Source organism: Pistacia vera, unplaced genomic scaffold (assembly GCF_008641045.1).
Source record: "Pistacia vera cultivar Batoury unplaced genomic scaffold, PisVer_v2 Contig771, whole genome shotgun sequence".
Classification (NCBI taxonomy): domain Eukaryota; kingdom Viridiplantae; phylum Streptophyta; class Magnoliopsida; order Sapindales; family Anacardiaceae; genus Pistacia; species Pistacia vera.
Window position 1 is genome coordinate 269232 of NW_022196636.1, and position 72089 is coordinate 341320.

At 38.2% G+C, this 72089-nt stretch overlaps 4 protein-coding genes and 1 pseudogene across 4 annotated transcripts; 3 read left to right on the plus strand and 2 right to left on the minus strand.

The window, feature by feature from the left end:
- Positions 1-2666: 2666 nt before the first annotated feature.
- LOC116116419 (myosin-10) lies at positions 2667-8120 on the plus strand. The gene is made up of 9 exons (XM_031402485.1): positions 2667-3041; positions 3473-3673; positions 3756-3878; positions 4056-4093; positions 4188-4296; positions 4562-6802; positions 7040-7192; positions 7570-7649; positions 7764-8120. Exons 1-9 carry the CDS (start codon positions 2964-2966, stop codon positions 8005-8007), a joined length of 3267 nt encoding a protein of 1088 aa, XP_031258345.1. The 5' UTR covers positions 2667-2963; the 3' UTR covers positions 8008-8120.
- Positions 8121-9727: 1607 nt separating this feature from the next.
- On the minus strand, positions 9728-10447 carry LOC116116402 (protein LURP-one-related 4-like). Its single transcript, XM_031402473.1, has one exon. It carries the CDS (start codon positions 10426-10428, stop codon positions 9952-9954), a length of 477 nt encoding a protein of 158 aa, XP_031258333.1. The 5' UTR covers positions 10429-10447; the 3' UTR covers positions 9728-9951.
- Positions 10448-17264: 6817 nt separating this feature from the next.
- LOC116116420 (protein LURP-one-related 4-like) lies at positions 17265-18470 on the minus strand. Its single transcript, XM_031402486.1, has 3 exons — positions 18153-18470; positions 17827-18051; positions 17265-17707 (listed from the first exon to the last, which is right to left on the minus strand). The coding sequence occupies exons 1-3, from the start codon at positions 18378-18380 to the stop codon at positions 17573-17575; spliced, it is 588 nt and encodes a 195-aa protein (XP_031258346.1). The 5' UTR covers positions 18381-18470; the 3' UTR covers positions 17265-17572.
- Positions 18471-37488: 19018 nt separating this feature from the next.
- On the plus strand, positions 37489-39244 carry LOC116116407 (annotated as a pseudogene).
- Positions 39245-45671: 6427 nt separating this feature from the next.
- Positions 45672-47955, plus strand: LOC116116408 (O-glucosyltransferase rumi homolog). The gene is made up of 6 exons (XM_031402476.1): positions 45672-45982; positions 46128-46660; positions 46744-46939; positions 47023-47087; positions 47193-47403; positions 47476-47955. The coding sequence occupies exons 1-6, from the start codon at positions 45857-45859 to the stop codon at positions 47839-47841; spliced, it is 1497 nt and encodes a 498-aa protein (XP_031258336.1). The 5' UTR covers positions 45672-45856; the 3' UTR covers positions 47842-47955.
- Positions 47956-72089: the final 24134 nt, after the last annotated feature.

The window sequence follows — 72089 nt, forward strand, 5'->3', positions numbered from 1 at the left end:
TGCCCATACTTGGGTTCAAAAAATACGTAACCACAGAGGAAGAGGACAGTAGCCATCAAGATCTGGGTCCAACCAAACCACCCAGCAACCATCTCTTAAACTAGAAATGGACCCACCATTTGAGGAGGAGAGTTAGGTTTGGCAGTTGCAAAATTCCTGTGATATTTGATAGATTGAAATAAACATTTGACAGATGCTCCCTCACCAATTAAAGACACAGTTTTTATGAACAATGTGGAATTGGTGGCGACTCTCTCTGGTGACTGCACACGCACGCCTTCCTTCACTCTCTTGGACTTTCACGCCCACCCCATGATCGCCTTTAAAGCCAAGTTAAAGATTTTGAGTCTTTAAACTTCATTTACCTCCAATAATTTAAACCCAGAATCCAAATTTTCCTTTCAGATTCTACATTAAGTAGTTGAATAAAATTCCCATCTCCACCACCACCAAACGGAACGCACATAGCGCAGTTATGGTGGATACACGTATATATATTTCAATGATATGAATTTGATTTGCCGGGAAGAAACAACCAACAGTTTGGACCAGTCGAACACCTAATAACTTTTAAATTTTATGTACTTTTAAATTAATTAGTTTAGTTTGGTATCATAAATTGAGAAAAGAATACAGAATACTAGTTAGTTGTTGCTAAATTTAATTATGTCCCAAATTCTAAGATATTGAATAATTAATATCTTACTCAATGTAGAATTTAATTTTAGTTAACCATCATTTGGTGGTCCAGAGGACAACTAAAACTTTTATATTATTTAAGAAGTTATAAGTTTGATCTACCTAAGTTACTAATAGGGGTGGTCATTGAGGGGATTTACTCAGTTGTCAACTTCAGAGCTCTGGGGGACCTAGATTGCTAATAGGGGTGGCCATTGAGGGGATTTATCCGGCTGTCAACTTTAGGGTTTCAGAGGATTAGTTGAGGTGTACACAAGCTGGTCTGGACACCCCTGATCACCCAAAAAAAAAATTAATTTTAATTAAAGTACACGCAAGTTGATCTAAATATCCACTTACTAAAAAAAAAAAAAAAAAAATTAATTAAGTACTGTAATTTGATGTTAATGTGCAGTTTGTTGATGATCTAGAAAATGTACCTTTAATTTCTTAAAATATATATATGTAAATGGAAAAAAAAGGAGATCATAATTTGGTAAAGATCGGAGAATAAAGCTATAAATGTTGTGGTTAAAACATCATTTTCAGAAGATTATCTTAATCAACCAAATTTATTAATTAGAGACCGTTGGCGTTTTGTCATTGTCTATGGCTTCCGTCGGCGCCACGTATTATATGACTATTCTGCCCCCTCAAATATATTATTATTATGACCCATGGGTTGCTTCACTTGTTTCTTAATGTTCCTATATATGGCTTCTTCTGTCATTTCCTAATAAATGGACCGTTCGCAATCTCCTAAGCAGCAGACCATAACAAATTTATGAAGCCTAGCTAAAAGAATCCTAAGGGTTTTTTTTTTCCTTTTCATTATTATTTTGGAAATGAAGTAATAAATAGGGCAAACAACATGTTCCCACTCGAGGTTTAGCGAAATCTCAAGTTTATACCCTTAGTTGTATTTATTCCAAATTCACATCCTTAAACTAACATGGTTAGAAAATTTTGACTTTTGACTTATGCTATTATGATAATGTCATTGACTTTTGATTTCACCCCACCCCACCAACCTACTTGATCGTCTTTCAGGCTTGATTTGACTTGATTCCGGTGTCACAATCTAACACCACCATCATGATCCTCTTATCTCCCTTTCCAAAACCCTTCTCATCTCTGACCGCGTGTTGCCGCTGTTCGTCCACCACTACAATTTTTTTGTTCATGAGTTCAAATGTGTGGGTAGGTTGGATGAAATCAAAAGTCAAGGGTAATATAGTAATAGCAAAGTTAGAAGTCAAAATTCACTAACAATGTTAGTTTAAGGGTAAAATTTTTGAATAAATACAACCAAAATGTATGAACTTGTGATTCGCTAAGCCTGATGTTTGCTCTAACAACTATTGCTCCATTAATAACTAGAAAAAAAATATATATATATATCGACACATGGGTCCTCATAGAAATGACACATACAAAAATAACCCAATAATGCAATTGCAAAAATTCAATCATCCAGTACGAAATATGTAAACTGACAAATTTGGCATCTCAACCTCCCAATCACAACAAAACGTAGCTCACTGTTCACCTATAAATGAAAGCAAACGTAAACCCAACACAGAAATACAAAAAAATTGTCATTTTCTTTATGTAAAATGGTCCAAATGGACCTCATATTATTATTGTATTTAACATCAAGCTTCTTTTCTCGATTGGACCGTCGTTTTTTAATTTTAATTTTAACCTTGTTAGACCTTCATCACTACACAAATTATTATTCCGATTTTGCCCTCAAGAGCTGGACCACATTTGACAATTATAATATAAGCTAAGCTCGGAAGGGTATGTATGTCAAATCGAACTGTTCCCTTAGCCTAAAACAAATTAATTATTTAATTAAATTAGAGAAATTAACCACAAAGAAGCTTCTTCTTGAATTTTCACTTTAAAAAATAAAATAAAAACACGTGTCAGGTCAGCTTTCTCTAAAGGACTGTTGTTACCTATAAAGAAGAGAAGTGAAACATACGAGCTTTCTCTTTAGATCTGCTCTTTTGTTATCTTCTCCTTCTTTTACTGCCTACACTTCCTACAGCTACTCTTAACGGTCTGACTCGGTCTTCGTCTCTCGTTCTCCGGCTTCAGATTCTACTTTCTCTCCAGCTCCTTTGGACCACTACATTGTATTTTTTTTATATTGTGTTTTGTGCTTGATTGTCTGATTGGTGAGCGTTGGATCGAGTGATTCTGTAAATGGCTGTTTTCCGAGGAGTGTTGCCGGAGCTCCTGTGAGTGTCGGGGTCTCCGGTGGAGCTCCGGTTAAGATGTTCAAGTCAGCTCGATGGAGGTCCGACAAGAACAAGATCAAAGCTATCTTCAAGTTGCAGTTTCATGCAACTCAGGTAACATGTTTAAACATGGCCAATTTTTTGTTTTTTCTAACATCGAATGTGATATGCTTTCTGGTTTCAGCTTTGGAGCTTGTTGAAGATGAGATTTTTTATTTTTTATTTTTTTAAATATTGATAATGGGGATGAGTTGAATTGGGTTCTGTTTGGTTTCCGAGAAAATGTAGCAAAAGAAAAAAAGAATGGAAATTCTCATCCTTCGGGGATTCATAAGTTTAGCAATTTAACTCAATTTTGCAAACAAAAAGAAGAGCGCCTTTGAAAAAGGAGAATGTCGATTTTGTTTTGTTTTCTTTTGATGGGTTATAGTGGCAATTCAATGGAGTGTGAATGAAGAATGGGAACGAAAAAAGAAAATTTTGATTGACGTAATGTGACAATTTGATCATAGGAAATGACGAAATGTGGTTTTTTGAATTATCAGGTGGCACCGTTGGGGGAAAATGCATTGATGATCTCTGTGGTTCCTGGGGATGTGGGAAAGCCAACGGTGAGATCAGAGAAGGCTATAATCGAAAATGGCTGTTGTCGATGGGGAAATCCGATCTATGAGACTGTGAAATTTGCTAGGGAGCTCAAAACTGGGAAGATCAGTGAAAGAATATACCATTTCATTCTCTCAACGGTAAGAAATGTTGCCAAATCTTTATGTTTTATTGTGTAATTTTGTATCTGTTTATGAGGTTTGGTCTTGTCTGTTGTCGTAGGGATTCTCAAAAGCTGGTTTTCTTGGGGAAGTGTCGATCGATTTTGCTGACTATGCTGAGGCAACTAAAGTTTCTACTGTTTCCCTTCCCTTAAAGAATTCACGGTCAAAAGCAGTTTTGCATGTTAGTACTCTCTCTCTCTCTCTCTCTCATATTTATGTCTTTCACAGGAGACAGTCGCGGAACATTTTCAAAAGTTGTCATGTGACCTCTGCTTGCCATTACGGTTGAATGTTAATTTTGCAAATTTTCAATGTTCAGTGAATTGCAAAATTGAACTCTGCCTTTTTCCATTGGTAGGTCTCAATACAAAGGGTTCAAGATAATGTCGATCAAAGGTAAACTGGGGATTTCATTTTTAAATTGTTTACCATCATAAGCTGTGAATAGATTATGATTGCAAATTTTGGTCTTGCTTGAGAAATTGTTCAGAGAAACAGAAGAAAATGAAGATGCAAGCATTAAATACCAAAGTAGGAGTCTGAGGACCCAGTTAAGCAACAGTGAAGCTGAGGAAAGCAATAACAGCAATTCTACAGAAGTAAGATCTCATCTTGCCCAACAAAAGAATATGATTATGTTCTCTTCTTCTTCTTTTATTTATTTTTTCACTCATATTTTCCCATAAGGGACAATGTGTTGGGTCTGAGGAAAACCAGGAGGTGGATTGGTGGCTGTGGGATTTGAAATTTTTGACAATTAGATAGTTTTATTTCTTGGGAACTAGCACTTTTTTTTCCCTTATATTTTCTGGTGCAAATGATCGATAAAAGTATGTTTCTTCTGTGTTTTTCTTTACTTCACAGGATAAATCTCCTAGTAAAACTGTCCCCAGTGCTGAATTGAATGGCAACTTCGGAGCATCTAGTGGATCTGACATTACATTGTCAAGTTCTGAGAGTGATTCTGGGCTCAATACCCCGCGAGACCAGGTCCCTAATAGCTTTCTATCATCCCTGAGCCACACTACAGTGCCCAATAAACTAACAGAAAATACCCAAGTAACAATCTATGAAGAGCATCAGAGATCACAATGGGAGTGGTCAGTCAGTTCAGACCATGGAATAAGTACTGACGACTCCACAAATGGTTTTCAAGACACTTTTTTACGAGAAAGGTCTGAACAGGCTTCAGATAATGAGATTGAAAAACTCAAGTCTGAGCTTGTTGCTTTGACAAGGCAGGCAGATTTGTCAGAGTTGGAATTACAGACTCTGAGAAAGCAAATTGTGAAAGAAAGTAAAAGGGGGCAGGACCTATCCAGGGAAGTTGTCAGCCTGAAAGAGGAGAGAGATCTACTCATGGCGGAATGTGAGAGACTAAAGACTTTTCAGAAGCGTATGGGTGAAGCTAAAGTTAAAAACAGGTTGCAATTTGAGGGCAGGGATCCCTGGGTTCTTATAGAGGAAATCAGACAAGAACTGCAATATGAGAAGGACCTGAATGCAAATCTACGGATACAATTGCAGAAGACTCAGGAATCAAATTCTGAGTTAATGCTTGCTGTACAAGACCTAGATGAAATGTTGGAGCAGAAAAACACGGAGATATCCAATCTTTCCGACAAGTCACGATACCATCAGAATGCTGAAGAGTTGAGGGGAAACATATTTAGGAGTGAGACAGATGATGACGAAGAGCAAAAGGCACTGGAAGAGCTGGTTAAGGAGCACAGAGATGCCAAGGAGACATACAAGCTGGAACAAAGGGTCATGGACCTCTACAGTGAAATAGAGATCTATAGGAGAGATAAAGACGAGCTAGAGATGCAAATGGAGCAGCTTGCCCTTGATTATGAGATACTGAAGCAACAAAATCATGACATCTCATATAAATTAGAGCAAAGTCAGCTGCAGGAACAACTGAAGATGCAGTATGAATGTTCTTCTTCATTTGCTAATACAGGTGAACTTGAAACCCAGATTGAGAATTTGGAGAGTGAACTCAAAAAGCAGTCAAAAGAATTCTCTGATTCTTTGGCCACCATAAAAGACCTTGAAGCCCATATCAAGGACTTGGAGGAAGACTTGGAGAAGCAGGGACTAGTATATGAAGCTGATCTGGCAGCTGTGACACGTGCCAAAATTGAGCAGGAGCAAAGAGCAATTCAAGCTGAGGAAGCCTTGCGAAAGACAAGATTGAAAAATGCTAACACAGCTGAGAGGCTACAGGAGGAATTTAGAAGGCTCTCTGCACAAATGGCCTCTACGTTTGATGCAAATGAGAAGGTGGCTATGAAAGCCTTTGCAGAAGCTAGTGAATTGCGCACACAGAAAAGCCAACTTGAAGAAATGCTCAGGAAAGCTCGTGAAGAGCTCCTATCAGTGAGAGATGATTATGAGACAAAACTACGTGAACTTTCCGACCAATTAAATAAGAAAACAGAGCAGATAGAGCAGCTATTAGATGATATTGACCATATATCCAAGAAGCTTGAACAGCAACAGAAGCACGAGGAAGAAGTTTGTGGGGCTCTCTCCATGGAGATTTTACAGCTAAAATCTGAGATTGAAAAACTCAGGACAAGCAATGATCTTCTCTCTGAAAAAGCAGAACAGAAAGAAAGTTTGAGAGTTGAATTGGAAGAAATGAAGACATCAGTTAAGGAGAGTGAGCTGCTGTTACAAAAAGGGAATATGGAGAGACATGAACTCGCAAGTCAAGTTGCTTTATTGAAGAAGGAGGCAGAGAAATCACAGGAGGAGCTACTGAGAATAAGGCATCTCAAGGATGAAAAGGAGGCAGCATTTGAACTCTTAAAATCAGAGCTCGAAGTGCACAAGGCTCAGTGTAGTGACTTGAAACATTCTTTATTTGAGGACGAGTTAGAGAAAGAAAAACTTAGAAAGCAGATATTTCAGTTAAAGGGTGACCTTAAGAAGAAGGAAGATGCATATACCATTCTCGAGAAGAAGATGAAGGATGGCAACAGAAGAGGATCAATTTCTGATGGAACAAGAACTTCTCTAAGAAACAATAAACCTGCTCCAGTTGCTCAAGGATCTAAAGAGGTTGCCAGTTTGAGAGAAAAGATAAAAATGCTTGAGGTAAATGTACTACTCAAAATAGTATATGAAATTGAATATTTGAGTTGAATATGTTTGTCTTAACTGCAAAATTTGTGTGGGTGTCTGAATTTATCAATGGTTTAGCACTACAAAAAGATGATCCTGACATTCCTGCTCATACCTGATAATGTTTTATGGAAATTTGTTTCTTCACTTTTTTATTATAGTTGTGATGGACATAGTGAACTGGGTACTGATGATTGTTTTGTTTGCCAGGGACAAATAAAGTCAAGGGAGACTGCTTTGGAGACCTCAACAAATTCATTTTTAGAGAAGGAAAAGGATCTTCGCACCAAGATCGAAGAATTGGAGTGCAGAGTGGAGGAGTTCAATCAGAATAGCAGTTTATGCAAATTATCATTTGAAAAGGTTGGCAACTTTATAAATCATGTAATGCTTCAGATACATGCATATATTCATAAAACGGACAATTTAAGGGCAATTGCAGTCACTGTATGCTCAGTGAGGAACATTCATCAGAATGTACTGATAATATCATAATAAATCATGACAAACTATGTATAACCTGTTCATTTCTTTTGTCATGGTTTGAGGGCTTGTTTAAGTCTTCACATCCTGTGCGTTGAGCAAATATCCAATTCTGATAAATGCTTTGGGTTATTTTCAATTGAACGTCTTCAAGGTCCTGAGTTTATTTCAAAGTTGAACTTCTTATATTTGCTTTATTAGTGCTACAAAGTGAAAGTTCTACATTAATTTCTGCAATGTTTCATTTTGTGACACAGGTAGCTGAAGAAATAAAAAGCCAGAGCAGTTCATCATGCCAGTTCAAAGAAAATGGAAATATCATGCCACCAGTCAATAGGTATGGACTTGAGGAATGAAAATTTGTTTTCTATGATTCTGTTTTGATATCATGATAACAAAACTACCTGTTACCACTTTCTAGTGAAATACTGATCATTACTGTTCTTCGCAGCAACGATGATAATTTATCTGAGAAAGAACTGAAACCATCTACCATCGAAAATAAAAATGGCAACCTCGATGACATGTTAACTGAATTAGCATCTCTGAAGGAAAAAAACAAATCCATGGAAAGCGAGCTGAAGGATATGCAAGAGAGATATTCAGAGATAAGTCTCAAGTTTGCCGAGGTAGAAGGTGAAAGACAACAGCTTGTGATGACGGTTCGCAACCTCAAGAATGCCAAGAAGAGCTGATAACCGTTTCCTTGTTTATACACCGAAACCTATATACAATGTATAGTTGCTGCAGCTGCGCCGTGCCTTCCCAAAGAAAAACAAACATAGACGTGGCGGTTCTATCAGACTATCAGAGTGAATAAATTAAATTGTACAAATCTTATACAAGTTTACCTTGTAGTTTCCATAGGTAGTAATTGTCTTCAGTATCTTATTCATGTTGTTTTCGTAATCTTTTTTTTCCTTTGGTTTAAAGTTTGTCATGATATATGTGAAGATTTATCATTAATATATTCATTCTTTTCTCCTCGTAAACAGTGTAAGCTAGTCACTCTTTACTCTTAGCAGAATTACAGCTTCCATGTTTCTAATCCATTATACATATACATTAAGGCAAATGGATACCAGTTTCGGTTTTACAAAACTATCAGGCTACTACTTATTTGGTCAAAAACATCGTTCAGTTGGAACATATTGGGCAAAGAAAAGAATCTTTGGCTCAGTGATCCAGCTGATGAACTTTGACAGTTTGATTGCTTGCTTCTGGTAACTCTCATTTGTAAAATCAACACGTAACACAAAATATGATCCAACGCCCCTTGGCCAAATAAATAAATGAATGAAACCTGATGTTTCCTTGTAGTACAAGTGATCTATACCGTTAAGGATTCTTTTTTTTCCCTGATATATTTTTAAAAAGTTAACACTATTTCCTTTACATGCATGTTCCAATATGCTTGGGTTGATTATTTAATAGCACTATGATTCTGATGAAACCCCACATTATCAAAAATAGATTGGTCATATTGGATCCATCTCTATTTTAGTAAGCTATGAGATCCATTTGGACTTGAAAGTATTATACAGTGAGAAGATTGAGGGAAGCTTCCACCAATAGAATATATGTATATATTTTTTATGATTTAGTTTATGTGCACACCTCAATTAATTCATCGAGATCCTGAAACTACTGGTCTAGTAAGAGCTTTAGTGATTATCCTTATTAGTCTATTAGCAACTGAGGAGGGACTCGAACTGAGGATCTCTATCGAACCACTTGGTCACCCAGAGGTAATTAATAGAATATTTTTTCCTTTTCTTTTCTAGGAATTTTGTAGTCAGAAATCAGAATATAATAGTTGTTATCAAGGATAGGGACTGACATTATATGTTTAGTTTTCAGTTGACTAGATGTTTTTTGTGCCGAAAGTGCATACATCTGCTTGTTAAACTAATTCATCTAATATAATTAAATCCAATATCTTAAATAAAAGGAAAACTTATACGAGCAACCTCATCACCTCGTTAAGTTTATTATGGAAATAATGCTAGTCCCAACTCTATCATTTTGTCAACTACTGAATCATTATTTAAGAGTACAAGGGTAACCTTACCCACCCTCCGGTAGGCTATGCTGTCATTTGTTAAAGCATAGTCAGAGATAAGCAGTGCAAAAATAAATCCCTGGAAACATGTACGTTACCTTTTCAATCTTCTTAGTTTTTCAATTTCCATTCGGCTTATTACTTCTACAAGCCAAGCCAAAGTTTCAGATTTCATTACTGTGAAGAAAATTAAAAAGGGAATTTTTTTTTTTCTTCCAAAAATACTGGATTAATTGATCCTTGAACAAATTCAGATGCCTTTATAAACACAGAAATTAATGAAAACATTCTAAGATTTCTTCTATACCACACTATGATATTGGATTTACAACAACAACAACAAAAAATGCTATAAGAGTCAGTTTCTCAGGTACAAATGGTTGAAATTCCCATTCACAGATTAGTTAGTTTCTTTCAAGGTTGGAAGAAAAAATAAAAAAATCTCTGTACCATGTTGGTTTGATGTTGCAACTAAGTTAAGAAACCATGGGACAATTTTGAAGGGCATTTACAATCTGTAATGCATCAATCCATACACGGTCACAAGAGCCATCATAAGAGAATGATCTACATGAGGCTACACCACCAAACTTAACACATCTTCTCCAAGAACTACCCGTGAAGATGACTTCTTTCGTCTTGCCTCAGCAAAAACACCTCCCCTGCAGTCTATTATCTTGAATGCGGATTTACCAGCCAAGGCTTCCAATGTATAGCAACCAGCTTCAGCATTCACATGACCCTTTTTGGTTACTTTAAACTTCGGTTTCTCTTTATTCAAGCTTGAACTATCTCCTTTATAACCCTCCCACCTTCCCAAAAACCATACCCTTCGGAGAATTGTGTACAGAACCTTGCCTCGGAGATCCATGACATAAACTTCATTGCTGCCTTTCTTTTCATAGTTATCTACACGGTAAACGATCTCGCCGTTTTCATTGTAAACGGTGCATCCATTCGCTTGCATCACAAGAGATTTCATCCATATGGTAAATGATTCTCTCTTCGAAGAAACCTTGGGCACAACAGGTGGGAGAGGATGAACCTTGGCCATTAATTTCACTTTTGAGAGAGAAGTTGTCTGCTTTGAGAAGGAAGAGATCAGTCAATGAAGATACTTGCTATGAGAGTAAAGCTTCAATGATGTTTAAATGGAGAATTACACTTTTAAGGCCCAGAGTAGAATAACTTCCAAGTTTTGTATATAAAATTTGGATGAGATGAGTCATAAATTCACCACGTTTATGGTAAGCACATATGGGATATGGCTACAGAAAAATAATTGTAAATAAATGAGTTCAGTTACATAAGTATGATGATCAGATTCTTTTCTATATTTTTTGTGATCTTGTCGAACTAACAAGTCTATATATATATATAAAACAATATCATAAATTAACGCAGGGTATCCTCCATTATTCAGATCATGAAAACAGCAAGTTGCATTATTCTGTAGATTTAATCATTTAGATTGCTTTATCTTATTCATATCCGTTTACTGATTACCTCATTAGCTTTTTTGTAATTTATCTTTATGTATTCAAATACTTTTCTATATTTCTTCTTTCATTTTTGTTTTATTCTTTTCAAAGCCAAACAGCCATGACGAGCTAGTAGTGGTCGGTTCTATGCTTCTGTCGATTGTAACTATTGAAACAGTGATATTTTGCTGGAAATTTGACAGGATGTTCAGTTGGCTTTTGAAATATTTTTGGAGCTAAAGAAGCACTCAGTCTGCCTGCTGTCTATCATGAATAGAGTTGTTATGGTTGTTAGATTTTGGTGATATGTTTAGGTGCTCTCAGCTAAGATTAAGGGTGTATTAGTTGTAAATCTTGTTTTTAAATTTCAAACCTATAATTGTACTGGTTAGTTGGTGTAACAGTAAGCATTTTGGTTGTATAAAACTGTAATGTGAATTGCAATGAAATATAACTTCTCTCAACTCAATTTCCTCTCCTCTTTCCTTAGTATTCACCGGCACTAAACACCTACAATTGGTATCAGAGCTATACTAAAACCTAAAATCTCTCCCTCCCACATTCAATCATCCATCTTAGCTTAAGAACATTTTGTTCTAGTCTTCTTATTCTTCCTGCTTCAATTATCTAAACTGAACCAATGACTGCTTAATCAGCCTTGATGTTACCTCCAGTGTTCAATGGAGAACATTATCATATATGGGCTGTAAAATGAAGGTTTTTCTCAAGGTCAAGGGCTGTGACAGTATGTGGAAGAGAACAGGCAGCCACCGCTATTGGGATCGAATCCCACTCTGAATCAGATTCGAATGCTTGAAGAAGAAGCTGCCAAGGCATCGAGAGCCCTATCCCATATCCATGCTACTGTAACAGACCTTGTATTCACAAGGATTATGGCATATGAAACTCCAAATGAGGCTTGGGATAAGTTGAGAGAGGAATACATGGGAAGCAACACAACAAGAAATACGCAGCTGCTGAATCTAAGAAGAGAGTTTGAGATGTGGTGGAGGCAAGAATCAGAGAAGGTTAAGGATTATGTTGACAGGTTGATGAGTGTTGTCAACAAAATTAGGCTGCTAGGAGTGAAGTTGATAGATAAGAGAGTTATGGAGAAGGTCTTGGTAAGCTTGTCTGAAAGAATTGAGTCCAAAATCTCCTCTCTTAAGGACTCAAGGGATATGGGGTAGATTACTCTTACAGAGTTGGTTCATGCATTGCAAGCATAAAAGCAAATAAGACTTTTGAGGCAAGAAGATGCAAGTGAGGGTGCAATGATGGCGACTCACAAAAGTAAATCAGTTAAGGGAACAATAGGAGATATGTCGGTGATAAAAAAGGGAAAGAAAGAAGCAATGGTCAGTGGGGAAAACCAGGTGGGATGAAAGAATATCCACCTTGCTCTCACTGTAAAAGGAAGGGACATTCTGGGAAAAGATGCTGGTTTAGGCCAGGGATACAATGCAGTGCTTGCAAACAATTTGGCCATATAGAGAGGATTTGCAAGAACAAATGAGAGCAATCCCAATAGCAAGCCCAGGTGACTGATGATCAACAACCAGAGCAAGGGACATAACAACTATTTGTAGCCTCATGTAGTGCAACACTAACAAGTTATGGAGACTGGTTGGTTGATAGTGGATGGACAAACCATATTACAAACCATATGACACCAAACCTGCAGGACTTTTTCAAATTGAATCTAGCACATCAGTCCAGAATCAAGGTTGCAAATGGTGAGTTTGTTGAAGAAAATGGAAAGGGAGACGTTGCTGTCCAGACTTCAACAGGTACAAAACTCATTACCAATGTACTTTATGCACCCGAAATTAATCAAAGTCTTCTTAGTGTAGGACAAATGTTGGAAAATAATTATGTTTTGCATTTTGAGAATCAAACCTGTCAAATTTTGGACAGTAAAGGGTGTGAACTGATGAGAGTTAAAATGGTGGGAAAGAGCTTCCCTATTAAGTGGAAAAAAAAAACTGAAGTTAGAGCTTGTAATGTAAGGGTAGATGAGTTTGAGAAATGGCATAAGAGACTTGGTCACTTTCATTATCAAGGTCTCAAGGAAATTCAAACCAAAAAATTGGTCCAGAATATGCCTGAAATAGAGGAGAGTAAGATTGTATGTCTAGCTTGTCAACTTGGCAAGTTGAGTAGGCAGCATTTCCCTGCAAACCAAGCTTGGAGAGCAGCTGAAAAACTTTAGCTTATTTATACAGACGTGTGTGGTCCTATGGAGACATTGTCATTGAGTGGAAGTAGGTATTTGTATTGTTTATAGATGATTGGTCCAGGATGTGTTGGGTGTACTTTTTGAAGCAAAAATGAGAGGTAGCTGGTGTGTTTAAGCAATTTAAGCAGCTGGTGGAAAACCAAACTGGAAAAACTATCAAAACCTTGAGAAGTGACAATGGTACTGAATACACTTCTCAAGAGTTTGAGCAAGTATGGAAGGAAGTGGGAATTAGGCATCAATATAGCAGCCCCTACACTCCACAGCAAAATGGAGTCAGTGAGAGAAAGAACATATCAGTTATGGAGATGGAAAGGTGTATGGTGGCTGAGAAGAAGTTGCCAAAGAATTTTTAGGCAGAAGCTATCAACACAATAGTGTTCCTGCTCAATAGGCTTCCCATAAAAGTCTTAGTCAGCAAAACCCCATATGAAGCCTGGTATGGAGTTAAACCAGCAGTAGACAGTCTCAAAGTATTTGGGAGCATATGTTACATTTTAGTTCCAACAACAAAAAGATCTAAGCTAGATGAGAAGGCCTTAATTGGCATTTTTATTGGCTATAGTAGCCAACCCAAAGCCTATAGGTTGTATGTTGCAGAAACCAAAATAATTTTGATTTCCAGGGATGTCAAAATAGATGAGGATGGAGTTTGGAATTGGGAAGAAAGTAGAGTTGATGTGGAGACAAAACCAAAATGGACAGAAGCTGCTGGTGATCAGATTCTTGAAGATGATGAGAGTGATGCAGAAGAGGAACTCTCGGTTAGAGGTACCAGACCTTTAGCTGAGGTTTATGAGAGATGCAACATGGCTTCACTTGAACCAACAAGCTACTTTAAAGCAACAAAATCAGAGGTTTAGAGAATTACCATAAAGGAGGAGCTGACAATGATTGAGAATAACCAAACTTGGAACCTGGTAGACAGACCTCAGAATAAAAAAGCAATCCAAGTTAAATGGATTTTCAAGAGGAAACTCAATCCGGATGGCTTAGTACTTAAACACAAAGCTAGGCTAGTTGTCAAAGGTTTTGCTCAATAATATGAAGTTGACTTCTTGGATACCTTTGCACCAGTTGCTAGGCATGATACAATTAGATTATTACTTGCAGTGGCAGCATAGTTTGGATGGAAAATCTTTCAGTTGGACATTAAATCAACCTTCCTCAATGGATGGCTGAATTAGGAAATATATGTTGAACAGCCAGAAGGTTACAAGATCAGAGGAAGAGAATATAAAGTCTATCTCCTAAAGAATGCCTTGTATGGCCTGAAACAGGCACCAAGGGCTTGGTATAACAGGATCAATGATCACTTATTGAGCTTGGATTTTGTGAGAAGTCCAAATGAGCATACATTGTATGTTAGAAAGATTGATAAAGATGTGATGATTATCTCTTTGTATGTTGATGATCTTCTTGTGCCAGGGAGTAAGCCAACTTAGCTGGAGGAGTTCAAGAAATCCATGCTTGATGAGTTTGAGATGACAGATTTACGAGAAATGTCTTACTTTCTCAGGATGCAGGTTTATCAAAGTTCAACTGGAATTTTTGTTAACCAAGAGAAGTATGCAAGTGAAGTTTTAAGGAAATTCAATATGGAGAATTGCAAATTAGTGGACATTCCATTGGTTCCTAATCAAAAGCTGTCAAAAGATGATAATGCAGAAAGTGTTGATGAAGGGCAGTATAGGAGTTTGATTGGCTGCTTACTGTACCTAATAGCAACTGGACCTGATATCATGTTTGCTACAAGTTTGTTGTCTAGGTTTATGAATCAGCCCAAGGAAACACACTTCAAAGTTGCAAAAAGAGTGCTAAGATATGTGAAAGGTAGCACCAACTTTGGAGTATGGTTTAGGAGGTCAGAAAACTTTGAATTGGTGGGATTTTCTGATAGTGATTGGGGTGGTTCTATGGAAGACATGAGGAACACTTTAGGGTATGCCTTCTTCCTGAATTATGGTACAATCTGCTAGCTCTCAAAAAAGTAGGAAACCGTGGCACAATCCACAACAGAAGTATAATGCATTTCGGTTGCAGCTGTTGTGAATCAAGCTGTTTGGCTGAGAAAATTTTTGGAAGATTTGAAACTGAAGCAAAGACATCCTACTGCAATTATGTGTGACAATCAATCGGCTATGGTTATGGCTAAAAATCCAGTTCATCATGGAAGAACTAAACACATAAAGATCAAGTTCTATGCGGTTAGAGAAGCTGAGTAAGAAGGGAAAGTTAAGCTGGTTCATAGCAGAGGTGATGATCAAGTGGCTGATATCTTGACTAAAGGATTTTCCAAAACCAAGTTTGAAGACTTTAGGCTCAAACTTGGTGTTTCCAGCAAAAATATCAAGGAGGAGTGTTGAAACAGTGATATTTTGCTGGAAATTTGACTGGAAATTCAGTTGGCTTTTGAAATATTTTTGGCGCCAAAGAAGCACTCTGTCTGCCATGAATGGAGCTACTGTGGTTGTTAGATTTTGGTGACATGTTTAGGTGCTCTCAGCTAAGATTAAGGGTGTATCAGTTATAAATCTTGTTTTTAAATTTCAAACCTATAATTGTATTGATTAGTTGGAGTAACAGTAAACATTTTGGTTGTATAAAACTGTAATGTGAATTGCAATGAAATATAACTTTTCTCTCAACTCAATTTCCTCTCCTCTTTCCTGAGTATTCACCGGCACTAAACACCTACAGTAACAATTACTTGGTTTCATGTGCCGAAATCTCAGAAAGAAGTGTTTACTTGTAAGGGTTGGGCTAATAATGTTGACCAAAATGTAAAGAAAGAATGAAAGCCTCTTCTGCTTGTCATATTGAGTTATTCCCGACAAGGTGTGGACTTTGATGAGAACGATGCCAACTCGATCAGCTAGATTGCTTGTTCTTGGTTCCTTTCCGTTCTACCATCCAAGATATTTTTCATAATAATTTAAGATGAAGAATATCCCATGTGATCCAAGAGACAGACTATATATTTATTACTTAAGTAGATTAAATATATCGCAATCAGATTCAGATTTTGCTCAAAATTAGATCACCACTCTCATCTATCACCATATATAAACACATAATTTAAAGGGTATTTACTGTGATAGACTTAGCTCACCTTAATTCGGAATCGGAAGCACTATATTGACAAGATTTAATCATGTATCTATTGTAACACCAATGAAAATGAAAAGAATAAAAGATTAGTTTATAATTAACTTTGAAATATAATTAGAATATCATATGTATTTTTCACGTTGGTATACTTGATCGATCACATTTAATACATGTACATATATGTGGAGATGGAGAGAACTTATACGTTAACGATTTATTTAATTTGCATATTTTAGTGTGATGATCAGCACACAAATTAACGCAATGGAAACATGAAGGTAATTAATTAACTTTTTTCTTAATTAAATCAAGAGTATTTCAAGTTAATTTTCCTTCCTTTACATTATATTACTTGAGGGCTTTGATATATATGTTATGAGGAAAGGAGTTTCAATTATTTCTTTGGTTTTCTAGTGAATTTAATTAAACATATCTTACTTCGAAACTCCAACATATATATGCTCTATGCTCTATTGATCGATCGTTGATCAGAATGTCCTTATGTATGTATATAGTGTTTGTCAAAGTAGATTTTTCAATTATTTATGATGTAAAAGTGACGTATTAATTCCCAACTTTATGAAGTTGATGACATTGAATGAAACGGGCAGTAGCAAAAATCGCATAATTAAACTCAGAATATGCACAATATGCACATGGAAAATGTTGAGTTACGAATGTTAAATGTTTATGTAACAATTAACATGTAAAATGGCTTAGTCGCTTCTGCATGCGATTCACAACTCTCAGCTGAGAGATGTCAAAGAAGATAGCACACCGGAACAAAAAGATAAAGCCCTTTTTGGGTTGCCATAGTTGAGTGAAGAACTTTAATATCATATTCCTTTACTGGTTTTCAGGTTGCTAGTTTCCATAGATCAAGAGAAAGTAAGAGATAATGAAAGAAAATTCTGGAGAGTTTGAGAGAACTGAAAGAATGATAAAAAAAATTGGCTTAATTAAAAGAAGAGCATGTTTAAATTAATATGCTCATTTTATGTACAGTAATTGGTTTGTCATTGTACAATGGATTAGGATGAGATCACCAGGATCTTTCTCATGAGAGCAGATTATTATTTTTCATGCTCAACCATTTATCAAAACAATCTGTAGGAGAAATGAAACTAGTATATGCTTGCAATTGCAAGTTCGAAGAAACATCAGGTTTAAGAAGTTGAATAAATTGAATACAGAATATAAGAATACATGTCTCTATATATTTCTTTTCTCTTTGTGTTAATTTCCATAATCTTTCTAATTTATACATAGCAGTATTCCTAGCTATCCTTTCAGGTTTTTCGAAAGGAAAATAAGAAAACACTAAAAACATCCCGCTCTGCAAAATTGTTCTTGAGAAGATTAATTATTTACATTTTTCGATTGACCAATCCATAGACGGTGACGAGAGCTACGATGAAGGAATGATCAACATAGGGTTCCACTCTCAAAGTCAATACGTCTTCTCCTAACAAGATTCCTGAAGACGACTGCTTTTGATTTGCCTGCAGAAGCATTCTATAATATAAATACCCATTTCCGATAAGAAAAAACAAAAAAAAAAAAAAAAACCCAAAAATATATGGATTGTTTTTGTAATGATCAAAACAAATTAAAAACTAACCTCTGCAATAATATTTCCGTCGTTGTTCACTATCTTAAAATCTGCTTTGCCAGCTGACGATCTCACCATCCAATAATTATCATGCCCAGCACTAACTTTACAAGCTAAATCTCCCATAAAAAAGTATTTACAATACTTTTTTACTTTAAACCACGGCTTTTCCTTCTTTACGGTACTGCTGCTGCTCCATTTATAGCCCTCCCAACGTTCAAAAGCCAATAATTTCTGCAAAAATATATATCGATAATTAAGAATATGTCATTCCATAAATATGACATCGCAACACTTGCTCTGTATATAATTGTTCAACTTAATTAGGATAGTACCTTTCTTTTTATAGTGAAGAGAACTTTGCCGCGGAGATCCATGAGATAAACTTCGTTTCTGCATTTTTTGTCATAGTTATCAACGCGATAGACAATCTGGCCATCAGAATCAAAAACCGTGCAACCATTTGAATGGCATAAAAGAGACTTCATCCATATTGTGAATGACTCTCTTTTTAAAGTCAGGTAAGGAGAAACAATGGGTGCTTTAGGGTAAACTTTAGCCATGAATTGAAATTCTGCAAGGAAAAACAAATATGAGCATAGGAATTAATAGTTGATCTGCAAGAGCAAGACAGCTAATTTATATTCCTAGAAATGGGGTGTACGACTTCGATAGATTATGATAACTTTATATACTGCAATGTGTGTCATGGAGTGGAATATATATAATAATTTTAGCTTACGAATTAAATAAAATAAAGATTAAATTCTAAATTTAAAATAATTGGGTTTATTTGCACCTTGGTTAGGGACCACATTGGTATATGGAGAAGCACAAAGAGAGATTTAATTAAGAGAAAGCGTGTGAATCAAAATTCTTTATTATTATTATTGAATTGGGTAATTTCACAGATGAAATTAAAACACGTTTTATGCATGTTTTTATATATTTTTTTGGTCCATGGATGAATAATGAGCAGCCATTAATGTGTTCAGCAGTTTCAGCTTGATTTCGTTATAATAACTTACGGTTTTATCTCTTAGTTCTTGTCCTCTACGTATATATAAACAGTGGAGGTTGTCGAAGTTGATCATGTCATGCCCAGAAGAACATGCATTATATTTTTGCCTGTGTTTATCCATTTCTTTGCAACTTTGCGATGATAACTCCTATTGTATTGGTTTAGAGGATCAGTTTCATGTACCGCTTTATATACTTTAAGCTACGAAATTTAATAATAATACTGGCATAAGCAAATGTGTTTTTTTTCTCTTTTTGTAACAGGGGTTTTTAGACCAGTTATGCGTACCTTAATTCATCTTTAGAGTCTATTGAATGCCTTACAAGTCTAAAAAACTAGGTAAACTATAATATTATTGTAATAGTGGCCTCAAGATTTGAACCTATCAGGAATTCAAGAAATTGAGCAAACTTCTTTGACTGTCAGGTCAACCCCTTAGAGCAAATGTGTATTTTTGTGAGTGCTAGTTTTCTAATTTTCAACCTGCTGAGTGTTTTATCCGAATGGATTTTGGAACTCTTATCTAATGAGAATGGCGATAGTTTTGGCGTTCAAGTAATTGACTGGTTTAACCCTAAAATTTATATATGCCTACTTTTCTTGTGAATACCTAAAGAAATGTTATATATGCCCAATCATTTAACTGGTAAGTTGTATTGACGAATGATGAATCAATATGATCTAGATCAACAAATTAAAATATTATAATTTGTAAAGAAAGTGTTAAAATCGTGACTTAATCATTTAAGCAGCCAATTATATTGGGATGTGAAGATAAACACTGGCATTAGCATCTCATGTTTCCAAATGAGAGGACAGAATTATATAGATATTTGTGTAAACAGTAAAAAATCACTTTAACACAACTTGAGTCAGGTTAGATTTTGGGACGGCGGGGTGGGCGGGGTGGGGAAGAAAGGTAAAATGGGGTGGGGAGGGGTGGGGAAGAAGGGGAAAAGGATTTAAGGTTTCTTTTCTTTTTTACAAGTTTATATATAGGGGATAAAATGATATAATTACCCTTTCAATGTTTTTTAAATTTACCATTTTGTCCTTCTTCAACTGAAGTTAATTGTCGACCTGTAGGAAACTGTCTTTTTGAAACTTTTCCACTGAGAAAGTTTCTTTACGCCAAACATTGGGTGAGAACATATCGTTGACTCAATAAATAAATCATTTTACCCAAAAGAATCAATTGAATATGTTATGCATGAAGCCACTGCTCAAAAAAGATGGGTGATAAAATTGTAATAGCCATTTATTTCATTTGCATTAATCCCACCAAAACTCTGAAGAATTTTATATTTTTATACGTAAGACAGTTATGAGATTGCGTTCTTAAGGGCAACTAAGTATGAGATCAAATAAATTTAACACTGAAGTCATATTTGAACTTCCTGGTTATCCTCAAGGGTACATTTGCTTGGAGATTATCTTTCATATTCCAATAATGTCATCTTATATCACTGACACTACCATATTTGATTGTCAAGTAATAAAAGATTCTCGTAATCCTCTAATATCAATAGTAATCACTATTGGTTATATAAGTAGTACTCTGAATACCACTATTTTCTTAGGTATTCTAAGATTACTTAGTAATCTTAATTTTGTTACAATTTTACCTCTAATTAATAATTTTTTTTGACAATAATGCCATTGTTTTTAAAACAATTTACATGAACCCTGCATTACAATTTTACTCCTAAGAGGGCATTTGGATCATAAAATGTTTTATTATAGGGGTATATTATATTAACGGAAATAAATATCACCTTAAAGATTACTAGGAATGTTTAGAAAATATGTTTGGTAAGGAAGATAAATGGGTGGGTATGTTATATAAATTACTAAATTGCCCTCATTTTTAAATATTAATATTCTAGTATTTATTATTATCATTTTTGAATCATTCTTTTAATCCCCTACATTTGAAATTTTGCTAAAACACCCCAGCCATATAAAACTTTAATTTATAGTAAAATCACCCCTACCCACCCCAAGCCGCTGCCGGCAACCAACCACCACCGTCGGCCGCCACCGACAGTTGAATGAATGGCACATAACTGGCTGTATATGGCTAGTCGTGCGCCGACAAAGCCGAAAATGGCCATGGATCATAAATCCATGATCGAAAAACGACCAGATCTATGGCCATTTTACGGCCAGATCTGTGGCCGTGAAACGGGCATAGAAACATTAGATCTGGCTGTTTTCGTCAGATCCATAGCCAAAAAAGGCCTTACCAGTGCAATACCGACCAAATCTCGTTGGTTGTGCACCATTACGGCAACTAACACTGGTGGCCAGCAATGGTGAATCACGGTCGGTGGTGGTCTTGGGTGGTTAGGGGTATTTTGTTAACTTTTAAACTTTTTTGTGGCTAAGGTGTTTTAGCTAATTTCTCAAATGTAGAGGGGTTGGGTAACTGTTATTTGGTAGACATTTAAGGGCAATTATGTCCGAAATGGTTTCTAATTAAGGGCAAAAAGGGTAGAAAAATCAGATTACCTTGGTAATGTTTTAATAACACCCCTTAGCAAGGTAATAAGATTATCCCATATATTACCAACAGTAAACACTATTTACAATAAAAGATTACCATAACATTTTATTACTTGCATCAAACATAGGAATCTTGTAAAATAAATGAAGATTACCCCTGTTATCTTATTTACCTTTGATCCAAACGACCCCTAAGTAATATATTTTTTGCAATAATGCCCTTGTTTTGAAAACAATTTACATGAACCCTACCATAACACCCCAGCCACCCAAGAGGATTGTCGACCACCACCGCTGACCGACGTCGACAATCATTGGAATGACGCAAGACCGGTCAGATTTGTTGGAGTCCCACATCGACTAGGCACGTCAAGCCTACTGGTTTATAAGAGAGGGTAATCCTCCCATTCAATAAGACCTTATTGGGTGAGGAGTTAGGCCCACCTCAAATTCTATCATAGTATGAGAGCTAGGCTCAGCTGAGCTGAGTGTTTGGCCAGCGGGTGAGGAGTTAGAGCTAACAACTACCTCCATCAACAAACATGACCCAACATATGGGCTTGATCGTGAAGGGGAGCGTTGGAGTCCCACACCGACTAGGCATGCTCAAGCGTTTTGGTTTATAAGAAGGGGTGATTCTCTCATTCAACAAGGCCTTATTGAGTGAGGAGTTAGGCTTTGGCTAGTTGTGTGCCAATTTGGCTGTTTTTTGGCTAGATCAATGGCTAGAAACCCGACCATAATAGATCTAGATGTTTCTAGCCAAATCCATGGCCATCTGGCCAGAGACGGCCAAATAGGTACACGATCAACCAGATCCAGCCGATAGTGCGCCATTCCAGTGAATGCTAGTGTGGTGGCCGACGACCGGCAATCCTCTTGTGGGGTGGGTGGGGGTGTTTTGGCTAATTTTTTAACTTTTATTATGGCTGGGTGTTTTAGCAAAATCTCAACTACAAAGGGTTAAAAGAGTAATTCAAATAATAATACTATTATAATAACGTTAAGAAAGAGGGGAATTTCAGTAATCTATATAACATACCCACCAATTTATTCATTCCAACCAAACATATCAATGTAACATATCCATCAGTTTGTTTCAATCTAACCAAGCACATTTAATACAACATTCCCAGTAATCTTTAAAGTAATCTATCTTTCCATCAATATAACATTCCTTAAACCAAACGCAGCTTAAGTATAAAATTAAGTTGACTGCCTCGCAAATTAATTACTTCATTTGTCTAATATTAGTGATATATTTTCCGTATAATTAAATGTCGAACTTGAAAGTTCAAAGAAATTAACCACCCTGAGGTGGTTGTGTGGGGCCATAAGGACTCTTTGGGTATATTACTCAAGTGGTTTTAAGTCCGATTCCCCTCGGTTGCTAATATGGGTGGTCACTGGAGAGTATATCCAATCGTTAACTTCAGGACCCTTAAGGATTGGTCGAGGATGCACAAACTGGCCCAAATACCACCGGTCAACCAAAAAAAAAAAAAAAAAAAAGTTCAATGAAATTAAAGAAAATAAAGGAGTAAAACATATGTTACCTGGCCTCCACCTCGAAATCATAAACTTGATTTTAGCTTGGAAAAAATCGGCATAGATAATTTAGAAGAGTTGAATGTTAACGCATTTGATAGTTTATTAACATATTAATTATCATTTGATCAATAATTTAAACTTATGCCGTCTCACCTAATATTAAGTGGGGTTCACGTTTTTCGTTAAGAACTATGCTTCTAACACAGTTATTATTGACCCTTTGAAACATTTCAATATTTAATTATATACGCAGCCAGCATATTAAGTAAACCAAGTAATTAAGATGATAATCGTGATTAATTATGTAAGATTAATTCAACAATCAATGGGAAATGTTAATGTCTTGTTAAGATTAATTCAACAATCAATGGGAAATGTTAATGTCTTGTCCATAAACGATTATCATAGTGGTGGTTTTGAAATGTTAAGACCAAGACAAATTACATGTCCATGAATGTGGGTTTACATATGACGGGCTAACAAAGACAAGAACTAGGCTAAACAATTCTCATTCATTATAATAATTGGTCTAGCACTTTCAATTCAATTATAGTTATATAAACTGCTAACAGTCAGTTATCCCTCACAATTGTTTTTGATAGAAAGACTACTGCATATTAAAGAGGAGTGTCACAGGTTCCCAATTCAAACGATTGATTATCTCACATTCTCAAAACCATCGTACTGAAAATTGCTTTTGAATTAGAAGTATACGTAGACTTTAAGAAGACAATATTGTGAAGACTAACAAACTATCTACAACCAAATTGCTATGGTGAGAGGTTAGTGTCAATTTAATTTCCGTCGCTTTCTTCATATAAACATGTATATGAATTTATATGTTATGGTTATATACATGTTGATTGATATGATAGAAAATGTTCAACGTAAGGTACACAAATTCAGGCATTAATTAATCAATCATCTCATGGAAGATCTTGAACTGATACCTTGATGGTTGTTCTTTTGTGGGAATGACGAGATATTAATTGAGTAGTGATTGAAGTCCAACAAAAATTCACAACTTGTAACAAGGAAGGCAAAAAGTGGTTCCACTTGTGAGAAGGAATCCTATTGTTTTAAATTGGAGTGCAAACCTTACTAAGACCAATTACACCATTTGCTATATGTTTGACTGGAATTCAACTTCTTGCAAATTGAGTTGTGTGACGCCATGGAAGACAAATGGAGATGACTCATCTCATCTCTCCTTTTTTCCTCTTTGAAGAGCTCTTCTTGGTTTCTTAGTGCGCCAACCAAACTGCAATAACGAAAGTGGAGAGACTCTTTTATAATATTTTAATTAATTCTCTCTTGTTCAGCTCTCTTGTATCTTTCTACAATGTCATCCTCAATGACCAACCAATAATATTTTTATTCATTTGATTGGCAGACCAAAAGCAAAACCTTAAGAGATTTTGGTGCTCCTAATCAATCATCTTGGCTACTTGATTCTGAAAGATAAAAAGCGATGATAGTATAATGCCAATAGTAGTGTTGATTTCTTGAGAATATGGAATGGTCTTGATGATGAAAGTCAAGCACATCGCAAAGAAAATACAGAACAAAAGTATACTAACTCTAAAATATATAACAAATCAAATGAAAAGCTTGTTCTGGTGAGATTAATTGTACAAGTTGCATGGGGTTTTCTACTCTTGTTTTCCACGAGGCTTAGTTTACTCTTTGAAGAAATCAGATTACTTGGTTATGACAAATAGATTTGTTTAGTCATAAAATTTTCATCCTTGGTCAAAAGGACTAAAGTTAAGACTAATATTCAATATAAGACCACATCAAGAGAACAAATTGGGAGACTGCACTCAGTAATTGACCGAACTTTCCACGCAAAGTTTGACAATCTACCACATCTGCAGTCATTACTGCCATTACCATATTGATCAGATGGCACAAATTTATTAATTACTATATTATTTCAGTCTGATGGGCAACATATATAGTTTAATTTGTTGATATACCAATTATCAAATCATTTCAGCTTGTTGAAACACCGTAAATGAGCATATTGAATGGCAAGAATCTTCTTGAGCTGGATTAAGATGTTGACGGAACTACGCTTCTTTCATCTATATAGTGATCTATAACACACCCAACATGAGTTGGGGGAATTATTAATGAGTAAACAACTTTGTCCCATCCAAATAATGGTTTAATGACATTTTTTCACCCACGGACTTTTAAAATATCACTTAATTATCCAAATTTATATTCCGTTTCCAATACAGACATTGTTGCGACTCCACACAACTACCATTCTCTTTCCCAATCATCAATCACCAAAACCTCTCAAACCTTACTCCTACCGACCTTGTCAATCGCCGGTAATCGAGCGATTAAGGTTTTCTTAGCTGCCTCTCTCAAATCAAATTCCTATCAATTCCAACCATCAAAATCTAACATTCCACCACCAAAAGACTCATCGACCTCTCATCTTCAAAAGCTTCAATAGTCTTGACCAAGTTTATTCTCTCTTTGCCATCAGAATATAAATTTGGATAGTAAAGTGGTATTTTAAAAGTTTATTAGTAGGAAAGTGTCATTAAACCATTATTTGGGTGAGAAAATGTCGTTAACTCATTATTAATTGGTTGCTTTTAGGCAAAATGAGGTGGCTACTCGCGTCATGGATCCATCTCTACATACACATACATATGATGGTGAATACGTAGACAAATAAGAGAAATAACTTGTCTTCCAGATTTGTTTGGCTTCAAAAAAGTTATCTAATCTTAGCTCGCTTGATGTCTTGTCCTAATTCTTTAGATACATAAATGTATCACTAAAATATTTGCGAGCACTCGTAATTGATAATTTGATTTTGAGGAGATTAACAAACCATAAAAGACTATTGACATTTGAAAACAAAATATGTAAACATTATTGGCTGATGTATTAATCAAGACCTAACATTTCCAATAGTATTGAATATATATATATATATATAGAGAGAGAGAGAGAGAGAGAGAGAGAGAGAGAGAGAGGAGTGCTTCGACAGATAAGTACTGCATTTTTTTAAAACGTCCAAAAAATAAAAATAATGCTGCTTAGAGCAAAAGATATTGAATGAGGAAAAATTATTGAAGAAGTGGGATGCATTATTTCCTTCTTCAAGAGAAAAGAATCTATAAATATAAACAAACAAGAAATTAAATAAAAAAGGCCGGCGTTTCAAATTAGTGGCCAGCAACGTTGACTATGACCGCATATACTCAAAGCGCCATGGCCAACAAACCACTACATAAATATCCGTCCTCTCCTTTTAAACAACTCTTAATCAAACCCCCATCACACATATTACCTGCAACTTCTTTTAGCTTAATTTCCTTCTGTCCACATGGCGCAGGTACAATCAGCTCTCTCTGTTCCTTTCATATATATATATATATATATAGCTTATTTTAATCTGTTGCTGTTATGTTTGATGAATAATAGTATCAGATTTGTATAAGATTAATTATAATTCTCTGTGTTTGTTTTCCTCTGTTCCTCAAATAATATTTGCAGAAGGTAGTACTGAAGATCATGACAATGAATGATGAAAAAACAAAGCAGAAAGCCATAGAAGCTGTTGCTGACATCTATGGTAGTAACCCTTACTCATAGACAAATGATAATCGTGTTTTTATTATTCTTAATTCTAGATTATATTAAAATTGGTATTAATTGTGTGTATTTATTATATAACTTCAGGAGTAGATTCAATTGCAGCAGATACAAAGGAGCAGAAGCTGACTATTATAGGAGAAATGGATACAATAGCCATAGCAAAGAAACTGAAGAAAATAGGAAAGATAGACATTGTATCAGTTGGCCCAGCTAAAGAAGAAAAGAAAGACAAAAAAGATGAAAAGAAAGAAGAAAAGAAATGATATTAATTTCTTCTAAATTAGGTTTGAATCTTAGCAAGTCATAATATTATTATTATACATGTTTCTTCGGGTCTGAGTTTACACACATTGATGTTGGGGTTCTTTGAATTGGGTATAAATTAATTGCAGTGTTCCCTTAGGTTTAGGAATTAGGGATATGTACTCTTGTAAGATATGAAGATTTGGGAAATATATTAGAGATCTCTTTTGAATTGAAATTGTTATGTTAATTGGGTTTACCCATTGGATCGGCCCCAGGTATTATTACGCTTAATTATGAATTGGTCAATTAAATGAGAAAGTATAGGGGTAACATAATCATTTACTTCAAAATTATGTCTAGAAAATTAGAAAACCTACGCAGTGAAATGGAACGTGCACTCCAAACCAAGGTTTTAAAACTCGGCCCAGGGTGAAACCCAGCAAAGTGGTTGAGTCTTTGGTTGATCGGTTGAACTGGTTTGATCCATGTCAACATGTCTAAAGGTTTAAAATCCAGCAAAAACACCCCTGACAAATTACCCATAATTTCCTATAGGTTTGAAATCTTACAAAAACACCCTAAATTACACTATCGACATCGACAACCCAATAGGGCCTATTTCCGACTTCAAAAACACACCCAATAACCATGAAAACTCTTCCCTCAACCTCCTGACCAAAACTCATCTCACCCCACCCCTGTTCACCTCACCAATCGTTGACAACAGCCCGCTAGTGCCACTGCACAATTTTTGCAATTTCCAATCATTTCACTAACTGGAAATCACCTCAGTCGCCACTTTTTGACTCACCGGCTCTTCCTTTTGAAAACCCCCAATACCTCAGCCACCAATTGAGTGTCTATTGTCATCCTCCTTTCTAAGGTTTTCCATGAACAGTCAAAAGTAGTAACTCGGCCCGGTGAAGGCCCTAGGTCCCAGTTCAACCTCTTCAATTGGCCGAACTGGGCCGGGTTTTAGAATCTTGCTCCAAATTCTAAAACCTTACCCACCAATAACCTTAAATTAATTTCTTTTGTAGGAGGGCACTCTCACCAATACAATGAGATCAAGGATTAGTGGAATTTATAATTTTTTTCACTATTACTAATCTCATAATGTTCATGTTTTATGACATTAACGAAATCCTAAATTCATTTAATTTACCATTATTGCAATTATTGGATAATTATCCTCACACACACACGGATTAAATTAATTATGAGAATTTATAAGAATAATTATATTACATTTATAATGACTTATCTCAATGCCAAGTTTATATATTAACCTCATATAAATCATTAAATAATGTAATAAGTGATCTAGATCCAACATGATATATTTGTCCAAAATTAGCTATTACACTTCTGTACTAGTATACAAGATAGAATATAAATTAAATGGTATAGAATGGGCAAAAGGGAGATGGTGCCAGAAGATCGATTATGGAGTTTATGCATGTGGGAAACTATGATAGCCGACCTATGTGAAAGCAATCAACATAACAATCGATCGAAATTATGGTCAAGACCCTCCTCTTATCCCACACACACTTACACCCACATATCTTCTAACATCATTTAAAAGGGCTAGTAAAAATTAAACACATCAAGAATATAAATGAAAAATATATATGAGATCTTTTGCTACTCTTACCATTTTCAGAATATCACAACACCCTTGAGGTTGAGGGAAGGCTTAGAAGTATGAAGGAAACATAAAAGAAATGTGTGAGAATAAAATATGAAAAGAGAAATGTATGCAAGGGAGAAATATGAGAGATTTGTGATAAGAGAACAATGTAAGAGCAAGAGAAATATACAAGAGATTTTTTCACAATGCCTCCTTCCTTACGGGAAGATAAGGGCCTTTATTTATAGAGAAATATAATACACCCCATTCAATACACATTAAAGAGACATTTAATGCAAGGCTTGATATATTTGACTTTTTTTTTTTTTTTTTTTTTTTTTTTTTTTTTTTTTTTTTTCCTACAATATGACTTTATACTACACCCGGGAGATATTGCACTTGAGTTGGCAAACTACCATTTAGTCCATATCTATTTTACAGATAAATATAAAGGACATAAATATTTATTTTAAGACACGCAAAACTTTAATCATTTGACAAGTTTGTAACATGCCACGAGTCTTCATCTTGGAAATCTAGATAGCCCATTGCTTGAATCCAATCAGTAGGAATTTATTAAGAAGATGAATCTGGATGAGTATCCAGAGAAATGTCTAGAAACTGAGATGGCTGCCTTGCAGAGGTACTTGGCGTATGCATGTATTGTTGTTGCTTGGATTTATGAAGATAATAATCACGAGACTATTGAAGCTCTTCTTCTTGCACAGTATCTGGCTAAGAGTCTGGGTACCACCATTCTGGATAATCTGAAGTGGCATTTAATGGAGTAGTGATGGAACGTATGCATGTTTGTTTGGCTTGGAGTAATTTCTTAGTATAGGCTAGAAGAAAGAGTTCCCACAGGGCATCATTGTGAAAAGATGGTCATATCTCATCTGGAATTATCTGATTTTTCTCAAAAAAAAAATTTGAATTGATATAGTCTCAATATGATGGTCAAACATATTATGGACGAGATAGTATGGATAAGACTGATGAAATGTGACTTGATGCTATGAAAAATATAGGCCATCAAATCTGATTGAGTGATGTCTATGAAAAAACATGACAGACCATGCCATTTTGGTGGTCATAGGACCTTTGTATTGGGCAAGCTGATGAGCAAACACAGATTTCCACTTTTCTAGGGTTTTGAACCATTTGAGAAGGGTCATGAAAGAGTGTAACTCAGAGGTTGAGGATGATTGATATTGGGAAATCATTTTCAACATATAATGGATCGAAAATCAAATTGCAATGTGGTACTGGTGTAACATATACCAAAAGAATCATAATAATTCTTCTGGAAATATGATATCTGGACTTAAAGGTATACAAAAGATTTTTGAAAATGGTTAATTTGGATGGACACCTAACATATCATACATGGATTGTCCACATTTTTCAATGCATTGAATATGATAAGAAAACATGAGGGTGGTGACATTTTCATCAATGGTATGAGTTCAAACAAGGTCATCGAATTCATGAGGTGTGTCTGGCATATGGTTTGGTAAAAAAGAGGGTGAACAAAAACTGGAGTGGGTTAGTGGTTGATACATAAAACAGGGAAGTGGTTTGGACTTAGGGTTCATGAAACAAACTTATTTAGTTTTAGGCCTGGATAAATAATCTGCAATTGTATTGGTATGACCTTTGATGTGCTGGACGGTGAAAGAATACTTGTTGAACCATTCTGCCCATTGAAGTAATTGTTGATGTAGAACCTTTTTCTTGTTGAATCGGAGCATTTGATCAAAGGACTTCATATCCGTTTCAACAAAGAAGTGATGTCCAACAAGATGGAATTCAAGCCGTTCAATAGCATTTTTTACTGCTAATACTTCCTTGAAAGTAGAATGATAATGTTGTTGATGTGGTTTGAATTGTCCATTCTAGTATCCACACAAATGTTGTACTTTGTCATCATCTTGTTCAAAAAGCACTGCACCCCAATAGTGTCACTAGCATTCGTCTGAAGAATTTGTTTCCCAAAACAGAAAATTTCAATGGCTCTGTATGGAAGGATTTGCGTTTAAGACTCTTGACTGCATTAGTTTGCTTATCAGACCATGAAGGAGGATTCTTCTTAAGCATCTGGGAAAGTGGGGAAGTGAGTTGAAAAATGTTGAGAATGAAACTACGCATGTAATTGGCAATTCCCAAGAATTGTTGTATTTCTTTTTTGGTTGTGAGAACATCTGGGAATTTTTGCAACTCATTAGCAATATGAGGATAGAGCTCATACTTGCCATCAGCAATAACCATACCAAGAAAATCAATATTTGTTTGTCCTAGTTGCATTTTCTTCTTAGAGAGCATAATACCATAAGAGTGTATGATATCAGCAAATTCATGAAGAAGATGTACATGAGATTCCTTATCTTTCGAGAAGAGGAGAATATCATTGATATAAATGAGACATGTATAAAGAAGAGGAGCAAAGATCTTCGTCATGGCTTTCTAAAATAGGGAAGGAGCTACCTTAAGACCAAAATGCATGACTGTCCATTGGTAATGTTGGTTCGGAATGCAGAAAGCAGTCTTATGACGATCATCAGGATAAATTCCAAGTTGCCAAAATCCAGCTTTGAGATCAAATTTGGAAAACATCGTTGCATTATGAAGATTTGCAAAAAGAACTTGTTTGGAAAGCAGAGGAAATTTATCATCACGGAGAAAGAAATTCAAAGGCTGATAATTGATAACAAGTTTGAGTTTTCCTCTGGCTTGTTCAGCACGTTTGTTGACATAAAATGCTTCACATGCCTATTAGGAATTTGTGGGTTCAATCAATCCTTGAGATAAAAGTTGATACATTCTTGTTAGGCTAGGCTAAGATGTTTTGGTGACATGCCAGAATGACTAGCTTTAGTGGGATTGATATCTTTGCTCTTGATGAATAGAAGATGGATAAAGAAATCAGAATTCTTCCATAATGGATAGGAACATTTAGTGAGAAAATCTGCATGAGAATTTGCACAAGAGCGGGAAATAAGCTGGGCTTCGATCTGTTCAATTGGATTGCCTTCAATCAGGAATAAGTTAGGCTGAGTGGTCCAAGATTGAAATAACATCTTGTACTAAATACCATCAGGGAGGATTCTAAGTTTATTGAGTTTGGAATAAACATCAAAACTTAGAACCGTATCTTTGCCAGGTAAATCGAGACCAAGAACTTTGTGAAAAGTAAAACATCCTGGAAAAATTTGGATTTTAATGGGTTTGTTGATCAGATGAGTAGTAAAAGTGTCACTATTAGCAGTGTAGGATACTTTTTGATGAGGTTTCCACTAGGAGGATGAGCGGATCTTAGGGTTGATAATAGTACGAGTAGCACTAGTATCAAAGAATGTTATGACTAAAATTGGATTGGAATATTTAGTAGGGAAGATCTGAACTTTTATTGTAGGTACGTGACATGAGAAGGCTAATGATGGAAGGGATTGTGGAATTTGTTGAATATAGTAGAAATAATGACAATCATCTGAATCAGAGAACTCAATATCAATGGCTACAAACTAAAAAATAGTGTCTGAAATAGGTTCTTCATCTATGGAAAACTAGCTTTCAACATCTCATCAGAAAAATTTATATCAGTGAGTAGAGAAAGTTGTTGCATCATTTTGGCTGGTTGTTTGGGCTTGTTTGGATTATTTTTGGCAAAATGGTCAGGACGGTTGCACAACTAACAACGATTAGATCGCTTACCTCGATGTTTCTTTTTTCAAAGAAACTTGTGGTACTTGAAACGTCGAAATATGTGTCTAGTAGGAGCATTAGGTAGAGAATACTTGATGCGTCTAGAATGAAACTTCTTCTTGGTAGGACAAGAACATGAACAATCTGATCTGTACTTGATCTGCAAGTCTAGTCTCTAACAAACCTTTGTCAGCTGCTTAGAACACTTCAGATAATCATCAAAAAATTATTTTTGAGAACAGAGCTTTTCCAGAGCAAGAATGAGAAAATTGATAAATTTCTCCAAGAGAAGTGGAACCAAGTTGTTTACTTTGAGACTGCATAAGCTTGGTTGCTTCATGACTTAGGGATTCTGGAATAGAAGCTAAAAAGGTTTGCTTCATGTTAGGATCATCCATACCCCTAAGTATATGATATCGTTTTACCATTTCTTTATAATGTCTGTCAAGATCTTTCTTTTTAAGAGACCTGCATCGCATCTTAAAATATTCTTCTCTGACCTGTCCTCATAAAGGTGAGGTAATCCACAAAATTTATTATAGAGGAGATACAGAGTTGGTTAATATCTGGCATTTGGATGAATGAATTTTGTTTATACTCTTGAAGACTAATCCACCAATCACGGAGAATTCCACCGAATGTAGCAGTAAAATGTGTAAGTAAAGTAGAGACTTGGGCATTAGGTTTAAGCAGCTCAACTTGTAACCAGACTTGAAATTCATACATCTGATTTCTCCATTTGTGTGGAGGTAGATCATCAACAGTGAAAGCATGAAGCTTGGCTAAAGCTGTATAAGAGTCACGCTCAGCCATAGTATGACGGGATTGGTGATACATAGGTGGAGAGTCTAGAATGGAATTATCTCCTTCGGGCATCTCATCACCAACTTCAAAGACAACAAGTGGTCTTGAAGATTTGGGTTGATGGGTCATTAATTGGGGATAACCATTGAGATGTTGATCAGAAGTATCAATTTCAGAATCAAAGCTACTGTCAAATGATTCATCAGTAGAAGGCATATCAACTTCTGATTTTGTTTGGAAAGATGATAGAGAATCATGAGAAATACCCGAAGTTGCAAGATATTGTCTTTCTACCATGTCTCTAAAAAAAGAACTCATAAAATTGGAAGAGACAGGATTTTCTAAAGAGACAGGATTTTCAAAAATTTGGTGATTTTCATCGTCCTTATTTACATTGGAGCCTTATCTTAGATGAAAACGATGAGGCTTAGGAGATAGAGGATCTGAATGACTGGAAGAGAAAGAGCCAGGTATATCATCAGATGGTTTTCATACTGACTCATGTGTTTTAGCAGAATATTTTTCTCGCTTCTTTTGTTCGCGTTCCAGCTTAATCTTTTCATCACATTCTTTGTGGAGTCTGGCATATAACTGTTTAGTGTTGCCAAAAGCTTGAACAGCACCAGAAAGCATGTGAGGGGAGACCAAAGGTTGACTAATCTTTGGGAAAGGTGAAAATGAGGGTTGTGGCTATGTTGATGAAGAATCAAAAGGATTTGGCACGAAAGACATTTTAGGAAAAGTCTACGGTTGTCTGAGTTTTTGCTTAAGATATTCCTGTTGAAGTGATGTCATTTGAGTTTTAAGCGACTTCATTTCTGCTTCCTTCTGGAGAAATTGAGTTCAATATCCATAAGAGGTGCTGACAATATGCATCAATTCCTGATGGAGCCGATCAATCCAGTTTTGTAAACAAGAAATCAGCATAGTGTGGTTTTGAGACCAAGAGTCCACCTTATGAGTTACCAGATCCAATTTTTGTTCTATTCTGGTAATGGTTTGATTTTGGGCTAAAGCATTTTCAGTCTGCCAATTGAGAACTGCTTCAGCTTGGGAGAGTTTTGGTGTGGAGCCATCAGGTTGTATGACTTTGGAAGGAACCATTTTTGGTTGTTGAGTCGCAATTGCCTTAAGAGAAGGAAAGTCTGTTTCATAATTGAAATTTTGTCTTGTCTTTTGGGGGTCAAGTGATTGAATCATCATGATGGATTGGACAGGAGGAGTATGAACAAGGGGTGAATGGGTTGTTTTGTTTTCTTTTGCAATCCTCCGAAGAGCCTACTGATAACATGGTAAAGGCTTTTTAAAGTAAGATGATTTAGTAGGTTTGGATAATTTTAAAGCTGATTTGGATTTAGGTTCTGCAGGAATATCCCATGAACGTTTAATGGATCGTAATTCTTTCCAGGCTGGTAGAGAATATTTGACATAATAGTCAAATTTACCGGATGGCTGACCAAGAAAACCAACTTCGAGATCATGGTCTTCAAATCTGGAGTGAAAATCTTTTTGACTGCATTGAGTTGTATGTCTTTTCCATTTGGAATGGTTTCATCTGGAAAGATAATGCTCGTCTATTTCCCAAATAGGATCATCAAGGCAGTCCGAGCATTGACAGTCAAGATCAAATGGAGTATGACTAGTGACTGGATCAAATTGATGATAAACAGGAGCACCAGATTGTTGAAATGAATGAATGGAAAGTCCAGGTTCCCGTACTGCTGTAACTGGTGAGACTGGAGTGAAAAAAAATTGAGTTTGTCGAAAACTCAAAGGTAGAGCATTGGGATTTGCTGGAGACTTGAATCTGATAGTTGTTGTTCCGTCACTATTATAATGCATGGTAGATTCTGTAGAAACCACTGGAGTTTCTTTTTTATTAAGAGACTCATAACTCGTCATCCAAGAGTCTAGTAACAGTTTAATCAAATCATCTCTAGAAATCTGCCTAGGAATATTGATGCAGTGAGGAGTATTCTGAGAGTCAACAGTAAGAAGTAGCGCATCAGTAGTTGTAGAAATAGCGAGATCAAGAGCATGGTCTTGGATCCGCCAAACCATCTAGTAATGCAAAGTAGTTGCAATACTTCCTGGATTTAAATCTGTATCAACTATCTGAAATTGAACTTTAAGAGCTTTGGAGCAATGAACATCATAATTCATAGAGAAACATGTTGAAATTAGGAAACATTATCATAATGACTGTTCCAACATTCAAAGTTGTATTACTGTTCCTATGCAAGCATGCTGATATTGGACAAATCTAGTGTCTAACAGAGCGATTTGGACAGAGACTGGGAGTCTTTTTCTGCCATGGTAAGATAGAACAAGTCTGATAGCATCAAAGTGTACATGAGAGTATCCTTCACGGATCCATTGGGTAATAGATTCTTAAGGGATTTCTAAAGTAACATATTGTTCTTGAGTTGTAACTGGAATTTGACATTTATCAAAAGTACTAGTCTAGACATAGTCTTTGAATGGCTTTCTAGAAGGTCTAATAAGAGTTTTAAAGGTTTTAGACAAAAAAGAAGATGACTTGGAAAAAGCTGTATAAGGATTTACAATGGGAGGGATCGTATCTTGGATTTTTTTATTTTCTGGGATATAAGATATTTCATACAAACTATCTACTTTAGAAGAAAATCTAGATAAGCTAGTATTTATTGGAGCAATGAACGTAGATAAAACTGAAGAGGATTCCATAAGCGTGAGTTCAACCTCTTAGAAGTGTAATACAACCTCAAATGGTAAGAATAGCTCAAGACCCATAATAAATTAAGAACATTAAACATAAAACATAACTAGGACTTAAAGGAGCCAATATCCGAGGGGAGGTAGTCCTTCGCACACACAGAAATTGGAACCAACAAGTAACTTAAAAGAAGCCAATATATGATAAAGTAAAATTATAACATTTAATGCTTATCATTTTAATATTCTTAATATGTATGGCACACATTTGGATGACATAATATATTTTAAACTACTGAATTTGAATTTGAATATCTTATTATACAAATTTTATTTTTCTTATTTATGACTATCTCCTTTAGCCTTAAATATTTTTATTTTTTTAATAATATTCTTAATTCAAATTCAAGAAAAAACTTTCCTTTCTAATACTTAATTCTATTCGAAATTAAATTCAATGTTTGCACTTTATCAAACAATTATTTTCTTGATTTTCATAACGTGGATAAAATTTTTCTTTCCAAATTCATCTTATTATTTCATAAAATAAATTGGTATTTTTCCTAATGAATAAAAAGCTAAACTCCACATTTGTAATTTGATGAATAATAATTATTTGCTATGTAACTATTCACTGTATTTTTGTTTGCAATTAACTTATTGGTTTGAAATAGTTAATATTTTGCATCTCAAGAAAAAGGATTAAATGAAAATAGTTAACTTTAGTATAACCATTAATTAGTAATTAGGATTTTTTTTTTTAATAAAAACAAAAATCTCTAAGTTTTATCTTTGCACTAGAACATATTATCAAGGTGACTGCTTTGGGAAAAGTAAAGCTTCTTTAATTACTCCACTCACTTTATGATGTGTTAATAAGTATAATTAAATAATGAAGATCTTATTGTTTTTATAATAATAATATAAATTTTCTTTGTCATTAAATTTTTTTATGTTAATATAAACGGTAGAAAGGCAATTAGATAAATATTCATTAATCTATCATATTAAAATATTTAATATGATAGATTCTTTATTTATTATGTGGTAAAAAGGATAAAAAATGATAGATTCTTTATTTAATATGATAGATTCTTTATTTATTTTTATTTTTTTTTTGGGGGGGGGGGGTGGGGGGGGGTTGTGGGGTGGGGGAGAGGGGTGATTAAAAAGGATTAAACATAAATTATTATTATGTGGTAACAATTTTCCAAAAAAAGTATTAAATAATTAGTAATACTAGACTTACAAACATCTCTCACTAAAACCTCTTACTAACCTCATGTGAAGCTAATAATTGATTTGGTTAGACGAAACCCATTATTGGATAAGCGAGTAAATGCAGTTGATTAATTGTAAATGTATGTTAGTTTGTAAAAGAAAGTTGATGAGAATTTTTGGTGTGAAGTAAATTACTCATAAATAGAAGTTGAATGCATGGCATTTTCAACCTTGACAAGAACGAGTAAATGATCGATCTCTCTAAAGTGAGAGAGAGTTTCAACTGAGAACAAAACCTTTTAAGTGAAGTTCTATTTTTTCCGGAGGCATCAGGGCTTCAACAAAGAGCACAAATTGAAATTGCTAGACTGAATAAGAGTGTTCTTAAATTATAACAATGCAGCAATTTTCCAGTATGTCTGTACAGGCTAGAAATTGAAGAAGGGTCTTGCAACAACCACAATATTACTTCAGTTTATGATTTCCCTTACTCATCTTGTTGTTTATATTTTTCCTTCTGGAGTGGGCATGTAAGTATATATCAATTTTTTTTTTTTTTTAATAATTGTTTATTTTTCTCAATGCTTTTGTATTACAATTTCATTTTTTGTTGGCACCTTGGTGAATGTAAATATATTTATTCAATTGGGTGCTTTTTTTGTCTTCAATGTTGCAGTTCGAGTTATCTCTTGATAATTCAATAAATAAACGTGATATCTCCCAAAACCCCCTCGAGAAATCATCTCCTCTAAATTGCAGCATCAAAAAACCAAACACAAACTTGTCCACAAATTACCATAAAAATTTTCAAACACAAGACCATGGCTTCCCATCGTTGCAGCCTACATGCCCAGAATATTTTCGCTGGATCCACGAAGATTAAGGCCATGGAAAAGTTCAGGAATCAGCCGGGAGATGGTGGAAAGAGCTAATCCAACGGCTCATTTTCGCCTTATAATCGCGGACGGCAAGGTATATATTGAGAAGTCCGAAAAACTTTTCAAACAAGAGATGTGTACACTATATGGGGCATCTTGCAACTTCTTCGGAGGTATCCTGGAAGGTTACCAGACTTAGAGTTGATGTTTAACTGTGATGATTCGCGGGTCATCCAATCAAGCGACTACCGGCACCAAATCATCAACTCCACCGCCATTGTTTGCGTACTGTGGCAGTGAATCGACCATGGACATTGCGTTCCTGATTGGTCGTTCTGGGGATGGTAATTCATGCAACTCTTCTTTTCTTATTATATAAATTATGTATGAGTGTGTCTAAATGAGTTTTTTTTTTTTTTTGAAATTTTAGGGTTTTAAATGGTTGGTGTAGGAGGAGATAAATATAAAACCATGGGATAGTTGTCAAGGGAAATTAAAGAAGTTAACAATAGGACAAAATGGATTGATAGGGAACCATGCTTACTGGAAAGGAACCGCTTTCGTTGGCACCATATCTAGAATTGAGCTTCTCGCATGCAATGTCTCCGATCAACTGAACCGGAATGCGCGAATTTATAACCAGGTAATCTTCTAGTATTTCTTATTAGTTTTGTTTTAAAATGGCCTCTTGTGCTGTAAACAATCGTTCTTGACCAAGTAGTGATTAAATTTTTTTGGTATTTACTTATATTATGTGAGATTGAGGACAGGAGTTTCGTCAAGGCTTTAAGCAATCAGACCTAGCAAGCCAATGCACACACAGGTAAATCTGTTTTCAGAATGATTTCTAATTGATTTGAATATTTTATTTGTGGGACGTGGGATTTTCTTTCATATATTTTACCTACCTTACATAGGTACAAAATCTACATAGAAGGAAATGCATGGTCCGTTAGTGAGAAATACATTCTAGCTTGTGACTCTAAGACACTGTTTGTAAATTCCAAATACATGATTTCTTCACGAGATACTACAAATAGAAACATACTGGCCAATAAGGGAAGACAACAAGTGCAAACATCAAGTCTGCTGATGATTGTGGGTAATTTTATAAACAAAGTTAACTTAATTACCTTCTAATGCCAATTTGTTAAATTATATGTTTGTAATGCTATATGGATTCGGCAGGCACAAGAAATGGAAAAGCAGCTAGCAACTTTATTCAAGAAGAACTGAAAATGGATTATATATGATGATTACATGTTTCATTGCTAAATGAGTAAGCAAAGCTTTTGAAGTTCAAACCGTTGGTACCTAGCAGAGCTGTGAAGGTATGCTCACAGACTATGGCTTGTCGGCAAATGGTTGCAGAAAAAGTTCATGATGGAAACGTTGGTCAAGGGTCCTTCCAATACAAATCCATGCACCATGCCTTCTTATGACACCAAAGTCTTGATTCTTTCAGTAAGAGAGAAAGTTGATGCAATGAGGCAAGTGCAGAATTGGGAAGATAAATACTGGGAAAGTTTCAGTATTAAGCATTAAACAATAGCTATGAGAAACGTATGTAAAATCTACACTGTTATTATTAGCCTATTATAGTGAGAGAAATATAAAATTTCATCCCAAAATCAATGGTCACACACCTAATGTTAACATACATATATAATATATTGCCTGAGTGGTATTGCAGGCGAAGGGTACTCTATTATATTACATCTTGACCAATGTGAATTTACTGAAAACCCAAAAACATAATAATATATGCTTAGAGTTTATCTTAAAGTTTACAAGAATTATATCTGAAAAACATATAATGTACTTCTATCCTTTCTTCTCCTCTTTTTCTCCTTTCTTTTCCTCTTTCTTTTCTCTTTAGCGGGGCCAACTGATATAATTTCAACTTTTCCTATTTTCTTGAGTCTTTGGCTATAGCAACTGCGTCCATATCTCCATAACAGTCAGCTTATGCCCTTTAAATCAGCTGCAATTGAATCTACCCCTGTTATACATGTTATGATCAGAGAAACCAGTAACAGTATTAATAAGTCAAAAAAACAATAAAAAACACATCCTTTTTTCAGTGGTATCAGTACTGATAAATTGGTCCGTATAATTCAAAGTCACTTCTTGCCTAAACAAAAATTAATGAAGCAGGTAGTAAGGAAGCCATATTTTGTGTTAACTACCATAAATATCAGCAACAGCTCTATTGCCTTCTGCTTTGTCTTCGTATCATTCATTGTCATTATCTTCAACACCACCTTCTGCAAAAACATTGATACAAATTTAAGTAGGAAAACAAAAAGAGTCTATTTATGTATCATATATAACAACAAAAGTATTCGTAAAAAATTTACATTAGGAATAGAGAGACATGGGTTTGTTACCTGTGCCATTGATCGATGAAATTGGAATTCAATGACTAGATAGGAGTTAATGAAAGTAGGGGTGGTTGAGAACTAGAGGAAGCTAATTATACATAATAGAGGAAGTACTGAAAGTCAACGTTGTAATTTAGTCACTACTTTCAAAGGCCTCGCTCATGCCTGTTTATAGATGAAATTGTGACGTTGACGACGTGTTATATATATATATATATATATATATATTATATATGTATGGTGTGTGTGTGTTTTGTGTGTGTGTGTGTGTGATTTCATGAGATATATAAATGATAAACTTCAAGTTTTTCAATGCAATTCTAATTAGAGTAAACGACTTTTTCCCACCCAAGGTTTGCCTTAACGACACTTTCCCATCCAAAAAATTTCAAATTACCATTTTTCCACCCAAAGTTTATATTCTGTTAATACCAAAAATACACTTAATTTTTTCAGCTGATATTCGGCAATTTGTCAGAAATTAAGATAAAAGGGGTTTTGTAAAGTGGAGGCCAATGGATCAAATGGTGGTAACGATTGAATATTCGTTATCGGAATCAACTGAAAATCAACTAAGAACATGAAATTCATTTGAGTCTGGGATCGGTCCCAGGCCCATGAGCAATTTCAAGACTTGGATCAGTCCCTAAGACTGGGCCTGCAAAAAATTCATTTTCCCCCCTATCTTTTTTTATATTTTAAGGGTGAAACGAAATTTTGTAGGGAGGTTTATGTAATTTTTAGGGTAGATTAGTAATTTTCGGGGGCAACAGCCAACGGTTATTAAATGCAAATTTTTTAAATTTTTTAAAATTTTATTTTAACCTCTATAATTTCTATCTATTTCAAAATTTATAGGAGGTTTTAGTAATTATCTAGAGGGCTAAAAAAATAAACCAAAAGGGTTTTGGCCCGGGCCTTAGAGGAGGGCCCAGTGGAGGGACCAAGCCCTCCTCCTTAGGCCTGGTTCAATTTTGAGACCAGACCTGCTAGGATCGGTCCTAGGACCATGTTTTTGGGCAAGTTTTTGGACCCGATCCCAAATGCCCAGTTCTAACTCTAGCTTTGCAGTGGCTAGCAATCGGCGAGAAATCAGGTGCCTGAGTGAGATGAATTTTGTAGAGAGAAGACTAGAGGTTCAAATGGTGGTGATAGAGAGAATTTTTGCCGCCGGAATCAGCTTTAGATAGTAACAAAATATAAACTGTGGGTGGAAAAGTAGTATTTTATAACTTTTTGGGTAGGAAAGTGTCATTAAGGCAAACCTTGGGTGGGAAAAAGTTGTTTTCTCTTGTAATTAAATGCCATTTCATTTGGTCCAAAAGCTATCTAATTATAATTTAATAATTTTAACCTTTTAACACTTGAAAAGGAATTTGGGAAGTTTTTCATGTAGCCTTTTATACAGTCCAACCGACGACTATTGGGTTTTTTTTTTGGATAATTATTTATATACCCTCTCAAACAATAAACTTGATGCTATAATAATTGTTTATAATAAATATGATGCAATTAGCACTCTAGCAATAAAGAATTAGTCGTGTCTTTTTCTGACTTCGTTGAGTTATATTTATATACGAACCCAATAATTTATGAACTTTTAACCTAATATATTCTGATGGCATGTTCACACCAAATCAAGAGCTTATATGGAGGAAAAAAAATTAATAATTTATATTGAGCCAAATATTCCAGTCTAGTATTATAAAGATCATGTGTTAGTATAAAATTACACGTTACAAGAGACCATCAATCAACAATTAGACAATAAAATACTATCATGTATGTATTAGTTGTTATGTAGACAGTGTTGCAGCCCTCATTATTATTTTATTAATTGTTACTAAACTTGTCCAAATTTTGTTCTTGTTATATGGGGATATATTTTTGCCTTTAATGAAGCTAGAAAAATCAACGAAGCTTATACAAGAAGACACAACACATGGAAGCAGCTGTATGGTCCCAATGCTTACCTTCAATGAAATGGCATGTTTTGGCATTCATGGAACTCAAAGCCGCCTCAGGAAATGCCAAACACGGTAGAGAGTTTTATGGAGAGATCTCAGACAACTGTAGGAGCCTCTTCGAACTTGTCACCACCCAGATTTACAATTTTCATTTGAGAAGAACTTAAAATGGATTTACATGTTTCATTTGTTAAATAAGTATGTTAAGCTTATGAAGTTCACTCCGATGGTATCTAATGGAGCCATGGAAAATATGTTCAGAGACTATGGCTTGCATCGCCAATGGGTTAGAGACTTGGGCTTCTTATGGAAGAAAATTTAAATGCAATAATAAAAGTGGAGAATTGGGAGAATATATGGTGGGATGGTTTCAATAAACAGAAGTAATTTGAGATGTATGTTAATGTAACACTTTGACAATCTTATTGTATCTTGGTTTATTAATAAAAGATGTTTGAAATTTTAACGTAAAATCCATCAAACCAGGATCTAGATTTTGGTTCATACATCAAGATGATTTTTGGGCTTGCAGAGGAGAAACAATCATTGGGTTAAACCTAGCAAAACGGGCCGGCCAGGTGGGCACGAGCCGACCGAATGGTTACCGTGCGGTCTCAACGGGTACAAGCCTAAAATGGGTCAGTTTTAAAAGGGCCCAAAATATTGGATCCATACTCTATTCGTACTGTTCGCTTTAATTTTCAATTTTTATAGTTACACTCCTAAAATTTCTGTAGTTTTCATTTTTTACAGTTACAACTTACAACCACCCCACAATCAACTTATATGATAGTACTAATAATAATTAATATATAATAATTAAGTAATTAAAACTTATATATATATATATATATATATATATCTATATATGTCGGCTTGAACATAACATGAAACAAAAAAATGAGGTAACCAACTTACATATTTATGTTGAAATATGAAAGAGAATAATAACACACTATTTATGTTCTGTATATATCCATAATGTCTATTTGATAATATTTAGATGTCAAAGTATATGAAGTGTTTTATTGTTTTTGTTTTTGAAAAAAGGTGAGTCATGTGTCACCCCATTTGAAAACGATAATATGGAGACATTGTTAGTGGCAACAAATTAATATTCTTACTTTAGACCATGGGAGATTAAGTACCAGGTTCTTATTCTAATCACTAAATTAAAATTCGGATTCAATTGCCAAAAGCATAGAGTATCATTCCCAATTTTAAAAATCGGCAATTCTGCATTAAAAAATCAAAATTCTAATGTCATGCAATACCACCAGTGCAATTTATCAAACCTTAATATGCATAACACAACACTTCAATTCTAAATTGATATATAAATCCATCCATACAATATAATCCTGTTAAGAGCAATAAATCCATAATCCACAATTCGAAACTCCAGCTACCCAAAAACCCAGAATAGTAATTAAGTATAAAGAAACTTACAATTGGTTGTGTTATGTGTGTTATATTAATGAAAAAGCAAATCAAAGAACTTCTAATATTGAGATTAAAGAAACTTATGAATGGAAGAATGGAATTCGATTTATTTTTAGGAATGGAAGAATGGAATGACCGAAATAAATGAGAAGAGGATTAGGGATTAGGGATTTACCATTTACGAAATTACGGTTTAGGCTTTTACCTTTTATATTTTTTTTTTTGTCATGGGTAACCTGCGGACCCGCAAATAACCCGACTCACCTGCAAAAAAGGACCGGGCCAAGTACGGGTAAAATAAAAATGGGTCCAAAATGGTGGATCTGTACCTTATATTATTTTGACGGGTACTGATTCACTTGTGGGTATGGACCTGTTCTACTGGGTCTACATGGGTTGGACTTAACCTTTAGCCGCCTAGGACTCTAAACCCCCCTAAGTATATTTTTACCCTTTGAGGGCATTTAGATCATATAATGTTTTATTATAAGGGGATATTATATTAACAGAAAGAAATATCACCTTGAAGATTACTGAGAATGTTTAGAAAGTGTGTGAGAAAGGGGATATTATATGTGAAATGACCACATATCTAGCTGTAAAACGGCCAGATATTGCCGTTTCGACCATGGATCTATGATTTGTGGTCAAAAAATGCCTCGCCGATGCATGGCTGGCCATATACTGCCAGTCTTACACTATTATGACGACTTTCGGCAGCCTCCGACGGTAGTCAACAACAACTAGGGTGGTGGCCAGTTCTAGGTACAATGTCAATGTCATCTAAAAAATTTAAAAAGTGAGGACAAAAGGGCACGAGTGAATTGCGTGTTTTATAAATCTTAACAAATATAAGGATAATTTAGACCAAATGGTCAACTGTTTAGGGGCAAAATGGGACATCCAATCCCCCCCGCCCCCCGCACGTGTCAAGGTAATAATATTATTTCCGACAACTTACTCCCCTAAATGCCACTGTTTATCATAAAAGATTCTAAGAATAATTTTTTACAAATCAATCAAACATTGTCATCTGTCTAGTTTAAAAAATATTACCCGAGTGTTATCTAATATTTCCCCATCCAAACGGGCCCTCTCTGGTATAAGAAATAACTGTGAACCCCTTGTCGTTATTTGATCCTTAATAGTTTTCCGTCATTCAAATGAATAAAGGGTAGAAAAGTAATTCAAATGACTATATAAATTAATTTTCTTTCTGTCTCTCTCCTTCCTGACTGAACAGTCATTCACGTGATCACGTCGCACTGCCCTTCATTATTCAATTGAAATTTCCAGCATACGTAAACTATATTCAAATCAACAATACTTGTCCGTTAAAGGGTAGAAAAGTAATTCAAATGACTATATAAATTAATTTTCTTTCTCTCTCTCTCCTCCCTGACTCAACAGTCATATTCATGTCGCACTCCTCGTCATTATTCAGTTGAAAATTCAATGTTCATTTTTCCAGCATACATGAATTCTAGATCAATACAATCAAAACCAGCACCAAGACACCACCAATCTATTAAGTATCACACCATAGCAGACAACCCAAGGATTAAAACAAAACCCCCTGCCTGCCTTCAACTCCCATACACCTCTCTTCTTATTCAGAAAAAGCTCTGTAACAGTGTAAATGACCAGTAAAATCCAATTTCATAAAGCTCTGCACCTTAATGAGCAAAACCCATCGAAATGAAAACAAAAGTAAATACCTGTCATCTCTATCCCTCTCCTCACGGGGTCTTTTCCTAATCCCTACAACTCAACCACAAAACTCTAAGAAGGGAGCTTAGAGGATGAGTTTGGCATTCTTAGAAATTGAAATGGGGTAGATGGGAATCTTTAGATTTCTCAGTAACGTTTCAGAAACGGCAAGGGTTATATTAGGAAACCTTGGGAGGTTTAGAATATTTATTAGCACCTTGCATCATCCAAAGACCAAAGCTCAGCCTTGACCTTGAATTTTATAGTAAAACTTTAGATAACCCATATGCGCGTTGGGACCACCGCCACCGGAAAGATGGGGACGGCTCCTCACCTAATTTACCATATAATAATTAGCCACGTGTCCATGTCACCATTCACCAATCACGTGACACCTCTCCTTGGGAACAATAAAACAATAAGACCAAGAAATTGTTAAAATATTGACCAATCACATGATAATTTTCCATGGGAACTTTGAAATAATAAGACAAATATTATTATTGTATGTAGAAGTTGCATATACAGTATGTTGACCGAAAAGAATGAGTACGCGATTAAATTTTGTTAAACTCGGAGAGAATTTCAACTCAGAAGAAACCTTCTAACTGAATTTCTAATTTATCCGGAGTGTTCTTAAAGTATATATAACTATGGATCGATTTTCCTGTAAGTCTGTTCAGTCTAGAAATTGGAAGAATGGTCTTGCAGCAGCGTTGCTTATGATAGCCATTGTTTCTCTTGTTGTTTATATCTCTTCCTTCTGGACTGGCGCTACTGTAAGTATATGTCGAATTTTTTTTATAGTTGTGTATTTTTCTAAACGCTTTTGTATTACCATTTTTCATTTTTTTTGGCACTTGGTAAAGGTAAATACATTTACTTAATTGGTTGCTTCTTTGTTTTTTTCATCAATTTTTGCAGTTTGAGTTATCTGCTATTATTTCCCAACACCCACCTCAAGAAATCATAATCCCTCTGAATTGCAGCAGCAAAGACCAAACACAAACTTGTCCATCAAATTACCCAAAAAATTTCCAAACAAAAAACCGCGGCATCCCATCGTCGCAGCCGACATGCCCAGAATATTTTCGCTGGATCCACGAAGATTTAAGACCATGGAAAAGTACAGGAATCAGCCGGGAGATGATGGAAAGAGCTCATCCAACGGCTCATTTTCGTCTTATAATTGTGGACGGCAAGGCATATATCCAGCAGTTCCGAAAATCTTATCAAACAAGAGATGTGTACACTATATGGGGTATCGTGCAACTTCTTAGGAGGTATCCCGGAAAATTACCGGACTTAGAGTTGATGTTTGACTGTGATGATTCGCCGGCCATCCGGTCGAGCGACCACCGTGGACCAAAATCAAGAACCCCACCGCCATTATTTGCGTACTGTGGCAGTGAGTCAACCATGGATATTGCGTTCCCTGATTGGTCGTTTTGGGGATGGTATAATTACAACTCTTCTCCTTATTACTATATAATAAATTATTGGTGAGTTAGATAAAGTTTATCTTTTATGGTTGGTACAGGGAGGAGATAAATATAAAACCATGGGATAGTTTGTTAAGGGAAATTAAAGCAGGCAACAATCAGACAAAATGGATAGACAGGGTACCGTATGCTTACTGGAAAGGAAACGCTTTCTCAGGCAGTAAATCTAGAATAGACCTTCTCACATGCAATGTCTCCGGTCAAATGGATTGGAATGCTCGAATTTATAACCTGGTAATTTTCTTGTATTTCTGGTCTGTTGTGTTGTAAACAATAGTGATTAATTTTATTTGGTATTTACTTATATAATTTTGTAGGATTGGAGCCATGAGTCTAGTCAAGGGTTTAAGCATTCAGACCTAGCAAGCCAATGCACACACAGGTAAAAATTGTTTCCAGAATGACTTCTCCCATAATTTGATTTGCAGTATATATTGTCTTTCTTTCTTTCATTTATTTATTTATTGATTTTTACCTACTTACATAGGTACAAAATCTACATAGAAGGAAATGCATGGTCCGTTAGTGAGAAATACATTCTAGCTTGTGACTCTATGACACTCTTTGTAAATTCCAAATACCATGATTTCTTCACGAGATGTCTACAACCTATGAAACACTACTGGCCAATCAGGGAAGACAACAAGTGCAAATCCATCAAGTTTGCTGTAGATTGGGGTAATTTTAATAGACAAAAGGTACGTACCTAACTTAATTACTTTCTCTGATAACAATTTAGTTCATGTTTGTAATGCCATATGATTTGGCAGGCACAAGAAATTGGGAAAGCGGCCAGCAAGTTTATCCAAGAAGAACTGAAAATGGACTACATATATGATTACATGTTTCATTTGCTAAATGAGTATGCAAAGCTATTGAAGTTCAAACCGAAGGTACCTGATGGAGCTGTGGAGGTATGCTCAGAGACTATGGCTTGTCGGGCAAATGGGTTGCAGGAGAAGTTCATGATGGAAACATTGGTCAAGGGTCCTTCCATTACAAATCCATGCACCATGCCTCCTTATGACACCAAAGTTCTTGCTTCTTTCGATCGGGGTAAGTTTGATGGAATGAACCAAGTGCATAACTTGGAGGATAAATACTGGGAAAGTCTCAATATATTGCGCCATAACTAGATGTATCTAACATTTTAGACTCTTAGTTTGGTTCGTCTTTTTGTGAAAAATATATATAAACTTTCGTCAAAAGTACATCAACTAATAATAGTGAAGAATTAGTTCACACATCAACTCTGTTGTACAGCTTCAACTTGGTATCATTTGCCTCTAAAACGATTTATGAAAATAAGATGTGTTGAAGTCGAGTGGTTTGATAAAGATTCTTGGATATTACTTAAGAGTTTCTAAGTTCGAGTCTCTATTGAATTGTTAATAAGGATAGTCATTAGAGTTTTTATCCGACCAGTAATTTCAGTATTAAAACCGAGTGATAAATTGTAAAAACCAACACCAACACATATATATGTTATAATATATGGATATTATTCAATTGAAGGGTTGGTGACACACCTAATCTTGACATTAGACATGTATTTAAACATTTTGACCTGACTTGGTGTAGACTCTGGAGCAAAGTGTCTTGTAGTAATATCACTTCATATCATTTTCTTCTTTAGGGGACCCAACTGATATCATTTCATTACATTTGGTCCAAGAACAACCAAATAATTAAAACCTTTAACACTAATGAACAAATTCAAAATGATAATGATGATTAGATGGTTGGGAAAGGAGTTGGAGTGCATCTTGATAGATCATGGGCTCAATTTAAGCACATAGATGCGTGTTCGTGATCAATCACGTCTAACAATATACTTTTCCTTAATATAACAAATCACTATATTCAAAAAGTCAATAATGAAGCATTTCAAACATGGTTCATGAATCATGTAAGTAATATATATATATATTAATTACTAACAAATTGATTTTTATTAAAGATTTAATATTTCACATAAAGATTATCGGGATATTTTCTTGGCCGCTGGCAGTAGGCTCAGTGGGTCTGCGTTCTGACTTAGTTTGCTTGTAGCTGGATTGTCTGTTTCGGTAATTGCAAGGTTTCTGACACCAGGAATGTGGTGTTCCTCTTCGTGGTTTGTTTGGTAGCTGCAGGCTGCAGCTGTGGAGGTCAGTGCATAGGTGTTGTTTTGTTCACTTTACATTTACTTTCACCTGGGTTTATATAGGCACTTTTGAGGTGATTGGTGGACCACTTAGACTCTTTCTTTAGTTCTTGCTTCTTGGTGCCGTGGATGGTTGTATTTTTTATTCTTTATAATATTCCCATTTACCCATAAAAAATGGGGTAAGTTTGTTTTTTTATTTTAGATAAGTTTTTGAAAATAATATTAGGTAGTTAAATAGAATCACTATTACGAGATAAAATTTAAAAATTAATAAAAAAATCTTCTAAATTTGCTAATTTAACTAAATAACCTAATATATAAAAAATTTATAAAATAACAAAAATACTCTCACCTACCACAATGTTAGATTCTGGCCACTACCATCAGAATCTAGTTGAAATCTACCATTACGATGTAAACCAGTCAAATCTGACCAGTGGTGTGTCGATCGGGTCTTTTCTGACCAAATCTACTATGGATTTGGCTGGAAAATGTCAAATCAATGGCCAGATCTGGCCGTCGACAGTCACAAAAGGCCAAATCCAGCCGTCAGAGACCGCCAAGATATGACCGTCAATGATAGCTATTTCTTTGGCCAACACTGATGGCTAAATTGGTGAATAAACAACCAATTTTGATCGTTTTTAGACCGTTGTGACAGATTCTGACCACCCCCGATCGCGGTTGTCAGAATCTGGTAATTATGGGTGATGGGATTATTTTTATTAATTTAAAAAAAAATCTGAAATATTTAATTAAGTCAATAAACTTAAAAGATCTAAAAATAATTAAAAAAGTATAATAGTTTTTCTCATATAATAAAACAAACGACCTAATGTTTGTAAGTATTGGGTTGAGCCAGGTCCAATTTAAACAAACTCAATTTGTTTCAGGTTGGGTCGGGTTTGACAAACTTGGCCTGAACTCGAAAGTATTCAGTTGTCAGTAGACTCAGTACCCACCCCTATAGAAAAGAATATATATACTAAAATTTAATTATTAAATAAGTAAATAAATGTGTATATTAAATAATTATGTATATCAAATGAAAAATATATTACATATTAAAAAATATTTATATTTATATTATGAATTAAAATTAATTTTTTATAGCATATTTTTAATTTCAATAATATTTGTCTTAAAATGTTCATCATATATATTTACCATTGAATTTCGTCAAGAACAATAGACCATATATTGACGGTTGAATTCATTATATTGGACTAAAATAATACTTTATAACACAGGTCCAATAACATATATTCATGGTTAAAATAAATTTATATCAAGAATAGTATATGTATAACATAGAAAAAAAAAAAAAAAAGTGTTCCAACTAGTTAGAGACTAAAGTTAAAAAAAAGAGTTAACAACATTTTCCCACCAAAATAATAATTTAATAATACATTTTCACACATAAACTTTTATAATACCACTTTACTACCCAAATTTATATTTAGGAGTGAATACAGAGTAAACTCGGTTCAAACTGTTAAGGCTTTTGAAGAAGGGAGGTCGATGAATCTTTTGGTAATTGAAGGTTGGGTTTTGGTGTTTGAGATTGATTGGAATTTGATTTGGGAGGGGCGGTTCTGTAAATTTTAATCGCTTGATTGCCGGTGATTGGAGGGGTCGGCGGGAGTAGGGTTTGAGGGGTTTTGGTGAGTGATGATCGGAAAAGAGAATGGTGGTGGTATGAAGTCACAACGATGCCGAAATAAGAAATTGAATATAAATTTAGATAGTAAAATAATATTTTTAAAGTATGTGGGTAAGAAAGTGTCATTAAACCATTATTTGGATGGGAAAAAGTCGTTTACTCTAAAATAAATTAGTTAAATCCCACACTTTTATCCCAACCTCCAACACGTCACATAAGCAAAGCTATATGACCCACATTGAACTTATAATAAGATCATGTGAAAAGATTTACTAAACTTAATTTTATAATAATTCATTTTATAAAAAATATTATCACGCAATTAGCACTCTAGCAATTAATGTCTCTTTAGTCTTTTTCTGACTTTGTTGAGTTATATTTATATACTGAATAATTTTGTAACTTAAATATATTTTGATCATGGAAGGCACGTTCACACCAAACCAAGAGCTTATATGGGGAACAAAATTAATTATCTATATTGAGTCAAATATTCCACTCAGCTATAACTAAGGATCATGTCTTCAAAATTTTACATTAATTACCTATGTGTTGGGGAAATTCTTTGAGCCGTCCGATTAGAAGTATGGGTGGAGAGAGGCGCACCTCCTTGTAGATTACGGAGTTGGTAATTTCCCGTTCGTGGCTTCACTACTGTTCCTACAATGAGGACCTCTTTTCAGCCTGCAGGCCTTTGTATAGATTGACCTTAGGCCTTGTTTTGCTTAGGCCTTTGATAGAGCTTTTGTAAAGGATTGTATATCCTTTTGTCTTCGATTGTTTTGCTTTTTGTTCCTCTTGGGCCTGTCCAAGGGGAGCTCCCTCTCTTACTCTGTATTTTTTTAATTCTTCTTATATAATTACTGGGTTTACCAAAAAAAAAAAAAAAAATACAGTATTGAACCCTTATTATTATATTATATATTCTGTCCTTCTTTTATACATGAAAAAAGAAGAATTATTATTTTCTAATTAAATAATTGTGTGAACAATAAACTTCATCCCAATTTTGTTTTGTTACATGGGGATATATTTTGCCTATAAATATTTTGAAGCTAGCTAGGAGTTTACGCAGAAAGACACAATACGTGGAAGCAGCTGCATGGTCCCAATGGCTGTCTTCGATGAAATGGCATGTTTTGGCAGTCATGTAATTCAGCTGTAACGACTTGTACTATGGATCAACTAGCACTATAACTCAATGACGCCTCAGGAAATGCTAGCGGTGGAGGGTTTTATCGAGAGATCCTGGTTGAGTATGTGAAGATATGAATATTGTTAATTAGGAAAACTAATATTTGTCATAAGGAAAACTAATATTTGTCATTTACAAATATTAGTTTTCCTAACGTATATTGTAGACGTAAAAATCTACCTGTACGGAAGGGGGGTCTGATCCCGTGAGGTCAAGACCACTAGCGATCTGCTGCACCTGCACACGTAGAGAAAACACACGCGTGAACCCGGAAACACGGGGTGGTGTTTGCCGTAGGCACTCCGAGCTCTCAAGTCAGCAAGTTAAAGGGCTATTTAGTGAGGTAAGGAAAAGAGATTACCGGAAGTCGTTCGGGGCTGTGACTACGGCGAATCAGTAAACTCTCGAGTGAGAGTCTCGTGTGAGGGTGTAATGTCGATGTCCTGTGTGAGAGGGCTGGCCTCTGTTTATATAGTGATCGTCTGTTCTCCCAATCTTGGTAGAGGTAGGAGTCCTAGTACGACTCTGATGCAAACCCTAGAAGAATTAGGGTTTGTGGTAAGCTGTCTTACCAGTGTCCGTATAGGAAGGTGTTCTGATTAGAGTAACTCCGAATAGAAAGGGATCAGGAATAGGAAGGTATTCTGAGGGGTTTGGGCTTTGGATTTGTCCATGGACCTAGGACAGGGCCAGGTTTGAGAGGCTTGTGCCCCTCAGTTTGGGCCGGTTTGTTCCTCATGTTAGAAGAGAACTACGGCTTGGCCTTTGCGGACTGGGCTTGGTCCTTCTTCGCTAATGGTCCTTTTTCCCTATTTGGGCCAAGGACGATTTTTGGCCCTACAGTTTGTCCCCCACTCTCTGAGTTGAGTATCTCAGTTAGAGAGTAGGTCGTACTCAAGGCGAGCTCGTTCTTTCCCCTGGATGCACTTTTTGGAGAAAGTTGACTGACGTAAGTGATTTGATTGGGTCTTGGTCGGTATCCATTCCCGAACAAGAACTGCCGCCACGCGTTGTGCCTGATCGGTTCGATGAGCCTAAGACCGAAGCTAGGTCGGGTCGCTCGGTACTTAGCATGATTATCGCGGAAACATCGCGGGCGGTTATTCGTCCTTCCAGTTCGGCGCGAAACCAGGAAGTTTACCGAGATCCATTCGTCGGGCTGTAGGGACACAAGATAGTGGGGAGACCAAACATGTTCTCTTCGTTCGCCTCGGATGCGCAATTGACGAGGCTTGGGGCTTCCTGAAGTGTTTCAACTTCGGGCTACGCCGAGCTCGTGCGTCCATCTTTCGGGCCTTCCGGTTCGGTCGAACGCGAGACGTCTGAGAAGCCCCTGGCCTGAGAAGCTCGATCGGTGGGATGGGTCGAACGGCCATGTGCCTATAGCTATCAGGACGTACTGCTGGATGTTCCGGCTGAGTCGGTCGGAGGTTGGTGCGACGCGAGATGCAATCTGTACTTTTCCACGATTTCCCAGGTGGTTAGGATCGCTGCCACTTGTATGGTGAGAAATGATTCTTCGTTTCGAGAGCGGGAAAACGAAGACTTCTGACAACTGATCAATCATAGCCTGCCACGTGTCTCCTTTTTCTTTACAAAATTGGGACAGACTGTTCACTTCCATTTCAGTTTGGTTTTGCGTTTTCTCTCAAAAATCCTCTCCTTTTTTCTTTGCGTTTTTGTCCCAGGTTCTTGAGCGAAGTGATTCTATTTCGGTCTTCCAAGGTAATTTCTTCTTTTTGGCGTCGTTTTGTTGTTCTTTAGGTAGATTTTTCTTTTGATAGGATTTCTGGAAAGTAAACAAGGAAGTTTTGAGTTTGGTGGTTTAGACTGGGTTTCTAGGCGTTTTTGGTGTTAGGATTTTGGAGAAATTTTCTGGGTTTGAGTTTTCCGGTGAATTTCCGGGAAGAATTTGGTTGTAGGTGAATTTTCTGGTTTTGAGTGTTCTGGAAGACAGTCGATTTTGGCGTGGTTTGGGTCGGTCGGTACGTCTGACCGGTGGCGAAAAGTGTGATTAGGGGAACGGACGCTCAGGCGAGTGAGTAGTGATCAAGACAGCAACTCTAGAATTGAAGTTCTAGCGGATCGCGTCCGGGGCGAACGTCGGTTCTTTGAGTCTGGCTGAGGTTTGTTCTTTGGATAGGTCGAACCAGAGTAGAGACTCGTTTGTGGTGAAGACAGGCTAGTTCACCCTTTTCGGTCGTTCGGTCGCTAGGTGGGGCGACTGTGTTCCACTTCGTGAACGGGTCGACCGAGTCTGAAATCGTTTTGGAGGGCACCGTTCGGTGTTGAAGGGCGATCGGTAGTTTACACTGATTTTCCTTGAGAGTGTCGGTCGGTTGGATCGGCGAGTGATCCATGTCGGTGATACGTCCGCAAGTTCGAGTCCACGAGGTTACTTGGGGGACTATGAGCGAGCCCCCACTATGGTGGTAATGCCTAAGGGGATTGTCCGGTCGTGTGTGCCGACCGGAGTTAGTGTGGCTACTCCAGGGACGAGTGGAGCTGGGCTGAGTGGAGTGGTCGGTATGGTAGGATGGGGAGACTCCGAAGCTGACGGACCCTACGTCCGTAGTAGCTCTGAGGAGGGGCCAGCCAGCAGTATGTGGGATTCTGACTAGGGACTATCCGCCCGTGCTGAGGGATAGTGACGTGTGGCGCCTCCGTACCCTGTATCATATCCCTGCTCTGTTAAGGTTCGACCCCGGCGTTCGTACGAACGTGTTGATTGGGAGGCTGAAGGTTGGTTCTGCGTATATGAGAATGGTTTCACGATGGGTTGAGTTGCCTGTGCCTCGCCTATTCTGGAGGTGCTGAATCATTTCATTATCGCCCCCTCCCGCTTATCCGAACGCCTGGAGGCTGTTGATGGCTTTGAGGATCTGTGTTGTTCGCATGCAGATTGTGTTCGGGTTGCACGAGCTGCTGTACTCGTACTTCCTGAAGGAGAACGATAAGAGAAGGGCCGATATCTATTGAACTTGAGGCACGATCGGTCTCATCTGGTGACCGACCTGCGTCCAATGACAAGAACTGGAAAGATCGTTACTTTTTCTTGAAGGGTCAGGCCGTCTTGGGGATAGGGGCATGGGCGAGATCCCGATCGGGTGGCGAGCCACTGGTGAGAACTTCGTTGTTTCTTTCGTACTTTTGATTACTAAATCTTGATTATGTTTCTTGCTTGCAGGCTCGATTTCAATCGCGCTGGGCAGAGTGAGACGCTTGGACGTAGCTACCAAAGGGTGTTAGCCATCCCATTGGAGCAGAGATTGGCGAGTGTGCTAGCAGAGTCCAATCTGAGGAGCAGTATTCTTTGGGCCGGGGTAGGCTATTCAGAGAGGTACTCCCTTCCCCTCGCTGAAGCAGACTTGGGATGTGCTCCTGAGTCGGTACTCCAACCATCTCATTTTTGGTAGGTCAGGCTGAACCCACTAACCGTTGGAGAGTTTGCACTTGCAGAGTCGCTCATGAAGAAATTGACTGTCCCGACGCGAGCGAATCCATCGCCAGCGTCTAGAGAGAGGAAAAGGGAGTCGTTGGTGAGAGCGGATGGAGGGTCGAGGATGTATTGGCGACGCCGCCCAGTCTGCAGCCACCGAGTCACAGCCCTCGTCGGAGTCGGGTCGTCCCAGGCTGTCGTTGTGGATGGAGGCCGGAACTATCACTATCACGATTCCGGCACTGCGTCGACTTACTCCGACGCGACATCAATGAGTAGCTGGCCGACTCCTTCTTGTTCCCAGCGACGGGCGCGTCTGAACCAGATGGTGCGTGGCTGCGCTGACTGGGGCGTATCCCGCTGCTGTTCAGTATGAACATACTTGTTTACTTTTCTGTTTGACTTTGTTCTCATTGCCCGGTTTGTTTTGCAGGTACTCACTAGCAGTCCCATCTGAGGAGGTCTGTCGTGGCGCAGGAAAAGCGGATACAAGATATATCCAGGCCAACGCTGGTTTGCGGCAAAAGGAGGCAGCATCCCGAAAGCTGAACAGAGAGTCAGCAGCGCCTCCGGGATAGTGAGGCTGAGGTCGAGAGGCTGCGTCGTGGTTACCGAGAGGACCGGGAGGTCGAATCCCTCAGGGAGCATGCACTCTATTGCTACGACGCCATATTAAGGCCCGAGGCGAGCTCATGCTGGAGTTTAAAGAGGGGCGGACCTCTCATTGGGATCCGGATGAAGACATCTAGCTCATGCAGGAGTTATTGGAAGAGAGATGGGTCATCCGTGGGGCAGGGCGAGGAGCGGCGCCTGAGCTTGTCGCCGGGCGTTGGGGACAGACGGCCCGGCTCCGGGGCCGAGCATTAGTGTGATGCCTGGCGACCGACTTGACGGAGGATGAGGCTCGTGCCGAGATGCTTAGTGCCTTCCCCCCCTTTTTTTTTTTGTTTTTTTCTTTTTGGGCCGCTGGATGCCCTTCCATCTGGCGTCTGTGCCGTTCTCTGTATTTCTAATTGGCGTTTGGTGCCCTATATATATATGACTTTTGACTGTTGGTGTCTCATGTTTCTTTGATAATCACCTGCTCTTTTGTTTCTCTTGTATTTGTGCATGTTGCCTCGTCGTGGCCTGATGGCCGAGACCGTAGGTCTTATGTTGGGCTGGGTTGGTGCTGTCACTGGTGTGGAATGGTTCATCCAGTTTGGCCGGCCGAGTGTGTAGTCCCCTGGATGGTGACGTTGCATCTTCAGTTAGTTTTTAGGTTGAATGAGGCCGGTTCCTCCGCGTGCCGAGTCTTGAGGGTGTCCGAACTTTCATCGGCAAGGCCGATTTGAAGTGTCCGAACGTTAAACGGCGAGGCCGATTTGAGGGTGTTCCAACGTTCATCGGCGAGGCCGATTTGAAGGTGTTCGAACGTTCATCGGGCGGGCCGATTTGAAGGTGTAGAACGTTCATCGGCGGGCCGATTTGAAGGTGTAGACGTCCATCGGGCGAGGCCTATTTGAAAGTGTTTGACCGTCCATCGGGCAAGGCCGATTTGAAGGTGTACGAACGTTCATCGGGCGAGGCCGATTTGAAGGCGTTCGAACGTCCATCGGCGAGGCCGATTTGAGGGTGTGAGAACGTTCATCGGCGAGGCCGATTTGAAGGTGTACACGTTCATCGGGCGAGGCCGATTTGAAGGTGTTCGAACATCCATCGGCGAGCCCGATTTGAGGTGAGAACGTTCATCGGGCGAGGCCGATTTGAAGGTTTCGAACGTTCATCGGGCAGGCCGATTTGAAGGTGTACGAACTTCATCGGGCGAGGCCGATTTGAAGGTGTTCGAACATCCATCGGGCGAGGCCGATTTGAAGGTGTGAGAACGTTCATCGGGCGGGCCGATTTGAAGGTGTTTCGAACATCCATCGGGCGGGCCGATTTGAAGGTGTGAGAAGTTCATCGGCGAGGCCGATTTGAAGGGTTTCGAACGTTCATCGGGCAAGGCCGATTTGGAGTGTAAGCAATTCGTCGACCGGGTCGATTGGAGATGAAAATTTCTGAATAATACTTCATTAAATGTTTGGCCGTGAAGCCGATTGTCTAAAGGAGATGGATAGGCCCACTCATCCTTAAAGAAAACGAAACAAAAACAAACTTAAAAAGATTTCACCTAGAGGTAGTACGTTTGAGGTGACGGCATTCCAACTATTGTGATGTCTTTGCCCTCGGGTCTGGAGTTTGTAGGCGCCTTTCCCTGCTTCTTTGATTATCTTGAGGGGCCTTCCCAGGTGGGTCCGAGTTTGCCAGAGTTAATCTCCTTGGTGTTTTGGAAGACTTTACGAGGACCCAGTCGCCTATCCTGAAGTGCGGATCCTCACGCTGCGTGTTGTAATGACGGGCGGCTTGTTGCTGGTAGGCTGCGTTGCGGATACTTGCTTGCTCTCGTAGTTCGTCCACAGTGCAAGGTTCTGGCAAAGTTTTTGGCTATTTGATTCCTCGCCGCCCACTGGAGCCTGGTGGATGGAACTGATATTTCGGCTGGGATGACTGCTTCTGAACCATATGTCAGGGAGAACGTGTTTCGCCAGTTGATGATCGAGCCGTGGTTCGGTATGACCAGAGGACTCGGGTAGCTCGTCCGCCCATGCGCCTTAGCTTTCTGTAATCGCTTCTTCAGTGTCTGCATGATTTTTTTGTTCGACGACTTGGCCTGCCCGTTAGACTGGGGGTTGCGGGGTGTCGAGAAGCTTACTTTATTCCCACATGTCACAGAAATCCCTGAAGCCCGAACTAATGAACTGGACCCATTGTCGGTGACAATCTCTTTTGGTATTCCGAACCGGCAGATCACGTTTTTCCAGATGAAAGCTTTGACTTCTCGGTCTCTGACTTGGGCCAATGCCTCCTTCGATCCACTTGGTGAGTAGTCTGTCACTGCCAACATGAAGCCCGTTGCCCTGGTGCAGTAGGTAACTTTCCCACATGTCCATTCCCCACTTCATGAATGGCCATGGTGTCAGAATGGGTGGAGTCGTTCTGGTGGGAGGTGTAGACGTGGGCAAACCTTTGACAGTTGTCGCATCTCTTTGCGTAAGCGATCGAGTCGGTACGGATAGTCGGCCGTAGTACCCCGCGTGACACCCGGTAGCAAGACTGCGTCCCCCTGCGTGGTTACCGCATTCGCCTTCATGGAGTTCGGATAGGACATTTGGGCCTCTTCTGGGCTTATGCATTTGAGGTAGGGACCCGAGACACGACTTTCTGAGGAGTTGACCGTCATGCAGGGTGAATCTGGCGGCTTTTGCTTTCAATCGGCGTGCTTCTTCTTGTCAGCTGGGAGCTCATCGTCTCCAGGTACTCTCCTATCGGATTCATCCAACAGTCGTTTGCTCAATGCCCATGGCTCTCTAGCAGACTTTTCGGGTGGTGGTTCTTTCCAGTTAGCTGCCACTGCATGATAGGAGGGGGATGGATGACTCAGAGGAACATGGAGTGCTGAACCAAGGTTGGCGAGGGCGGGGCGTCGGCATGGTTGTTCTCAGCTCTGGGGACTGTACTATCGAAACTCTCGAATTCGGCCTGCAACTCTTTGACCCTGCTTAAAGGATGTCATTTTAGAGTTACGTGCTTGTACTACCTTGTAGTTGATTGACCACGAGTTGGGAGTCTGACTTCACTGCTAGTCTTTTGGCGCCGATTTCCTGGCCAAGGTGAGTCCACTAAGAGGGCTTCGTATATCGGCCTCATTATTCATGCACTTGAACCCACACGGACTGCTCGCTGATGTGTTCTCCCTCTGGTGTGATCAGTACTATTCCGAGTCCGCTTCCGTTGACATTACTCGATCCGTCTACTAGGAGGGTCCACTTTGAAGTGGTGCGCCGTTCATGCATAGTAATTCTTTTTCGGCGCTGGCGGTTTCGCTGGTGTGAAGTCGGCAATGAAATCTGCTAGTGCTTGACTTGACGGCGGTGCGGGATTGGTATGATACGTCGTACTCGCTGAGTTCTACTGTCCATTGCATGAGTCGGCCTGACAGCTCTGGTTTGTGCAATATTTTCTTGAGCGGGAATGAGGTGATCACAACTATAGGATGGCATTGAAGTATGGTCTGAGCTTCCTGGATGCATGGATGAGGGAGAGGGCAAGCTTTTCCAGTTGGTTGTACCGAGTTTCTGTCTCGAGGAGCGACTTGCTAATGTAGTAACCGGTGACTGCTTCGTTTCTTCTTCTCGGACTAGTACTGCTGATATGGCCGTCTCTGAGACCGCTAGGTAAGCGTAGCTTCTCTCGTTCATGGGTTTGGACAGCAGTGGGGGTGTAGTCAGATACCTCTTCAGCTGTTGTAGGGCTTCTTCGCATGAGGGGGTCCAGTCGAACCTGTTGGATTTTTTAAGGGCGTGGAAAAGAGGTGCACTTGTCAGCGGACCTGGAGATGAAGCGGCTCAGGCGGGCCACTTCTTCGTTGCAAGACGCTGGACGTCCTCTGACCGCAAGTTGGGGATGGTATCTGAGAACCGCTCTGATCTGGTCGGGGTTTGCTTCTATTCCTCGCTGAGTAACCATATAACCTAAGAATTTACCTGACGGACGCCGAATGACACTTTTCTGGGTTCAGTTTCATGTTGTACTTCCGGAGAATGGCGAATGCCTGGCTAAGGTGGTCAAGGTGTTGTTCGGCAATCAGGGATTTGACGAGCATGTCGTCGATGTAAACTTCCATGGTCTTCCCTAAGTGGTCAGAAACATTTTATTGACGAGACGTTGGTAGTGGCTCCGGCGTTTTTCAGTCCAAACGCATTACTGGTAACATATGTTCCCCTCTCTGTGATGAGCTGTTCTTCTCCTGGTCGTGCCGCATGCATTAGATCGATTGTTCCCGAGAAGGCATCCATGAAACTGAGGAGTTCGTGCCCTGCGGTCGCGTCTACCATCATGTCAATATGTGGAGCGGAAAGAACTTTTGGGGCGGCTTTGTTTAAGTCTGTGAGTCGATGCAACTCTCCACTTCCCGTTTTTTTCTTCTTTACGACTCCGACGTTTGCCACCATTCGGGGTAGTTGGACTTCTCTGATCATGCCGTTTGTTTAGAGTTTTTCGATCTCTTCATTGATGATCTGGTTCCGTTCAGCTGCGAATTTTCTCCTTTTCTGCTTGACTGGCGGGTGATCTGGATCTACCTTGAGCTGGTGGACCATCGCTTCCGGTTGATCCCGGTCATGTCGGCATGGGACCAGGCGAAACAGTCTCATTCTTTTTAGAAAGTCTATCAGCTTCTCTCGGGTGTTCGGTCGAGCGGGAGCCTATGTTTGTTTTCTCTCTGGGTCATCCGGATGATCTGCACCTCATCCAGCTCCTCCATTGTCGGTTGATCGGTCCGGTTCAGGGTCAGATGAGACTTTAATTGCTATGAGGAATGTCCCTTGCCTTTGAAGGCGTTCTTTGTAGCAATCCCGAAAGCTTTAGGTCGCCCTTGATCTCCTGCACTCCCCACTTGGTTGGGAACCTGATCGTCTGATGGAAGTCGATGGCACTGCCCATGTCATGGATCCAGGGACGGCCCAAAATGACGTTGTAGGGGGATGGGCAGTCGATCACCAGGAAGATTGTCTTTTGTTTACCCCGTCGCATAGATAAGAAGGGTGATCTCCCCGATTGTGTACTTCTGTTCCGAGCTGAATCCAACCAGCAGTGTCGGTCGTTTGTTGATATTTGCTTCTTCCAGTCCCATCGCTTTTACTGCTTCGAGGAACAGGATATTCGCTGACGAACCCCATCCACGAACACCCTTTTCATTAGGATGTTGCTATTTGCGGGAGAGGACTAAAGCATCGTGGTGAGGGGCAACCAAGGTGATCGGCTCGTCACCTCGAACTGAATCACTTATGGGAGCATGACCTCGAGACCGGATGAACAGACTGGATTTCATGGTGGTTGGTTCTAGCATACCGCTTGGCTGACAGTAACTTACCCCACTGATTTCTGATCCCCCGAGATACGAGCAGAAACCCTTAGGTGTCGGTTCTCGCGGAGGGGGCGACTGTTGTTTGGAGCTTTTTCTGGCTATGGTGTTCTTCCCTTTGTCGGTGAGTAGGTCACGAGGTGTCCTTTCTTTAGAGTGCAGCAACCTCGAGCCGCAAGGCGATGCAATCCGCGGTGTTATGCCCATGGTCGTTGTGAACTCGCACCACTTGTTTGTGTCTCTCCTTGCCCCGGATTGAGCTTACCGCCACTTGACAGCGGATCCCATACCTTTCATTATCGCTACGACCTGGGTTGGTTCGATGCTGAGACTATATTTTGGTATTTTGAATTGATTCGATCCCGATTGTCTGTTATTGCTTCTCGAGGGTTGGCGGTCATATGGTCTCCTGGCTCTGCCATATTCCTTGAGGGGGTTGGTACGTGCTCCTGCCGGTCTAGGTTCCGGTTTCCTTGTCGTTCCGCCTAGGTTCGTATCTGGAAGGGGCGGCTCGTTTTCATCTCATCTTCTCCCACCTTATCTGGATCACGCTCGGGCCAAGCGCTTCCATGGTAGTACAGCCTAGCTTTGTGAGCTCCTTGTATAGTTCCCGTCTGGAAGGAGGCCTTTCCTGAAAGCGTCCACAGCAGTCTCGGGGTTACAGGAATGATAGAGATTTTCTCCTTTGAACCTGCTAACGTACTCTCTCAATGGTTCCCCTCTCCGTTGGTATATTCGGTACAAGTCGGCCGACAGCTTCTCTAGCTTCTTGCTGCTGGCGAACTGTTCCACAAAATGTCAGTAAGCTGAGCGAACGAATCGATGGATCCGTTCGGGAGATTCGTGTACCATTGGAGCGCCGACCAGACAAACTAGAACCGAAACTTTTGCACATACAGGCTTCTCTAGCGGTCGGGGTATTGAAACAGTAAACATCCGCTGTTTGTACGAGGCTATGTGTCGTCCGGGTCGGTGGTACCGTCGTATGTTTTCATGTTGGGGATACTGAATTTTTGGGGCATGTCACCAGGAGCGCTCGTCGTCCGCAAAAGTGAGTCCGCGTAACAATTCGGTCTGCTTTTCTTGGTTGGGATTGGCATTCCTGGGATACGCCTCATTACTAGCTTCGACGTCTGCCAGTCCTTAACCATAACTGTTCTACGGGTGAAGGAAATGCTATCGGGTCATCCGTCTTACCGGGTCTGGTACGCCTCGTGGGGTCATCCCCGAGGGGTAGCCTGACGGATCAGTCCTCGTGCGTTCCTTGGTAGCATATGTCTTCGTTCATCCTCTGGCTGGATGACTCCCATTGTCACTGTTCTGTTGTTCTTCCCTACAATGGATGGTCAGGGGATTTGTATGGTATTCGTTTCGGTCTTTCGGATGGGTGAGTTCAAGAGCTGAAGTTGGTTTGGTTGGCCGCTCACCCCGCGAGGATGAGCTAGGCAGGAGGGGTTTGTGTTTGAGTTGACTGGAGGGGAGTGGCATGGTGGAGATGGGATGATCCTTAGGATTCTCTATTGTTAGATCGTTTGATCATGATGCTGGGATGGGTCGACTGGACCCGCGCGTCGTTTGGTCTTTACCCCGTTAGCCGAACGGAGTAGTCGGCCGCCAATGTGTCAAGCGGACGCGGCTCTTTACCAGAATCCGAGGGTTGGTGCTCTGGTGTGGAGAGGGGTTGCATGGGGGATAATGGTGCAACGGTTGGAGGGTGCTTGGCCGGGGAGAAACTCGAGTTCATAGATTGACTACTTCTCTTTCAGCGACTGGTTCTCGACCCGGATGGATGCGTTTTCGGCTTCCATGTGCGGCCGTATTGTCTAAGTTCTGTGCATGAGAGCGGTCAAAGCCTCCAGTCGGCCTCGATGCCTGAGTTAACTTCCTCCAGATTGTCAGCCATGGATATTCCTCCACGTAGCAAGGTTCGTCACGCGCGAATGATGCTAGAGCCCCACGGTGGGCGCCAATCTATAGCGACTAAAAATCTACCTGTACGGAAGGGGGTTCTGATCCCTGAGGTCAAGGCCACTAGCGATCTGCTGCACCTGCACACGTAGAGAAACACACGCGTGAAGCGAACGGAAAACACCGGGGTGGTGTTTTGCCGTAGCACTCCGACGCTCAAGTCCAAGGTTAAAGCTAATTTAGTGAGGGCTAAGGAATAAGAGATTACCGGAAGTCTAGTCGGGGACTGTGACTACGGCGAATCAGTGAAACTCTCGAGTGAAGAGTCTCGGGTGTGAGGGTGTAATGTCGATGTCCTGTGGGGAGGGCTGGCCTCTGTTTATATAGTGATCGTCGTCTCCCAATCTTGGTAGAATTAGGAGTCCTAGTACGACTCTGATGCAAACCCTAGAAGTTAGGGTTGTGGTAAGCTGTCTTACCAGTGTCCTATAGGAAGTGATTCTGATTAGGAGAGTAACTCCGAATAGAAAGTGATCAGGAATAGGAAGGTTATTCTGAGGGGGTTGTGGGCTTTGGATTTGTCCATGGACCTAGGACATGGGCCAGGTTTGAGAGGCTTGTGCCCGCCAGTTTGGGCCGTTTGTTCCTCATGTTAGAAGAGAACTACGGCTTGGGCCTTTGCAGGACGGGCTTGGTCCTTCTTCGCTAATGGTCCTTTTTCCCTATTTGGGCCAAGGACGATTTTTGGCCCTAACAAGTATAATTCATGGTAATCACATCCCTAATTATGTGAGATTACAACATTAAGACATGATATATGTTTGCCTTTTAGAGATTCTTATACTTGTATAAATTGACATTTTGTACAAAACATTCATATATGAAAAATACAAGAATCATTTCTTTGGTCTTTTACTCTTCTTTCTTAGGTGGTCTCTGGCAGATACTCTACTCCTTTTGCCGTCTTTCTTCTTTACTGCTTCTTCTTCTTTTAGTTTCTAACATGGTATCAGAACAGTACTTTTGAGCTTTCGCTACTTCCAAAAACCTTCTCTTTACTGTCCCTGAAAAATCAAACAGAAAACCCCAATCATTTTCTTTGCAAAATAGATGGTAGACAATCAAACACAACCTCTACCAACCCACACAGGCCCAACACCAACAAACTCCACCGTGGGCCAAACAGGCTCTATCCCACCAAACCAGACAGGCTCAAACCCAACACAAACTCAACCACTCTCAGGCCCAACCCCAACAAGCCCTATCCCAACCCAACATCAAACAGGACCAAACTTAGTCGGCCCAAACCCACTACCCAACACCTTTCCATTCCCGTTTGGTTATCCGAGTCCCTAACAGGGTCAGGATTCCTAATCGGGTCCAAATCCCTACCCGAATCAACCTCTTTTCAATTTTCACATGTATCCAGCGGCCAGTCGCCGTCCTGAACCAGGCGACATCTGGTACGCACCGGCATCCGACGGCCTTGACATTGTTCTCATCAAAAACACCCTGACGGGATCTGAGAATTATGCCACTTAGGCTAGGGATTTCCATCGTGCTCTCATCACAAAGGATAAGGAAAGTTTTCTTAACGGCACCACTACCCAACCACCCATCAACAACCACCTCCACCGCCATTGGAACAGATGCAATATGCTCGTCCGTGCTTGGATCGACAATTGCATCTCATCAGAGGTGGTAGCAGGCTTGCCACCCACTGATCTAGCGAGTGAAGTCTGGGCATACATCAAAGAGATGTATGGCAAACTCGATCTCACCCAAACCTTCACTCTGCTGCAAAATCTCTCGAAGACCACACAAAACAATATGTCGATCACGACATATTTCAACAAATTGAGTTCCATTTGGAACGCCTTGGATGCTGCTGAAGAAACCCTCCTTAGGCTGTCAGAACTCTCCGACAATATCACCGGATCCGAGACCAAGAACGCCTGAGAAAATTCCTACTTGGCCTCAATGATGACTACTTGTCGTTTCGCACTCAAATACTAGCCTCCAACCCACCACCATCTCTTCGCCGAACTTTTCAGTTAGTCGTACAAGAGGAAAGCCAACGACAAGTCGCTAATGTTTCCCGACGAGGAGACACCTTAGCACTCATCGGTGCTAGCACTCAAGCCTCACAGCCACCGCATACTTTCTCCACATAAGTAGCTCTCCAGCGGCTAGGGTTGCAAATGGTGGAAGGCAATCTTTTATATGGGAAAATGGACGGTCGAGATTCAAACCCTTCATCCAACGGCCCACATTCAGCCCAGGAGTCAATCGGGTCAACAAATGCAAATGGGCCAGGTTTGATTTCTTCTTTAAACACTTATGCAAGCCCAAATTCAACTTATGGCTCAAATGGGCTTGGGTCTTCCTCAAATGGACAAAATGGCTACCATAGGTCTGAATCTTCCAGACAAGGCAAGCCCAAATATTATTGTGACTACTGCAAACGTCGAAATCACAATCGGGATCACTGTTAGAAGCTTCATGGGCGCCCCACAAATGACAAAATTGGCCACTCTTCAGTAAACCAAGTGTCCAACAATTCTTCAGGAGATACTATCTCAGCACCCTTGATTAGCCAAGAGCAATACACTCAGCTCCTGCAAATGCTGAACAACACACCTCCGACATCCAAATCCTCCTACGCAGGTACATCTTACTATCTTAATCTTATCAAAAATGATGCTTGGATAATTGATTCAGGAGCTAGTGACCACATAATTTGCAATCCAAATTTTTTTCATACACATATCGTAAATATCACTAGCACTTCTGTCCATATGCCAAATGGCAACATTGCCCCTGCCCACATAGGCACTGTTTATTTAACCGACCTTTTAGTACTTAAAAATATACTATGTGTCCCGACATTTCATTTCAATCTTATTTCTGTGTCTAAACTCTGTCAGGATAATAACTATCGTTTACATTTTCTACCTACAAAATGCGAATTTCAAGACCCTTCGACTAGGAAACTGATGGGCTTGGGTAGGGTCAATAATGGTCTTTACTATTGGTCTCCTGATGTCACTTCTACTGTTTTTTCTGATCATATTACACCCAATAAAATTTATTGTAATACAAATATCAATAAAAGTTCTCTTATTTTACATCAAAGACTAGGTCACAGTGTTTCCATTCTACAGCCAAAATGTCCAATTTGCCCTCTCGCCAAACAATCCCAAAACACATTTCCCATTAGCACAACTACAACCAAACGCCCTTTTGCACTCATCCACTTAGACATTTGGGGTCCATATCACACACCAAACCATGATGGGGCTAGGTACTTCCTTACTATTGTCGATGATTTTTCTAGTGGTACATGGGTTTTCCTCATGCAAAACAAAGCACAATCCGCCATTCATATTAGGGATTTTCTAGCCACGATCAAAACTCAATTTTGTACATTTGTTCAAAGGATTCAATCTAACAATGGCAAATAATTTTTTAGTCATAATTGTTCATCTCTCTTTTTATCCCTTGGCATTTTACATGAGAGTTCTTGTATCTATACTCCACAACAAAATGGAGTAGTTGAACGCAAACACCAACACTTATTAGAAGTAGCTCATGCCCTTAAACACCAAGCCAACCTACCAACTTCCTTGTGGGACGAATGTGTGGTCACAGCTACTTACCTGATTAATCGTATGCCATCCAAAGTGCTTCATAGTAAGACAACCTTTGAGATCCTTTTTGGCAAAACACTGGACCTTAACCATCTCCATGTGTTTGGCTGCTTGTGTTACTCTAAAATTGTTGGGACTTTTGATAAATTTGGGGCTAGAGCCACTCCTTGAATCTTCATGGGACATCCTATGCTCCAAAAAGGGCATCGTCTCTATGATTATGCCACTTAGACATTCCTGGTCTCTCGGGATGTTATTTTTCATGAGGATATTTTTCCGTATAAAGATGCCATTCCTAGCCCTACCAAGACACATAAACACAGATTTCTCAAAGATGATCTCCCTACCATAGATCCAAACTTTGTCCTCATTCCTACACCTACTACAATCCCACCAGCTCCAGATTACCCTTTACCCACAGAATCTCCATAAACTTATACTCCTCCATCAGATCCACCTCTTGATAATACCACCACAGAACCCTTACAACCATCACCTCACCCAAACCGGGGTCCTCCTACATGATGATCTTTCCGTCATACAAGGCCACTAATTTGGATAGCAGATTATGAATGTCCTACCATATAGAGAACATGTACCCTTTATCCTACATCAAATTATGTTAGTTATGATAGATTATCTCCTACACATAGAATTTTTGTTAGTCACATTTTTGCAGACCGCGAACCATCATGTTACTCTGAAGCTATCTCTCACACTCAGTGACGCCAAGCTATGGCTGAAGAACTTAATGCCTTAGCTCACAATAATAGTTGGGAACTGGTGCCCATGCCTTCACACAGAAAACCAATTGGGTGCAAGTGGGTATACAAGATCAAACATCGTTCGAATTGATCTATTGAACGGTACAAGGCTCGGCTAGTTGCTAAAGGCTTCACTCAGCATGAAGGTTTGACTACCAAGAGATATTTTCTCATGTTGCCAAACATGTCACTGTTCGGGCTTTTCTTTCAGTCACCTCTGCTCGCGACTGGGCCTTGCATCAGATGGATGTCCATAACGCCTTTCTTCATGGCGACCTTAATGAGGAAATTTATATGGATCTTCCTTCGGGACTTCAACGACAAGGGGAGAATACTGTATGTCGTCTACGGAAATCCCTATATGGATTAAAACAGGCATCCAGATAGTGGAATGAAAAATTCACACAGACACTTACAAGCATTGGTTTCCTCCAATCAAAACATGATTATGCACTCTTCTCAAGGCACAGAGGTAACTCCTTCATTGCCCTCATTATATATGTTGATGACATCCTGATAACAGGAAATGATGAAGCTACTATTAGAAACCTCAAGGACATCTCAATAAACATTTTCGCATAAAAGATTTGGGGGAACCAAAATATTTCCTAGGGATTGAAATTACAAGATCTTTAGCAGGAATATCCCTCAGCCAAAGGAAATATGTTCTTGAACTTGTATCAAATTCTGGATTGTCAGGCTGCAAGCCAAGTTTCATTCATGTCGAACAAAATTCAAAACTTACGACTCAAGAGTATGATAAAGTGGCTTCATCGACAAAAATAAACCCACAATTAGAAGATGTTTCTCATTATCAGAGACTTGTAGGATGTCTTATTTATCTCACTATGACGCGACTAGATATCAGCTACGCTGTACATATCCTCAGCCAATTCATGCATGGACCAAAACAATCTCACATGGATGTAGAAATAAAGGTAATAAAGTATTTAAAAGGGTGTCCCGGCCTTAGACTACTGTTACCACGAAATAATGATTTAGATATCACAGCCTATTATGATTCTGATTGGGCCACATGTCCAATGACAAGAAAGTCTGTTATTGGTTTTTTGCATAAAACTTTGGGGAGCTCTCATCTCCTGGAAGACAAAGAGACAATCTACGGTGTCCCTTTCGTCAATAGAAGCTGAGTACAGATATATGGCTAAGACTACATGTGAGATCACTTGGATCCTTGGATTATTAGGAGATTTGGAGGTACAAGTCAAAAGACCTGTCCAGTTGTATTGTGATAACAAGGCAGCAAATGATATTACAACAAATCTAGTTTTTCACGAGAGAACAAAACATATAGAGATTGACTGCTACTTCATCAGAGAGAAAATACAAGAAGGGATGATCAAAATAATGCACATTCAAACTTCAGAACAGCCAGCCGATATCTTTACAAAACCATTGTGCAGCAGACAACATTCATATCTCTTACACAAGCTTGGCGTTTATGACATATACAAACCACAAGCTTGAGGGGGAGTGTGAAGATCATATGAATATAGTTAATTAGGAAAACTAATATTTGTCATAATGATAAATATTATGTTATTAATACGTAGCATAATTCATGGTAATCACATCCCTAATTATGTGAGATTATAGCATTAAGGCATGATATATGTTTGCCTTTTAGAGTAGGGATGGGCACGGGCCGAGGGGGGGCCGAGGACCCCTATCTCTGACCCCGGCCCGAAAGCCCAAGGGGATTCCCTGATCCCGGCCCAAAGCCCGTTCAGGGAATTCGGAGATTCCCCGTTTGAGGGTTTCTGTCTTTTTGTATCCTTATTAGTTTTACTATCCTCTTCTCCAAATTATATATACCAACCAAAAAAAAAATTTAATATATAATATACATATTAAACATAAAGACCATATCATCAAAAAAGAAATTAAATTTATAATGTACATATTAAATATAAAAACCATCATACTAAATTGATAATATATTACAATATGTGACAGATCTATAGTCAAAAGATTCAAAATATGACAGTATCAAGATTCAAAACATGAGCTGCCAAAAAGACCCACCCCACAATTATACATATTAGTATTTTTTTTGTTAAAATGCCCACCCTCAACAAGTGTTGGATCCGTCCCTGATTAATGATTATAATAAATCCAAATATCAAAATGATAATTATAATACATTATACATATATATAAATATATTATATATTAACAGTATAATATTATGTATTATTATATGAAGTAATAAATATTAGCATATATAATGTCTCTTTAGTATATAATGTATCACACATATGATACATTATACATATATATTATAATAAATTTTAAATAAATAAGTATCATATATATTATAATAAATTCTAAATAAATAGTTATCACAATATAACAAAGGCAATTAGGTAATAGAATTGAAATAATGATTCAATAAGGGACAAAAAAAAAAAAAAANAGGTTGTCACCAAACAACCTTGACAAGTGAGATCAGTCACTGCCTTTCGACAGGGTCGTTCAACACTATGATAGCCTTACCGTATTATCTGTGCCCTTACTTCAGAATAATACTGGGGCTACAGACGTTTCTAGAATGGCAACCATATGTGCTCATAGGGTTCTCACTATCAAGATTTGAAACACTTGATACCCTCGTCACGGTTCTACCATTCTAAGGACATATATCAATACATATTGCAATAATAATGATTTACGCGATATAGAATAAAATGCCTTTTTATTGACTAATGAACATTATTACAAAGAGTCAATTGTACAATAATTGATTGGCTCTAGGGCATCTACTCTAACAAACCTCACAAGTCGCGGTAACCTATCTCTAGCGTTCGCTCAACCTATGGTTTTACTACCGTAGACCAACTAAGTATCAACTCTCGATCTCAATCTAGTCCATTAGTTCATTCAATTCTTGGGCCCTTAAGAATCAAAAGCATTAGGAATAATAGTAAAACTTAGGAAGACTTCTTAATAAAAATTAACAATCAAAGATCAATACATAATTAAGAAATTGGGCTACATCTTAGCCCTAGAGAATAAAATTAGTTCATAATAAACATGAAAGAAACAATCATTTTTATTAAAACACTCATCATGAGTTTACAAGAAAAGAATAAAGAAAACTTCTCTATATTGTGAATCAAAGCTCTAGAATTTCTGTTACTTCTCTTCTCTCCAGATTTTTCTCATTTTCTTCTCACCAAAGAATCCCCTAAATAATGTTAAAAGACTTCTATTTATATCCCACAAGGGTTAGGGTTTGTTTTTCCTTAATTCTATTTGATTTGGAACCCGTAACCCTATTCTCCTGGCTAAAAATGGATAACAAGTTAGTGACTTCCATGACTGTGCCATAGCACTGTGCTGTGGCATAGTAGCTACTGGAAAAAGTGTGTCGCGGCACTGTACCGCTGCATAGTAGCTGCTGCCCTTTTCCCGTATCATTCCATTGTTCTTCAAAGATGTTGATTTTTGAACTCGATAACAATGGAATTTGGAAAAGTTGTAAACATATGAAATGTAGCCCTTTGAATCAAATTTCTAACTATCCAAGAATCGTCTTAATCCGAGTTCTACAGCTCAAGATATTCTCAAAATACCGAGGCATATGCAAGCTAGAACGTAATCTAGAATCTTCTCTTTACTTCAACTTCCATAACTTCCTCAATTCAACTCCGATTCTTGATCCATTTGTTTCCACTCGTCACTCATTCCGTTGCCAACATGATTCTTCATCTGAGCATAACATTTAAGCACTAGTAACCTAAAAACACTCAAAAACACCCGTGATCCCGTAAAAGGCAATTATGAAAATATTAAGCAACTTTACCAAATTAAGCTTAATTTCCCACAATTAATCCCCCAAAAACCACTAACTAAATGTGTATTTTCAAGCTCTTATTACAGTTGCAGACCATTGATTTGAGTAAGAATAATTTATGTGGTAACATACCACAAGAGCTAGGCGATTGTAGTGCACTTGAGTTGAGTACTTGGATTGGTCTTGTAATGTTTTTACTGGAGAAATACCTCATCACTTGAAGCAGTACTTGCAGAATTTGTGGTTCTTGAATTTGTATAACAATTCTCTAGATGGTGAAATACCTGAATCCTTGTTTCGAATTCTGGGTTTGAAATATATGCATTTGAATTGTTGGCGTGAGCTGTTATTGTAAACAATCAAGAGAAATTTTAGGCATTTGAAATATGTAACATCCCGTAAATAAAGGTGGTTAGCGTGAGTCTAGGAGACGGATTTGTATAGCAAATATTTGTTTAGATTTTATTCTTTGAAATGCTTATAACCTACGGAAAAACATATGAGGAATAATATGAAAGACATAATTTTTGACATGGTATCAGAGCCAAACAAGATCTGGCTTCCTGTATTGCAACCTAACCATCCTCCCATGGTGGATTCTGATGACCTGAATACTTGAGGCGACACGTCCAACCTCTTGATTCTATCCTTGAATTGACTAAAAGGATAACTAAGGTTTTAAATAACGCTCAGACCCCGACCATCACCACTAAAACATTTGTTGCTCCGATCGACATTAAGTTGGACGATACCACTATGCACTGTGGTCCCAGGTTGTCGAGATGTATATCTTTGGCAAGGACAAACTGGGGTACATTAACATAGACTTTCCCTAGCCGCCATCAACTGATCCTT

What these genes read in the sequence shown, in the direction of transcription:
- LOC116116402 (XM_031402473.1), bottom strand. Translation starts at nt 10,428, where the DNA reads ATGGCCAAGGTTCATCCTCTCCCACCTGTTGTGCCCAAGGTTTCTTCG.
- LOC116116408 (XM_031402476.1), top strand. Translation starts at nt 45,857, where the DNA reads ATGGATCGATTTTCCTGTAAGTCTGTTCAGTCTAGAAATTGGAAGAAT. An exon ending in CCTTCTGGACTGGCGCTACT is followed by an intron (nt 45,983 to 46,127) that starts GTAAGTATATGT and finishes CAATTTTTGCAG; the next exon opens with TTTGAGTTATCTGCTATTAT. An exon ending in GCAAGCCAATGCACACACAG is followed by an intron (nt 47,088 to 47,192) that starts GTAAAAATTGTT and finishes CTACTTACATAG; the next exon opens with GTACAAAATCTACATAGAAG.
- LOC116116420 (XM_031402486.1), bottom strand. Translation starts at nt 18,380, where the DNA reads ATGGCTAAAGTTTACCCTAAAGCACCCATTGTTTCTCCTTACCTGACT. An exon ending in TCTTCACTATAAAAAGAAAG is followed by an intron (nt 18,052 to 18,152) that starts GTACTATCCTAA and finishes ATATTTTTGCAG; the next exon opens with AAATTATTGGCTTTTGAACG. An exon ending in ACGGAAATATTATTGCAGAG is followed by an intron (nt 17,708 to 17,826) that starts GTTAGTTTTTAA and finishes ATGCTTCTGCAG; the next exon opens with GCAAATCAAAAGCAGTCGTC.
- LOC116116419 (XM_031402485.1), top strand. Translation starts at nt 2,964, where the DNA reads ATGTTCAAGTCAGCTCGATGGAGGTCCGACAAGAACAAGATCAAAGCT. An exon ending in TGCAGTTTCATGCAACTCAG is followed by an intron (nt 3,042 to 3,472) that starts GTAACATGTTTA and finishes TTGAATTATCAG; the next exon opens with GTGGCACCGTTGGGGGAAAA. An exon ending in ATCATGCCACCAGTCAATAG is followed by an intron (nt 7,650 to 7,763) that starts GTATGGACTTGA and finishes TGTTCTTCGCAG; the next exon opens with CAACGATGATAATTTATCTG.